The sequence below is a fragment of the Oncorhynchus kisutch genome, linkage group LG6 (genome assembly GCF_002021735.2).
Source record: "Oncorhynchus kisutch isolate 150728-3 linkage group LG6, Okis_V2, whole genome shotgun sequence".
In the NCBI taxonomy this organism is placed as follows: domain Eukaryota; kingdom Metazoa; phylum Chordata; class Actinopteri; order Salmoniformes; family Salmonidae; genus Oncorhynchus; species Oncorhynchus kisutch.
The window spans coordinates 30,473,384-30,534,331 of record NC_034179.2 but is presented as its reverse complement, the minus strand read 5'-3'; the positions used below and the strand labels follow the sequence as shown (position 1 = coordinate 30,534,331).

The following is a 60,948-nucleotide window of genomic DNA, read 5'->3' as shown; positions in this document are numbered from 1 at the left end:
ACTCTCCCTTAACACGGACGCCACTGGGCCAATTGTGCGCCGCCCTATGGGACTCCTGATCACGGCCGGTTGTCATACAGCCCGGGATCAATCTAGAGGCAAAAGAAATGCACGCCTATTTAGACGAGGTGCTGGCTAGCGGAGTGGAACACTTAAAATAATAAAAGCAAGCAGCACACTCCAGGAGCTCAGATGCAAAAATGTAACGTTTCGACAGACAAGCTGTCTTCATCAGGGTATAATGACAAACACTGCGGGGTGACTTGTTTTATATAGTGTCAAAAGACACACACAGGTATCTGTAATCATGGCTGGGTGTGGCCTGATATCATTGGTTAATTCTCATATATTAAAATAGCATACAAAGAACAGCCAGGGATCAAACCAGGGTCAGTAGTGACGCCTCTAGCACTGAGATGCAGTGCCTTAGACCGCTGTGTCACTCGGGAAGCCCTCCATGCTTCAAGTCTCACAAAGACCTAAAGACAGATTTCCAGCTATCTAATGTCCATTGCTCGTGTTTCTTGGCCCAAGCAAGTCTCTTCTTTTTAATGATGTCCTTTAGTAGTGTTTAGTAGGCCTGATTCATGCAGTTTCCTCTGAACAGTTGATGTTGAGATGTGTCTGTTACTTGAACTCTGTGAAGCTAACTCTAATAAACGTATCCTTTGCAGCAGAGGTAACTCTGGGTCTTCCTTTCCTGTGGTGGTCCTCATGAGAGCCAGTTTCATCATAGTGTTTTATGGTTTTTGCGACTCACTTGAAGAAACTTTCAAAGTTCTTGACATTTTCTTTATTGACTGACATTCATGTCTTAAAGTAATGAAGGACTGTCATTTCTCTTTGCTTATTTGAGTTGTTCTTGCCATAATATGGACTTGGTCTTTTACCAAATAGAGCTATCTTCTGTTAATCACCCCTACCTTGTCACAATACAATTGATTGGCTCAAATGCATTAAAAAGGAAAGAAATTACACAAATTAACTTTTAACAAGGCACACCTGTTAATTGAAATGCATTCCAGGTGACTATCTCATGCAGCTGGTTGAGAGAATGCCAAGAGTGTGCAAAACTGTCATCAAGGCAAACGGTGGCTACTTTGAAGTATCTCAAATATAAAATAGATTTTGATTTCTTTAACACTTTCTTGGTTACTACATGATTCCATATATGTTATTTCAAAGTTTTGATGTCTTCACTATTATTTTACAATGTAGAACATATTTTGAAAAAGAAAAACCCTTGAATGAGTAGGTGTGTTCAAACTTTTGACTGGTACTGTATGCATATTCGTCTCCGTTTCAGCACCAATTAGTACATCAAAAATATGATTATTAGGTTTAGGAAAGTGTTCATGAATCATAAAAAAAAAAGTTTGTAGAGCCTTTACACATGAAAAACAGTATTTTGATTAATTCTGAAAATTGTCACATTCAGTTCTTCAACCGATGGTATTCTTGGAACATTATTGTAGAATATACTTATAATAGAGGGAATATTGTACAATAATAGGCTATTCCCTCGTTTATTGCTTGGGAATTGATTATGGGTGGTTATTAGGCCTACAGACTGTCAATACTGATAGTGGCTAATATTTAACATGATAGAAATAATAAACAGAGAAGTCTGAGTAGCCTATAATTAAGACATTCAAGAGTTCCCATCCCTGCAAGTTAAAAGGATGTACAATTTATATTCTGCATAAAGGCACAACATTTCATAAACTTTACTGTGGGAAAGTTGATATTTTGATATCCTTCAGTTTGGTTTCACATTTGTCTCCAGCGATTATAAGGTAAAATAGATCTAAAACAAGTGTAATTTATATTTACAGTTCCCTCATCCAAACAGAGTATTCTGTTACCTTACTCTTATCAACAGCTTTTGTCAATTTGTAAATTACAGTGCATTGAGAATGGTATTTTTTTCTATATGAAAAAATGTAGTAAATGGTTTTCCCACTTGGAACCAGTAGGTTTGTTCGACCTTATTCATGGTTTCCTCGCACATAAAGGTGCTGGAATTATTAGGGAATTAAGTAAAGGTCAGAAAACTGCATATCTATAGACAGACTTCCACCACACCTCCATTTATTGGATCTCCACCCCAAACCAATAGTGGTTGAATGGCCATGTTCTGTTATATTCTCCACTCGGTACAGCCAGAAGAGAACCAGGCCACCCCTCATAGCCTGGTTCCTCTCTAGGTTTCTTCCTAGGTTTTGGCCTTTCTAGGGAGTTTTTCCTAGCCAACGTGCTTCAACACCTGCATTGCTTGCTGTTTGGGGTTTTAGGCTGGGTTTCTGTACAGCACATCAGCTGATGTACGAAGGGCTATATAAATACATTTGATTTGATTTGATTTGAATAGAACCCTAAACTCATGCTTAAATTCAAGGTCAGAATAAGCATGTAGAAAGGAATTACGTTCTAGATACAAAAAAGGAATTACGTTCTAGATACTGTACATGCGCTTGACTGGGGTTGGAATTCCCCCATTGATTAGCAGTGTCAAACCGCCCAAAAATTTTACTATGAAATTTTGCAGAAAAAAAATATGGTAGAGGCCATATCCGTCTTCTACAAAGTCCTGGTTCTGGCAGGAACCATGTAAACTTGCATGTTTATATGTGTTTTGGATTATGCTATGTGCACCAACATTGCAGACTGCTGCCATAACTCTACCTGAACCTGGAAATCCCCATTAGTGGTTACACTGATCTGGTGGTGAGATTGGAGTCATGGACTACAGTTAGTGTGACACTGACATTGCATGCCAATGCTGCGTTCCTAACTGAGTGGGAAGTGGGAATTTAACACATACGGCTGGGAAATCCACTTGAACGGCCCTCCAACTGGGGAAACTCATCTATCATCCTCACACTTCTCCCACATGCTGACCTCTGACGTCACCTACTAAGGAAATTACCTTGATAACAGCATTTTTGGACGTTAAATGCAACAACAAAACATTATTTATAAAAAGCCATCTATTACTATGGTTTTGAAACACTATCATTTGTTTACAAGCATGACAGCGGTACTTTGAGTTTATGGTTTACAGTTTGTTGGCTATCAGCAATCAGTGTTTCTTTACGAGTTCAAAGCATGTGAATGCAGCTGGTATTTACGACTTCACAACTGGTAAATTCTCACCTTCCACTTGGTTACGAAAGTAGCATGAAACAAATCTAATGGGCTTTGATTGGTTTAGATGTCCCTCCTTGTTCCCTCCCCTGTTCTTCAGCTCCGTGCGATTGCCTAACAACAGTTCCATTGGATTGGCATTGCACCAGCTGTGTGACATGGCGAAGGGGATTCCACTTCCTGGAATGGATAAGTCTAGCATCCTTTGCCATTACACCGAACCAATTACTTTGAGATCTTGATTGCATGCTACCATGAGTTCATCCTCACAATTTCACACAGGCCACTGGGCCCGCCATTTGTTTCATTCATTGTTTATTTACTTTACTTTACTTTACTTTACTTTGTTCATATGATGTCTGAGTGCTATCTACAGGTGGTTACAGGTGCTCCTTACATAATGGCAGAGGATGAAAAGGGGGGCTTAAGAGAGCAGAAAGAGAGCAGCTTGTATTTAAAGTGGACAAAGACTGTCCTGGCTATGTACAGGTATGGGCTTTAGTGTTGTTTAAGAGATATTTAGTATGAAAGGATGTTTTGTGAGAACCTTCTCAAGTTCAATTTACAGACATCAATGGTGGTCTGAAATGGTGAATCTTAGAGAGCTGAAAATGTTTCATCTGAGAACAGATGATTGACAACTTTTAAAGATGTGAAAATAAGTGAACTATTTTTCCATTGACAGTTTACAATGTGTGGACAATGCTTAGCATCATTTCATTACCTACTGTGGCACACCACAACGAGAGAACAACACTCTTTGTGCATCTAACCACCAGCTAACCAGAGAAAGGTAAATCTAACCACAACGATGACTGTAACTCAGGACCATAAGATGCCATTATATTTAGAGGACAAAGTGCAAAGTGGTGACAGTGATAAAAATACCACGGCTGAAAATATCTTGGGGTGAGTTACAAGTCTGTCTTTGGCCTTTTGACCCAAGCCAGCCCATAGATTCAGATGCAGCAATGTGCATGGTAGATACAGCATATGGATGCCTGGAAATGGCCTGCTATACAGATAGAGGGGGGAATGGCACAGTTTATTGGGCTGTGACTGGCTGCTTCTTAGGAGAAATCTCTCACACATGCAAACACATGCACACACACACTCACATATTGGGAGAATGCTGTCATTCAGCTTTCTGGTCATACGATCACAAGTGTGTTATTCTATGTCACGACTGGTGGAGTCCAGTTAAAGTAATCAGATTAGTCAGATGGGGTCCTGCTAAACTGAGCCGCTACCTGCAAGCCTCTTAGCAGCATGTGGGACAGGCTGACTACACTGACACTGCAAGGTCACACTTAGGGGATAAAGCCTCAAAAAGCTAGCAAACCCTTGCGCTGGCCCTTTAACTGTAGCAACCACAGAGAGATCACCCAGGAGGTGCAACGAGAGAACATGCTCTTTTGACCCGTGGTCAAAGTGTCATTTGGTCTTAATACAGCCCAGTAATAGCGCTGTAAGGTCAGATCATCTAGGGCAAACACACATCCATCCACATCACATGTAAAAAAGTACAATTGTAACAAATATTGCAAAGTGACATTGAAACATCTACCTGCCAAAGAGAGGGCCCTTGGAATATATCACATATAACAATGCCTTTTGGTTTGTTGTCATGGACAGTTGTTTGAGGTAGGTAATTCCATTGTTTCAATGTCTCACATTGTTACAATAGAAACACTTAAATATTAAATTCTGGAGGCAACTCTCTAAAATCAGCATAGAGTAGAAGGCTGATGACTGGTAGTAAGTAGGACACAATCCTTGAAAGGTGCACTATACTATTGGAGCATCTGTCTTGAACTGAATTCTCTCTTCTTCTTTCCTTCTCCCTAAGCTTTAAGTCAAAGTGGCCACCGGCAGACCTGTAGGTGGAGGGAACACGAAAGCAGCTTAGGTACACAGCAGACACCCCCCCCCCCCTCCTATTGATCGGGTGACTACATCAAATATCTTAGTGAAGTAATAGCAGCTATTCTGGCTCCAGCATTAATCTGTAGGCTATATGGAGTTACTCGACTATGAATAAGCAGGCTAAAAATAGATGTGCGTGTGTGAATGATATACTGACGTGTAATGTTGGAGTAGAACTACAGGGCAATTGCTTAACTGTTAAAGGGTCACTATGAGGGTCTTAGGACCTACATTTATGTATAAGGCATCATTGTGACACATTTGGCATCTAAAGGCGCAGGTAGCTTAGCGGTTAAGAGCGTTGGGTCAGTAACTGAAAGGTTACTGGTTCGAATCCCCAATCTGACTAGGTGAAAAATCTGTTGATGTGCCCTTGAGCAAGGCACTTAACCCTAATTGCTCCTGTAAGTTGCTCTGGATAAGAGTGTCTGCTAAATGACTAAAATGTTTAAGAGTAGGCTGCTGAAACCAAGTGGGGCAGCTAGCTATCTCTGGTCTCACTCCATAAATAAAGGCCTTATGAAACAAACTTAGATCTCATTGGAAAACACCTGATTATTAATCTCAGTGACCTCTTTACACCTGCAGATTACCTCCTACTGCCAGACACATTACTGTGAACACACAGACACCTAACCCCTTCATACACACTATTAGCACACCTTGCAACTGTGAATATCTCTCTCACGCACACAAGTACAAAGACTTCTAGTAGTGCAATTACTGAAATAACAAGTGATGGGGTAAGTAGCATACTAAAGCAATAAGGGGGTGTGGTATATGGCCAATATACCATGGCTAAGGGCTGTTATGCACGATGCAACGTGGAGTATATGACCATATATCACAAACCCCTGAGGTGCCTTATTGCTATTATAAACTTGCTACCAATGTAATTAGAGCAGTAAAAATAACTGTTTTGTCATACCCATGGTATACCCGTGGTATACGTTCTGATATACCACGGCTGTCACCCAATCAGCATTTAGGGCTCGACCCACCCAGTTTATAAAAATCATAAAAATCTGCATGGAAATATATGAAATCCAAAAGCATTATCCAGTTATCTCGTACTGCATATAGTTTAAAAAATATTTTTGAAATATCACCCTAAGAAGTAGGCCTACTACTATTTTCCAGCAGTAGTAACCCTGCTCTGTGTTCTATAAAGACTTGAATTTACACCAGATTAAATGTAGATGGCTTTAAGTCCCTAAGCAGCAAATAAGCCTGTGCTAAAAATAGTGGTGAAGTCCCTATAGTTCAGACATATAGGCTATTTAAAATGCCACCGCCAGGTGCCAGTTATGTATGATTATATTATAACATGACAGTATATAGTGTCAGAGGCCAAAATAATTATTGTTAGAACACTAGTCTGGAATGGAAGTTCCACGATCTGTGGATGTGAGAAATGGCAAACAATACATACAGAAATACAGAAAGAATACATAAAAAAACGAAATACTGCATAGTTTTCTAAGGACTCGAAGAAACGCGACCATCTCTGTCGACGCCATCTTGATTATGTGCTAAAAATAGAGAGCAAACCTCTGCATGTGACAAATGGGTTCAGCAATCATATCATGTCATAGACAGTTTATAATCACATTGTTACCCGAGGAAATCTTTTAGTCTTATTACATACAGCCGTGAAGAACTATTCGATATAAGAGCGACGTCAACTTACCAACATTACGACCAGGAATACGACTTTCCCGAAGCAGATCCTCTGTCTGGACCATGGCTATGCCGCTCGGCCATATATTTATATGTACATACATTTAGATCTGTCTGTATTAGGTAGTTGTTGGGAAACTGGTAGGTCTGTATTAGGTAGTTGTTGGGAAACTGGTAGGTCTGTAATATCTAACAAATAATCTATTGGAACTAGAAGCACAAGCATTTCGCTACACTCGCCTTAACATCTGCTAACCATGTGTATGTGACCAATAAAAATTTGATTTGATATGATTTTGATTTGATGCGCCGACTACAACAGGTGTTGACCTGACCGTGAAATGCTTACTTACATGCCCCTAACCAACAATGCAGTTGAAGAAATATTTACTAAATAAACAAAAGTATAAAAATGATATCAAAAAGTAACACAAGAAAATGACATAACAATAATGAGGCTATATACAGGGGGTAACACTACCGAGTCGATGAGTGGGGGTACATGTTAGTCTAGGTTAATTGTACATGTAGGTAAGGGTGAAGTGACTATGCATAGATAATAAACAGTGAGTAGCAGCAGTGTAAAAACAAAAGGGAGGCTGGGGGTTGGGGGGTCAATGTAAATAGTCCAGGTGGCTATTTGATTAATTGCTCAGCAGTATTATGGCTTGGGGGTAGAAGCTGTTAAGGAGCGTTTGGACCTAGACTTGGCGCTCCGGTACCGCTTGCTGTGCAGTAGCAGAGAAAGTCTATGACTTGGGGGACTGGAGTCTTGACCATTTCTTGGACCTTCCTCTGACACCATCTAGAATATACACTACTGTTAAAAAGTTTGAGGTGACTTAGAAATGTCCTTGTTTTTAAATAAAATAAAATAAAATGTCCGTTAAAATAACATCAAATTGATCAGAAATACAGTGCAGACATTGTTAATGTTGTAAATGGTGTTGAACGCTGAGCTGTGGCCAATGAACAGCATTCTCACATAGGTGTTCCTTTTGTCCAGGTGGGAAAGGGCAGTGTGGAGTGCGATTGAGATTGCGTCATCTGTGGATCTGTTGGGGCGGTATGCTAATTGGAGTGGGTCTAGGGTTTCCGGCATGATGATGTTAATGTGAGCCATGATCACTGGCCAGTATGGAGAAATAAGTAAAACCACAAGTCCAATCCCTTCTCCATCCATGGCTAATTTAGGAAAGGGACGATTTTAGCTAGCTAACAACACAACATTTTAGCTAGGACAACAACAGAATAAGATGTAACAATTCAAGTTGTTTCTGTCAATTACATATTTCTCTTGATGCGATAGGAGTAAAGTCAAATACAAACTGGCTTCCCTTGAGACTTTTTTTGGTGTGCCAGGACCATTCACAGCTGAGCTCACTCAGTTTAGCTTAACGCTGATTGGCTATTCTTTCCCTTGCATTCAATGCTTTGGGCGGCAACAATGTCATATTATTTATGACCAGACAGAATCAGATAGATGGCCATCACAGTGGCACTGTTTTGCTCCCTCTGATGCTTTCTCAGGTGAGATACTGTGCATTCAGCCTTTTGTGAACTGAAAAAAATATATGAAAACACAGACGATTTTATATGTTTATTTCTTTGAATTTTTGGGGGGAAGCCTGGCTTCCCTTGGCATCCATGAATACACGCCACTGGTGTGAAAACACAAATGATAACTTCTGGCTTTATTGCATTTAACTATACAGAAGCAATGCAGCATAGCAATATGATGTCTTTGTACCATAGAACTAATGTAATAATTCCAATAGTAATTACAATCAAGATGATTTCCTTTTGCAAGTGGTAATGAATGAGGCCGTAAATTATGTTCTACAGACCGTTGCATAGCCCCTACAGTTCCAACTCTCTGAGAGACTGACTGTTATCCACCACAGTGCATGGTAAAGGATACTCAAAATCATTATCATCATCATCATCATCTTCCTCTTCATAATCATAGCACTCCTTCTTCAAGCAGCGGAAGCAGAACTCCTTTTGGCAGTGTGGACAGATGATATTGGGGCATCCCTCTCCAGTGTGAGTGAGGATGGCCTTACAGTGAGGACAGGCCCTGAAGAAGGGGCATCCCTGGGCTGAACTGCTTGGATCAACAATGACCTCTGGGGAGAGGAGGGCAGCCCTGAGGGCACAGCCTGGCAGAGGGCAGGAGAAATGGACCCCTTGGCCCTCCAGGGTTCCTCCTGACTGGTGCCACTCCCTCCCACAGGCCCAGCAGAACTGGTAGACACGGCGCAGGGTCTCGGAGCAGCGCTTACACACAGCACACTGACCTTTGACCTTTCTGGCCCCAGCCTGGTGGCAACTGGGGCACTTCAGTGGGGTTGGAAGAACAGACTGGTGGGGAGGGGAAAGAGAGAGACATATGTCATAAACAATTAGTTGTGAGATTAAGATGAACAACCTAATGATTAAATTGTCTGTAAATAGTGTGGGTCAATAAACATATCACATTTTGACGTGTGCACATAACACATAGCCATTGAAATGCTCAACCTTACACTGTGGACAAGAATACATCTTAATAACTTAATGCTGTCCTATAGTGGCTCTGGACAGCCCGACTTGCTTGGCACCAAAAATAGTGAGTACAAGGCGCTGAAGCCGTACTTTGTCTCTGTGGAAGTGTTACACAGCTTACCTGTGCAAGCAGGAGTGAGCCACTCATTATCAACTGTCCTCAGAGGCTAGGGAAATAGAACATTACAGTAAAGAGGGTCAAGTGAAATTAGGTAGATGTATTCTAAGTAAAGGGCTCTTCTATTCTATGAAACTTTCAGGAACATGCCTTTTTATTGATTGCTATATTAACCACATTTAAAGAGGTTCCTTGTGAAGATGCAGTACATACTGTTATTTCAAAACACATATCTCATGAATCAAAGAACACAGTTCAAAGATTGATTATGACCTACTTGATTTACTTGAACGTACACTCCCTATTAGACATTGATCTACCAATCTGCAAACATACCAATGACATACAATAATTTTGTATTACCTTTTAATCATAAGTCAGTCCCAACAGAAAAAATGTCAGCTCGTCTTCCTTTCTCTTCTCGAATTCACTGTGAGAGGACGATATGTGCTTTTGCATTTCATTTCACAGAGCGGGGGTAATTCCAGGACTTGAACTGAAAGTTACTTGACATGGCCATTACATTTTCACTTTCACTTAGAACTAATTGGGTCTAACGCAGAGGGATCTGGCATTATTGTTCACTACGACACCACCATACTTTCTGAACCCTGTAATACATATATGACACCCTGCACTTTTATAAACTCTGGTAATTACAGTACATACAGTGTACATTTATTTCCTGTTGCTGTGAACATGAAAGTGCCATTTGCCCTTTCCATTAACTTTTAAAAGTGTAGTTGCACACGAGAGAGAAAGAACAGCGGGTTTTCAGGGTATTTATGTAAATCATAGGGTTTATTTTAATTTCCTGAGGTGCAGGAACACTCTCAGTGACAATAGAGTGATCAAATTAAGATATGACACCTGTAAAACTGTTGAGGTGCCAGTAGCCTTGATATCAGTCTCTTTGTCGGCTTCTTTTAGGCTAATGTGCCAGTAAAAGCAATGCTGCTGGCTCCCTCTAGTGTTGTGTAGCGTCTACAGTCTGACTTTTATCAAATCAAATGTTATTTGGCACATGCGTCGAATTCAACTGGTGTAGATTGTCCTGTGAAATGCTTGCTAACGAGCCCTTGCCAATGATGCAGAATGAAAAAATAATAATACAAAATAGTAACACGAGAAATAAAATTAAATACCCAAGAATGGAGCTTTATACAGGAAGTACCAGTACCCGATCAATATGCATAGGTAAAAGGTATTTGTGGTAGATACAGTGAGCCCCAAAAGTATTGGGACAGTGAAAATGTTTTAGTTGTTCTGGCTCTGTACTCCAGCACTTTGGATTTTAAATGATACAATTTAATTTGAGGATATCTATCAATATCAGGTGAACCACTTAGAAATTACATCACTTTTTGTACATAGTCCCCCCATTTTAGGGGACCAAAAGTATTGAGACAAATTCATTTGTAGTGTATTAAAGTAGTCAAAAGTTCAGTACTTGGTCCCATATTCCTAGTACGAAATGATTACATCAAGCTTGTGACTCTACAGACTTGTTGGATGCATTTGCTGTTTGTTTTGAATGAATCAATCGTGAATAATGATGAGTGAGAAAGTTAGGCATAAATGTCATAACCCCCCAAAAATGCTAACCTCCCCTGTTGTTGTAATGGTGAGAGGTTAGCATATCTTGGGGGTATGATATTTGTATGTCTGTAACATTCTCACTCATCATTATTCACAATTCATTACGGATTATCCCTAATCATGATAGCATCTGCATTAATAGAAAAATGTTTAGAAACATATTCTATTCTTATTTACACTAAAACTGAATCCAAAATTAACAAAACATTATTTAACATTTCTATTAGGCACAAAATAATCTGAAACACAACCTAAAACAAACAGCAAATGCAGTCACAAGCTTGATATAATCATTGCGTGCTAGGAATATGGGACCTACTAAAATTTGGTAACTTTAATACACATCAGTCAAGTTGTCATATCAAATCAAATTGTATTGGTCACATACACATATTTAGCAGATGTTATTGCAGGTGTAGCGAAATGCTTGTGCTCCTAGCTCCAATAGTGCAGTAGTATCTAAAACAATTCATAACAATACACACAAATCTAAAAGTAAAGAATATTAGATCGAGCAATGCCAGTGGCATTGACAAAAAAATCTGTAGAATATAATACAGTATATACATATGAGATGAGTAAAGCAGTATGTAAACATTATTAAAGTGACTTGTGTTACATTATTAAAGTGGCCAGTGATTCCATGTCTATGTACATAGGGCAGCAGCCTGGAAGATGCAGGGTTGCATAACCAGCTGGCAGCCGGCTAGTGATGTCTATTTAACAGTCTGATGGCCTTGAGATAGAAGCTGTTTTTCAGTCTCTTGGTCCCAGTACTTTTGGTCCCCTAAAATGAGGGGACTATGTATCAAAAGTGCTGTAATTTCTAAACGGTTCAGCCAATATGGACGAAAATACCCTCAATCGTGATCCCTTGATTTTTGTAAAGTTCATGCAGTCGACATGTATGTGCAAGTCGGACAATTCTGATCCCCATAGTGCAACACACTTTTAAAGCCGGTGACCAACAATGTTCACTGATTTGACAAAAGTGATCTGCTCGATGTGCTTTGGTGATCTGCCACCAAAGCTCCATATACTACCGACCACTGCAACCTGTATGCTCTCGTTTGCTGGCCCTCGCTTCATACTCGTTGCCAAACCCACTGGCTCCAGGTCATCTACAAGACCCTGCCAGGTAAAGTCCCCCCTTATCTCAGCTCTCTGGTCACCATAGTAGCACCCACCTGTAGGACACGCTCCAGCAGGGATAACTCTTTGGTCACCCCCAAAACCAATTCTTCCTTTGGTCGCCTCTCCTTCCAGTTCTCTGCTGCCAATGACTGGAACGAACTACAAAAATCTCTGAAACTGGAAACACTTCTCCCTCACTAGCTTTAAGCACCAGCTGTCAGAGCAGCTCACAGATTACTGCACCTGTACATAGCCCACCTATAATTTAGCCCAAACAACTACCTCTCCCCCTACTGTATTTATTTATTTTGCTCCTTTGCACCCCATTATTTCTCTCTACTTTGCACATTCTTCCACTGCAAATCTAACATTCCAGTGTTTTACTTGCTATATTGTATTTACTTCGCCACCATGGCCTTTTTTTGCCTTTACCTCCCTTACCTCACTTCATTTGCTCACATTGTATATAGACTTATTTTCCGACTGTATTATTGACTGTATGTTTGTTTTACTCCATGTGTATCTCTGTGTTGTTGTATGTGTCAAACTGCTTTGCTTTATCTTGGCCAGGTAGCAATTGTAAATGAGAACTTGTTCTCAACTTGCCTACCTGGTTAAATAAAGGTTAAATAAATCAAATAAAAATTGCTTTATGCCTCTCTCTAATGTCAATATGCCTTGTCTACTGCTGTCTTGGTTAGTTCTTATTGTTTTATTTCACTGTAGAGCCCTCAGTCCCGCTCAACATGCCTTAGATAGCACTTTTGTCCCACCCCCCACACATGCGGAGACCTCACCTGGCTTAACTGGTGCCTCCAAAGACAAAACCTCTCTCATCGTCACTCAACGCCTAGGTTTACCTTCCTGTACTCACATCCTACCATATCCTTGTCTGTACATTATGCCCTGGATCTATTCTACCACGCCCAGAAATCTGCTCCTTATATTCTCTGTTCCCAATGCACTAGACGACCAGTTCTTATAGGTCTTAGCCGTACCCTTATCCTACTCCTCCTCTGTTCCTCTGGCGATGTCGAGGTTAACCCCTGTAGCCCCCAGTACCACACCTATTCCCCAGGCGCTCTCATTTGTTGACTTTTGTAACCGTAAAAGCCTTGGTTTCATGCATGTTAACATCAGAAGCCTCCTCCCGAAGTTTGTTTTATTCACTGCTTTAGCACACTCCGCCAACCCTGATGTCCTAGCCGTGTCTGAATCCTGGCTCAGGAAGGCCACCAAAAATTCTGAAATTTCCATCCCCAACTACAACAATTTCCATCAAGATAGAACTGCCAAATGGGGAGGAGTTGCAATCTACTGCAGAGATAGTCTGCAGAGTTGTGTCATGCTATCCAGGTCTGTGCCCAAACAATTTGAGCTTCTACTTTTAAAAATCCACCTTTCCAGAAATAAGTCTCTCACTGTTGCCACTTGTTATAGACCCCAATCAGCCCCCAGCTATGCCCTGGACATCATATGTGAATTGATTGCCACCCATTTATCTTCAGAGTACGTACTGTTAGATGACCTAAACTGGGATATGCTTAACACCCCGGCCGTCCTACAATCTAAGATAGATGCCCTTAATCTCACAAAAATTATCAAGGAACCTACCAGGTACAACCCTAAATCCGTTAACACGGGCACCCTCATAGATATCATCCTGACCAACTTGCTCTCTAAATACAACTCTGCTGTCTTCAACCAGGATCTCAGCAATCACTGCCTCATTGCCTGCCTCCGTAATGGGTCCGCGGTAATTTGTAGATCTTTCAGTCGGCAGCCATCTGCACTGTCGAACAAGACCGTTCACTTCGCCTAGCCGAGTTCTGCTAGGACCATACCAAACCTAGTATGCAGACGCCTTAACCCCTACACTTACCCTTAACCATAACCCTTACCTAACTCTAACTCTCACCGTAACCATTTTAAATGTAAACTTCAACGACGTGATGTCAGAGTTGGACATTCCAAGGACCCCGGATAGCAGGACCCGACCGTTAGACCGATGACGTGTTTCTGCACATGAGCTTAAATAGGGCGGCAGGTAGCCTCGCAGTTAGAGCGGCGAGCCAGGAACCGGAGGGTTGCCAGTTTGAATTCCGGGTCCGACAGGGAAAAATATTAGGAAGTGAGCTGGAAACCGGAGGGTTGCTGGTATCAAATCATAGATTTGTCTGCTATTATACCCTTGAGTAAGCCACTTAACCCCGAACAACAACAACTCCCAGGGTGTCCAATGTAGCAGCCCCTCGCACTTCTCCAAAACCTGTCTTTCGGATGTGTTAGGTTAAAAACGGAAGTGACATTTTGGTTGAAGACCTTATGTGCTATTGACCAATAAAGTGATCTTAAACATTGCCTACAAGTGTGAGCTAGGATTTATATTGAAGAAGCAGTTTCTATATATACAGCGCATTTGGAAAATACTCAGAACCCTTATCTTTTTCCACAGTGTTACGTTACAGCCTCAATCCAAAATTGATTAAAGAAATACCAATCCTAATTCATCTACATACAATAGCCCATAATGAAAAAGTGTAAACTTTTTTTTTTTTATAAAAAAATGTATTCAAAATAAATAAAAAACATGAATACCTGGTGCATCCTGAATACCTGGTGCATCCTGTTTCCATTGATCATCCTTGAGATGTTTCTACAATTTGATTGGAGTCCACCTGTGGTAAATTCAACTGATTGGATATGATTTGGAAAGGCACACACCTGTCTATATAAGCTCCCACAGTTGACAGTACATGTCAGAGCAAAAACCAAGCCATGAGGTCGAAGGTATTGTCCATAGAGCTCCAAGACAGGATTGCGTCGAGGCATAGATCCGGGGAAGGGTACACAAACATTTATGTAGCATTCAAGGTTCCCAAGAACACAGTTGCCTCCATCATTCTTAAATGGAAAAAGTTTGGAACCGCCAAGACTCTTCCTAGAGCTGGCCGCCCGGCAAAACTGAGCAATCGGGGGAGAAGGGACTTGGTCAGGGAGGTGACCAAGAACTCGATGGTCACTCTGACAAAGCTCCAGAGTTCCTCTGTGGCGATGGGAGAACCATCCAGAAGGACAACCATCTCTGCAGCACTCCACCAATCAGGACTTCATGGTAGTGGCCAAACGGAAGCCACTTCTCAGTAAAAGGCACATGACAGCCTGCTTGGAGTTTACCATAAGGCACCTGAAGGACTCTCAGACCATGAGAAACAAGATTCTCTGGTCTGATGAAACCAAGATTGAACTCTTTGCCTGAATGCCAAGCATCACGTCTGGAGGCTGGAGGCTGAAATTGCTGCCAACGGTGTTTCAACAAAGTACTGAGTAAAGGGTCTGAATACATATGTCAATTTTATGCAACCTCCTTTGCACTCATTAGTCCTCTTTTCTGGCAGAAGCTTCTCTCCGCTTCACACAGTAGGAAGATTGGCTGTGCCTATCAGGGAAGAATATCGACAGAGCAATGTGCTGTGGGATGGCAAAGATATTTACAATCACACAATAGCCTAAATGCATATACTGTACATTCTGCTGGCTCCGTTTTGGCTTAAGTAACAAACAGTATACAGTAGTTTGATTGGACTATGAGTTGATAAGAGGTGAGACAGCCACTGGTGTTTCTGGAGAGACCCACTGTCTTTCCATATCGTGTGCAATCAATTGACTTTACCACAGGTGTAAAAACATCCCAAGGATGATCAATGGAAACAGGATGCACCTGAGCTCAATTTCAAGTCTCATAGCAAAGCGTCTGAATACTTATGTAAATAAGGTATGTTTTATTTTTATAAATTAACACATCTGTTTTTGCTTTTATGGGGTATTGTGTGTATAGGTTGAGGCACTTTCTTTATCCATTTTATAATAAGGCTTTAAAGTAACAAAATGTGGAAAAAGGGGTCTAACTACTCTCAGAATGCCCTGTATGTGGTGCTACAGGTCACATTGGAAATTGAGATGAGATATGTTTTACTTCATGTTCTGCATTGACTGCCATTGAAATATATTGGTAATAGGAAGACTGTAAAGTTGATATTGTGACGTAGCCTAAACAAGCTGACCCCAAATCTACCATGTCTTGTCCTGACCTATATAGCCTGAGTGAAGCAGAGAATGATCTGTGGGTAATCACTTCCAAAGCTTGTATTCTGCCTGGATACAGATGCAACTCTCAAACAGCTCAAATAAACTTCTATACTACACATTCTAGCTATATACTGGAGTAATATCCCGATAGGGATATAGACTACAACCAAACTGGACTGTTGAAAATGTGTGTGGTGTTCTGTGGTTGATTTGGTCTTTTAATATAGTACCACTTCTGATATCAACAGTCACAAGTCATTTTTGTGATCTTTAAATGTTTTAATAAAAAATACATTACTATTGTATTTTACGAACCCATTCACAAATGACTCTCATATTTGTTATGTTTCCTCTACACATGTTACTCAGTATGTTATACGTTGTCTATTCTTATTCTTGAATCATGTATGTCCTGCAGAACTAGCTTGTGGCCTATCTGGCACTCAATGAGATATCCACAGACGCTGGAGAACAGTCTGGACTGTCACACAACGAGAGAACAGTACATGGATTCTGAGCAGTCAGAAACAATAGTAACTTTAGTTCTCTTTATAGTCCTATTTCTGCTTAAAGCATAAAAGTCCCATAAGTCTAGTTAATGTAGAAGCTTTCACATAGCGCCTAATACATGCTTCAATTAGTATTTAAAAATAGCTTGCATGAATACAAAACGCCTTGCAGTAACTCCGTAACATTCTGTTTCCTACGTCTGTACATAAGAAAAGCACAGCAGAAGAATTCAAATACTTTCCCCAAGTAATAAATTAATGGAATGCGCCTTAGCATTTGGCATAAAGTTGATACATAAACAAATTGGACAAAATAAATTAGCAATTGATATTTAATCTGCCTGTTAGTGCCTTGGTGATTGTGTAACATTACATAATATTGTCAAGCATTAGGGACTCATCTAGTTAGGAGCGGGGTCAGGAACTTTGAACTCATGTTCCATCATGGACCAGATAATAGTCCAGAAAAGCAGCATTTCAAGCATGACCAATTAATGAATGACCTAAAATCCTAAGAGCTCATGTGGTCCAGACAGTCGTGAGCTCTCCCAAACTGGGTCACAATCTGAAGAGGAATATGCTGGGAAAAGGGGTCAATGGAAAGAGAATGTGTTCAACATCAAATAAAAGAACACAAAATTCTAGTTTTCATAGCGAGTAAACATATGTAGCCTTTCCTCCATTTCAGAATCCAGAGTTGGGAACTCAACTCTTCTTCTACTCCATTAAATTACAGTATGAACAAATAAATATACACAGTGTACAAACCATGTCAGACTGACCAGGTGAATCCAGGTGAAAGCTATGATCCCTTATTGAGGTCACTTGTTAAATCCGTGTAGATGAAAGGGAGGAGACAGCTTAAAGGATTTTTTTTTACTGTGACTGACTAGGTGCCGAATGTTTTCATTAATGAAATTAGTAGATGTGTAAATTAGTTACATTACAAGATGTGAAACTATGTGCCTACAGAACAGAGCTATACTAATAGGTCCTGTTGTGTAGCATGCCTATGTGTTTAGTCTAACTAACACATACATCATGTACCTCATATGTTAAGCATTCAACAGACTGCCCTTTCTATTATGTTCAGGATTGAGTTAGCTACATGACATATTGATCCCATAAACACACAGTGACACACTCAAAGCTCAGTGCACGTGACTGGGGTGAGACCATGAATCAAGAGGGTTGGGCCTAAACCGTGAGTCACAGCTTCCAACTGACTAAGGTATTGTTGTGATTGGCCAGAGTGAGTAGGGGGGCGTGGTAAATACAGGAAGCGGACAGCAGCCTGAGCACTGTGCTCCATCAGCAGGCAGTTGACTGCAGACAAGAAGTCCTCTGAGAGGGCTGGGGCCGGCCTCGTCAGGCCCAGCTCCCCCAGCTCTGTGTCCTGTGTCTGTTTCTGTCCATACAGCTGCACCACAGAGTCCCAAGGCACTATCTTGATGGAGGCCCTGATCCTCAGCTTCCTCAACAGCTCCCGGAAGGTCTCCTCTTTAACCACCCAGCCCTGGTCGCTTGACTCTGCCTCCACACACAGAAATATTCTCATTCTGGCATGGCGCCATCTGCTGGCCATGTTGAGGACACACGCCATCTGCAGCAGGAAAAGGCTGCACACGTCAACAGAGGCTGCTGAGGTGCTGCCCGGACGCAGCAGGTTGAGGGGCCACACGTCGATGATCCTCTCAGCCCCGTCCATCTTGGTCCCCATGCTCTCCCCCTGCAGCTGGAAGAAGTAGCGGCCCAGACACACGTTCTTACTCATCTTGATGGCATCAGAGATGATTCCCACATACTCCTCTGGCGTGAGCCAGCGTGGGCTCTCCACATGGCGGACTGGAGGGAAGTGGGCTTGCAGAGAGGGCAGATCTACACCAAAATCATCCCCTCCGGCCTCTTCTGACTCATAGAAGGCAGGGTCTTGGAGGAAGTAGTCCTCAGGGGTGCAACTGTCATAGAACCCCAAGACCAGAGTGTTGGGCTTCATGCCGCCTTGAAGAGGTAAAGAGTGGAGGAGGATAATCAAATGGATTAAAGAGTACATTGCTTGACGGGTTAAACTGTTTTATGTTCCATTATCCAAAGTAGTAATATTATTTTTAATACAGTATGTCATTGCTCTTTACGACACAGTTGTGTGTGAAGAGGAAAACAACAAACAATGATCCAGAATGGTAAATAGGAGGTTGTGTGACTCACCCAGGCCAGTGATGCGCAGCAGATGCTGTGTGCCCTGCCTCACAGAGGAGGACAGAGTCAGGTCCACAAAGGCCTTCACCCCCAGCTTATCCACCAGACTCAACCAGAAGTTATACTGCTGCTGGACAGGGTCAGAGGGCAGGGTGTCTGAAACAGAAGAGAGGCTGGAATGCCTGGATTCCCAAACAAGAGCAGAGCCAAACTAGTTTCCCTTAAATTTTCTATGGGGTCTGAAATGATTGACACACTTGATAAAGATGAGCAAAAATGACTGAATAAAACAAATAATTCATATTCCTACACTGAGTATACAAAACACCTCTTTCCATGACATAGACTGACCAGGTAAATCCAGGTGAAAACTATGATCCCTTATTGATGTCACTATTGGAGACAGATTTTAAGATATTACAAGGGTCATTTATACAGCTGAAACTTGTTTTAAATGCAAACAAAACACATTTTATGATTTTTAATAGGTGAAGAAAGTTGGTTGAAAATACACTTGCACTTACAAGCTTAGGTGGTTTTCAAATTAATCAGGTCTCTGCATATAAATACTTAGTTTATCATCCAACCATATCCCTGTCTTTTAAAATGCATATTGATGAACTTTGTAAACGGCTAAAAAAAATCAGGCTAGGCTTCCTCTATAGAAACAGGACATGTTTGTCCTCTATAAATAGAAGCCAAGTTGTGCAAGCTACTTTTATGTCTGTTATAGATTATGGGGATATTATTTACATGCATTCTACGGCATCAACACTTAAATCGCTGGATGCTACTTATCATTGCGCACTTAGGTTGATTACGGGTGCTAGCTATAGTACTAACCACTGTGTTCTATATAAAAATGTGGGTTGGACTTCGCTGTCCGTGAGATGAGAACAACATGCTCTCGTGTTTTTCTATAAAGCACTTCTGAATAAACTACCTTATTTATAAATCACTCATCAATATTAGAATTAGAATTCCTAAAACCAGGTCTCAAGCATGGATTATACTTGAGACCCATGGGATTTCCACAGAGTTGGGTATGGCTGCCTTTTCCTGTTACGCTCCTTGCCCATGGAATAGCCTGCAGACTAAAGTTAAACTTGAGACTCTTGTCCTCCTTGCCCATGGAATAGCCTGCAGACTAAAGTTAAACTTGAGACTCTTGTCCTCCTTGCCCATGGAATAGCCTGCAGACTAAAGTTAAACTTGAGACTCTTGTCCTCCTTGCCCATGGAATAGCCTGCAGACTAAAGTTAAACTTGAGACTCTTGTCCTCCTTGCCCATGGAATAGCCTGCAGACTAAAGTTAAACTTGAGACTCTTGTCCTCCTGTCGCCCATTTAAAATATTTATTGGAGGATTTTTATTTTTGTATTGCTTGTAACTGTTTCAGGTAATACAAGTTCTTATGCTGTTAGGGGAATAACCTGTTAGGGGAATAACCTGTTAGGGGAATAACCTGTTAGGGGAATAACCTGTTAGGGGAATAACCTGTTAGGGGAATAACCTGTTAGGGGAATAACCTATGTAAATGTAATAATCTGTTTGTCTTGTTTAGTTTCTTAATCATTGTACCTAAACTGTATGTGTAAACATGTATACACAGGGCCCAGCTGTAAAAGAGACCTTGGTCTCAGTCTGTGTTCCTCGTTGAAATAAAGGTATAATAACTTGTTAAATCCCATTCAAATCATTGTAGATGAAGGGGAGATAGGTTAAATAAGGATTTTTAAACCTCAAGACAATTGAGACATGGATTGTGTATGTGCCATTCAGAGGGTGAATGGGCATGATAAAAGATTGAAGTGCCTTTGAACAGGGTATGATAGTAGGTGCCAGGTGCACCGGTTTGTGTCAAGGACTGAAATGCTGCTGGATTTTTGATGCTCAACAGTTTCCTGTGTGTATGAAGAATGGTCCACCACCCAAAGGACATCAGCAAATTTGACACAACTGAGGGAAGCATTGGAGTCAACATGTGGCAGCATCCCTGTGGAACATTTTCGACACCTTGTAGAGTCCATTCCCTGACGAATTGAGGCTGTTCTGAGGGCAAAAAGAGTTCCTAATATTTGGTATACTCAGTTTACATTTTATGCTCCCCAGAAAATTGGTAAATTATAGTATTTTAAACTAATGCAATTGCTCAGATGGTAGGGGTCAATATGATTGACACCACTTTTTTCAATGCCTGACCTTGTGACCTTTTCAATGAGCCTTTTCTCAAAATATTTTATGAGCAGGAGAACACTTTGGAAGGGATCTTAGACCATTCCTCCATATAGAATCCTTCCAGGTCATTGTTATCCTTCGTCTGTGCTTATGGACTCCCCTCTTCATTTCAAACCACAGGTTTCCAATGGGTTTCAAGTCTGGCGACTGAAAAGACCATGGCAAAATGTTGATTTTGTGGTCAATTAACAATTTCTTTGTAGGTACTGATGTGTGCTCTGGGTTACTGTCGTGCTGGAAGATCCACAAGCGGTCAAGGTTCAGCCTCTGTCCTGGTACTGGGTAAAGTTTATGATGCCATTGACCTTAACAAGGGCCCCACAACCACATTTTAAAGTAGATATGGGTTTCTTTTCTGCTTATGCATTCTTATTGTGAAGCCAAACCCACCACTAGTGTGCATGGCCTAAAAGCTCGATTTTTATGTTATCTGACTGTTTCTAATCCAAGTGCCAATGTCATTTAGCAAACTCCAGGTGTTTACATTTGTTGGATAACATAAAAATAGAGCAGCTCTTAGCATTAGTATAGACATTTTTTTTGGAGCATACAATATAGCTCAGTATTTGAACTATTTATTTTATACAGTATGTGTTGCACATCTTTTAGCAAGGGTGTCAATAATTTTGGACCCCAGAAATATCACACTCAGATTAATCCTTTTGTAATCAAATAGTGGAAGCTTTAGGTTTCATGCAGTCATAAAAATTACAAGCATTTATTGCAAGAATCATCTAATACCACTGGTACCAGAACCCCAGTCACCGTCCCTATAATGTTACCCAGATCTCCCAGCTTCACGTGTCCCAGCACAAATAGGCCGCCCTTCTTCAGCTGATTGACAAAGTTGATGAGCTGGCAGGAGGAGCGAGGGTTGGCAACCATCAACAACACCTGGGGCCTCCAGAACTTCACATGGTCCTTCCTCACATCCAGCATCAGCAGATACTTACGCACCTACAGGAGAGGGGGAATGGGGGAAAGTAGATTCAAAGCACCAAGAATGACAGCGGTGACACACCACAGGGTCCTGTTTAGTGGGGAACACCATAGCAAAATATTTTGCATCAGAAAACCTACATCTGTTTTCTAAACTGAACACCTTCAGATAGTTCTTCACCGTTTCAAAATGTTTCCTCCCTGCTGAACATGACCCAGGAACTGGCCCATAAGCGCATGTTTGCTTTGGTACAAGTATATGCGTGTGGTGTGTGTGCGCACGTCTCCATGTGTGGGTACCTGATGGAAGATGAGAGCCTGGCTGATGTATCCCCAGCTGCTGGTGGGTGATCTGTAGTGCAGGAAGAGCAACAGCAGCAAGAGGAGGATGATGCTGGCTGAAGAGTAGACAGGATTAATGACAAACATCATCACCAGACAGCTCAGAATGCCCAGCAGACATGTGTGCCAGGAGAACACCTGGAAGGTGGGCCTGGGGAGATAGAATGGCAAGGGAAACCAGGGAAAGGTGAAAGACAGGTACAAACTAGACTGGACAATGATGGTCAAAAGAATTCCAGATAAATGCTACTTCACTAAGGACAACGACATCCAAACACAAAAAGAGGAACATCAGCGCAAGGTCATTGTCTTCTCTTTTTTTTATCGGATTGTACAGCATGATACTAGGATCTGATTACCTGAAGTTGGGGGCCGATGCCCATTCCAGAGCCAGACAGGCCAAGTCGACAGCAGCATAGGCCAGCAGGTAGAACACTGTCACAAGGCCAGCTATTGCATTAAGTTGGCCTGCAAACACCACACACTGCAACACAGTCACACCAAAGACACTGTCTCAGAGCCTGTTTAAAATGCCAAAAGTAGCACTCCACAGCTCAATACAATACACCCATGTCCTCTCATCACCTGTGCCAACCCCCAGGTGTACAGCACTGCCACCCATGGGTTACCAGAGCTGGAAGTGATAGCAGCAGGAGCCAATGGAAAACCTATGGGTAACATCAACATTACATCAACATTATGCTCCTTATTCTATGTCAGGCCAAAACATGTCCTTTACTCTGTTACTCTTTGCGAAACAATTTCAACAACATCCTTACCAAACAGCTGGTCCAGTGCAAGGGCATGGAGGATCCGGGACGCCCCAATCAGAGAGCACATGGCTGCTGATAGGGCGGAACAGTAGATCCCAATGGTTACAAATGGCGGCCAGATGTTTATACGCTGGAAGAACCCGTAATCCTGAACCAACAGGGTCCTAAACAAAATACGTTAATTAGTTAACTATTTTAAAGTATATAGTAGCTACAGTATGATGAATAGTCGGGCAGTCAATTATGAGCAAATTAGGGATGACAGAGTTCCCACCACTCCCAGCCTCATCCATTCAGACCTTTCACATGTGGAGCTGGCCAGGATGAAGAGCAGGACATAGACTATGCAGGTGTAGAGGACTGCAATAATGGTGCCTTTGGGAATGGCAGCACTGGGGTTCTTCAGCTCTCCTACAGAGAACAGATTAAGGGAAAGATAGTTGAACATGTCAAGTTTGAGTCTGTATGTGAAGCTTAATAAGATGTTAACTAACGGAGCTAAAATATTCCATTACCTTTAGTCAGAATGCATATGGCACAGGTAAAGTAACAGCTACACTGAGTATACAAAACTTTAAGAACTGCTCTTTCCATGACAGACTGACCAGGTTAATCCAGGTGAAAGCTATGATCCATTATTGAGGTCACTTGTTAAATCCACTTAAATCAGTGTAGATGAAGGGAAGGGGACAGCTTAAAGATTGACTTTCAAGGTTGTGTATGTGTGCCATTCAGAGGGTGAATGGGAAAGACAAAAGATTTAAGCGCCTTTGAACAGGGTATGATAGTAGGTGCCAGGTGCACCAGTTTGTGTCAAGAACTGCAACACTGCTGGGTTTCACCCTCAACAATTTCCCATCTGTATCAAGAATGGTCCACCACCCAAAGGACATCCTGCCAACTTGACAACTTGTGGGAAGCATTGGAGTCAACATAGGCCAGTATCCCTGTGGAATGCTTTAGACACCTTGTAGAGTCTATGCCCTAACGAATTGAGGCTGTTCTGAGGGCAAAAGGGGGGGGGGGGGTATATGATGCGTGTGGAGAGTACCTGACATGTTGGCTCCGGCCATGATTCCGGTACAGCTGGTGAACATGACAGCGAACACGGAAGCAAATGACATTACTTTACCGGTGCTATAGTCCACAGTGTAGCTCGCTGAAGAGGAAAAAGAGGAAGAACACTGTTGCTATAACAGCTCTCTTTCAAACCATAAAACTAACAACTCTATACATGTACAGTTTCACCTCCCCATCAAGGCTTACTATGCGTATAATGCATCTGAAATATGACCCCAGCCAGACAGTACTCACAGCCCAGGTTGTCCCTCAGTGTTGTGCCGTTGAAGCCTGTGTAGCTGGCATTGTAGGTGAGGGTATGGTTGCCAGGGCCCTGGTGGGAGATGAGGAAGTTTAGGGGCGTGGTCAGCGCCAGGGGGCTGATGTAGATGGACAGCAAGGAGACGGTCACCACCAGCAGGATGAGAAAGGAGGTGCGGGCGAAGATGTGGGCGCCCACTAGGCACACCAACAGAACCAGCAGGAGAACTATGGAAGAGTACAGCACTGTGTACCAGTATCCCTGGGGAAGCACCCGCAATGAAGAGGAGGACGCTAGAGTGGGAGGTGGACAAAGAGGACAAGATAAAACACTGGGCGGAATGACTCATTTGAATGCATGTGGCACCAACATTCTAAGAAATATTATATAGAATTTGTTTTCAGCAGAAGTACAAAATCTTGGCATGCATGCTTGGAATTTTAAGTATTAGGGCTTAAACTAGTAATTATAGAATGCCAAGACTAACCTGGATCCTGACCAAATATGTCAAGTATGGCCTCTACCAGACCAAGCACATACACTCCACACGCGCACACCTTGGCAAGGAAGAACATGAGGCCAATGCTTCCTCCAAACTCTGGGCCCAACGATCGACTGATCATGACTGGCAGACATTAGGTCAAGGGGTTAAATATTACTGATCTGGTGTGCTTCATTAATAAAGGTTAGCAAAGTCACTCTGCTCAGCTGGTTAAATCACATGATGCACACCAGCTGTTGTCAGTGTATTCAGATTCTGTAATCCAAAACACTTATCTTCTATCTTTTTGACTACAAAACATAAACACCTGCTGGCACTATGATGATGTTATGGTGGTTCTGGACATGATGAATATGGGGTTGAAAATTTATGAAATTTCCCGTTAGAGATATAAGGGCTAGAATTGTCTATAAAATAATGTGGCATCAAGTTTGACTAGTAAGAACTTTTAAAAACTTCACTCATACTTCAGACCAATACACATTTGCAAAATACAATACCTTCAGAAAGTATTCAGACCTCTTGACTTTTTCGACATTGTTGTGTTACAGCCTGAATTTAAAATGGATTATATTGAGATGTTTTTTTGTCACTGGCTACACACAATACCCCATAATGTCAAAGTGAAATTGTTTTTAGAAATGTTTACAAATTAATAAAAACTGAAAAGCTGAAATGTCTTGAGTCAATACGTTTTCAACCCCTTTGTTAGAGCGGTTCAGGAGTAAACATTAGCTTAACAAAATAAGTTGCATGGACTGTGTGCAATAAGTGTTTAACGTCATTTTTTTATGACTGCCTCATCTCTGTACCCCACACATACAGATAATTGTAAGGTCCCTCTGTCGAGTAGTGAATTTCAAACACAGATTCAACCACAAAGACCAGAGGGCTGCCGTGCTTCTAGCGCTTATAAAAAAATCTAAATACTTTTCTGTGTTATTTCTTACATTATTAGCCCAGATATATTTTGGTGTTATTGCATACAGCCGGGAAGAACTATTGGATATTAGAGCGGCGGTAACTCACCAGCACTACCAGAATTACGACCAGGAATACGACATTCCCGAATCGGATACTCTGTTCGTAGCCCCCAGGGCAATTGAACTGATTCCAGAGGCCTATCCAAAACACAGCTGGAGGAGGGTAGGTACTCGGAGTGGTCTTCTAGTCCGACTAAGGAGGCGCACACACCACCCACCGCTTCCGAGTATATTACCCGCTAATGTTCAGTCTGGATAATAAAGAGCTCAGGGAGAGGATTTCTTTCCAGAGAGACATAAGGGATTGTAACACACTCTTTTTCACGAAAACATGACTCTCTCGGGATATACTGTCCGAGTCCGTTCAGCCAGTTGGATTCACAATTCATCGCACAGACAGGAATAAATATCTCTCCAGGAAGAAGAAGGGCGGGGGTATATGTTTCAAGAAGAACTACTCATGGTGTGATTGTGATAACATACTGAAACACAAGTAATTTTGTTAACTCGACCTAGAATACTTCACAATCAAATGCCGACAGTATTATCGCCCAAGAGAATTCTCTTCAGTTATATTCACAGCCGTGTATAACCCCCTCAAGCCGATACCACAAAGGCCCTCAAAGAACTTCACTGTATTTTATGCAAACTGGAAACCATAGCCTGAGCCCGCGTTTATTGTAGCTGGGGATTTTAACAAAGCAAATTTGAGAAAAAGCCTGCCGAAGTTCGATCAACACATTGACTGTAGTACTCACACTGCTCAAACAAGCAACCACTGCTACTCCAACTTCCGGGATGCCTACAAGGCACCCTTTCAGCAAATCTGATCACGACTCCATTTTGCTCCTCACTGACTATAGGTAGAAACTCAAAACAGGAAGTACCCATGCTAAGGACTATTCAACGCTGGTCTGACTAATTGGAATCCACGCTTCAAGATTGTTTTGATCAGGCAGACTGGGATATTTCCAGGTAGTCTCCGAGAACAATATTGACGAATGCACTGACGGTGACAGAGTTTATTAGGGAGTGTTTGCGAGATGATGTACCCACTGTGACTAATAAAACATACCCCAACCAGAAACCGTGGAGAGTTTGCAGCATTCACACAAAACTGAAAGCTCGAACCATCATATTTAACCATGGCAAGGTGACTGGGAATATGGCTGAATACAAACAGTGTAGTTATTCCCTCTGTAAGACAATCAAACAGGCAAAACATCAGTATAGAGACAAAGTGGAGTCGCAATTTCAATGGCTCAAACCTGAAACATATGTGGCAGGGTCTACAGAAAATCACGGACTACAAAGGGACACCGAACTCTTGCTTCCGGACAAGTTCACACCGTCGCCCGCTTTGAGGATAACAGTGCCACCGACGAGGCCCGCTAACAAGGACTGTGGGCTCTCCTTCTCCGTGGCCGACGTGAGTAAGACATTTAAGCGTGTTAACCCTCGCAAGGCTGCCGGCCCAGATGGCATCCCTAGCCGTGTCCTCAGAGCATGCGCAGACCAACTGGCTGGAGTGTTTACAAACATATTCAATCTCTCCATTTCCCAGTCTACTGTCCCCACATGCTTCAAGATGTCCACCATTGTTCCTGTACCCAAGAAAGCAAAGGTAACTGAACTAAATGACTATCGCCCCGTTGCACTCACTTCTGCCATCATGAAGTGATTTGAGAGACTAGAGTCAAGGATCATATCACCTTACCTGCTACCCTAGACCCACTTCAATTTGCTTACCACCCCAATAGATCCACAGACGATGCAGTCGCAATCACACTGCCCTGTCCCATCTGGACAAAAGGAATACCTATGTAAGAATGCTGTGCATTGACTATAGCTCAACATTCAACACCATAGTACCCTCCAAGCTCATTAAGCTTGAGGCCATGAGTCTGAACCCCGCCTGTGCAACTGGGTCCTGGACATCCTGACAGGCCGCCCCCAGGTGGTGAAGGTAGGAGAAAACAAGGATGCGTGCTTAGCCCCCTCCTGTACTCCCTGTTCACCCATGAATGCGTGGCCACGCACGCCTCCAACTCAATCAAGTTTGCAGACGACAACAGTAGTAGGCTTGATTACCAACAATGACGAGACAGCCTACAGGGAGGAGGTTTGGTGCCAGGAAAATAACCTATCACCCAACGTCAACAAAACAAATGATAGGTTATTTTGGACTTCAGGAAACAGCAGAGGGAGCACCCCCCCTATCCACATTGACAGGACAGCAGTGGAGAAGGTGGAAGGATTCCTTGGCATACACATCACTGACAAACTGAAATGGTCAACCCACACAATGTGGTGAAAAAGGCGCAACAGCTAGGCACCTAAAACCCTCAGACTTCGGGCTGTATCACCACCTGCTACGGCAGCTGCACCGCCCGCAACCGCAGGGCTCTCCAGGGGGTGGTGCTGTCTGCCCAATACATCACCGGGAGCAAACTACCAGCCCCCCAGGACACCTAGGGCACCCAATATCACAGGAAGGTCAAAAAGATCATCAAGGACAACAACCACCCGAGCCACTGCCTGTTCACGCCGCTATAATCCAGAAGGAAAGGTCAGTACAGGTGCATCAAAGCTGGGACCGAGAGACTGAAAAACAGCTTCTAGCTCAAGGCCATCAGACTGTTGCATAGCCACCACTAGCACATTAGAGGCTGCTGCCCTATATGCATAGACTTGGAATCACTGGCCACTTTAATAATGGAACACTAGTCATTTTAACTTCACTAGGGTAGGGGGCAGCATTCGGAATGTTGGATGAAAAGCGTGCCCAAATTAAACTGCCTGCTACTCAGGCCCAGAAGATAGGATATGCATATAATTAGTAGATTTGGATAGAAAACACTCTAAAGTTACCAAAACTGTTAAAATAATGTCTGCGAGTATAACAAAACTGATTTGGCAGGCGAAAACCCGAGGAAAATCCAACCAGGGAGTACTATTATTTTGAAAGGCTGTTTTTCCATTGAAAGTCTATTCATACAAAGACTTAGGACCCAGTTCACAAGCTCTATGGCTTCTTCTACATGTGGCCAGTCTTTAGGCATTGTTTCAGGCTTTTACTCTGAAAAATTAGGGAGATACAGCACTTTCAATCAGTGGCCAGTGGAAATTTCCAGATATCAGCCATGCGCCTGATCGGGAACGCGCCTTTCTTGTTTCTCTTTTTCTATTGGATGAAGCTTTTGTCCGGTTGAAATATTATTGATTATTTATGACAAAAACAACCGGAGGATTGAGTTTAAACATCGTTTGGCATGCTTCTACTAACTTTTGTTGTACTTAAAAAAAAATGTTATCTGGACTTAGTGCACGTGCCTTGAGCATTCAGATTACTGGACAAAACGCGAACAAAAAGGACGTTTTTAGTCATAAAGAGGGACATTATCGAACATTTATTGTCTAACTTGGAGACCTGGGAATGCCACCAGATGAAGATCAAAAGGTAAGTGATTCGTTTTAATACTATTGCTGACTTGTGAGCCCTCTCATTTGCTGGGTTTCTTTTGCTAGGTGCTGAACTAACATAATCGCAAAGTGTACTTTCGCAGTAAAGCCTTTTTGAAATCTGACACAGAGGTTGCATTTACAAGAAGTTTATCTTTAAGAAGGTGTATAATACTTGTATATGTTTGAGGAATTTTAATTATGGGATTTCTGTTGCTTTGAATTTGGCGCCCTGCAATTTCACTGGCTGTTGTCAAGGTGGGACCCTAGCTTGTACCAGAGATTAATAATGTTTACATATTTTGCATTACCCATCTCCAGTGGCGTGTAAATCATAGCATGTAAATCTTGGTGGTGCAAGACAAACATTTTGTGGGATGCATGCCAACAAAGCCACTACACAACACATTAATTGCACTATACCACTGCTACCGCCCCAATAGGTCCACAGACAATACATTCGCCATCACACTGCCCTATCCCATCTGGACAAGAGGAATACCTATGTTAGAATGCTATTCATTGACTACAGCTCAGCATTCAACACCATAGTACCCTACAAACTCATCATTAAGCTTGAGACCCTGGGTCTCGACCCCACCCTGTGCAACTGGGTCCTGGGCTTCCTGGCGGGCCGCCCCAGATGGTGAAAGTAGGAAACAACATGTCCACTCCGCTGATCCTTAACACTGGGGCCCCACAAGGGTGCGTTCTCAGCCTCCTCCTGTACTTCCTGTTCACCTACGACTGCGTGGCCATGCACGCCTCCAACTCAATCATCAAGTTTGCAGACGACACAACAGTGGTAGGCTTGATTACCAACAACGACGAGACAGCCTACAGGGAGGTGAGGGCCCTCGGAGTGTGGTGTCAGGAAAATAACATCTTACTCAATGTCAGCAAAACAAAAGAGATGATCGTGGACTTCAGGAAACAGCAAAGGGAACACCCCTCTATCCACAATGACAGGACAGCAGTGGAGAAGGTGGAAATGTAAGTTCCTCTGTGTTCATATCACAGACAAACTGAAATGGTCCACACAGACAGTGTGTTGAAGGTGGCGCAACAGCGCCTCTTCAACCTCAGGAGGCTGAAAAAAATGTGGCTTGTCACAAAAAACCCTCACTAACTTTTACAGGTGCACAATTGAGAGCATCCTGTCGGGCTGTATCACCGGCTGGTATGGCAACTGCACCGCCCACAACCTCAAGGCTCTCCAGAGGGTTGTGCTGTCCGCACAACGCATCACCGGGGGCAAACTACCCACCCTCCAGGACACCTACAACACCTGATGTCACAGGAAGGCAAAAAGATCATCAAGGACAATAACCCCCTGAGCCACTGCCTGTTCCCCCTGCTTACATCCAGAAGGTGAGGTCAGTACAGATGCATCAAAGCTGAAAAACAGCTTTATCGCAAGGCCATCAGATTGTTAGACAGCCATCACTAGCACAGAGAGGCGGCTGCCTACCTACAGACTTGATATAATTGGCCACTTTAATAAATGGAATACTAGTCACTTTAATAATGTTTACATATCTAGCATTACTCATCTCATATGTATATAATGTACTGTATTCTTCACTATCTATTGCATCTTAGCCGCTCTGTCACTGCTCATCCATATATTTTATACCTATATATTCTTATCCCATTCCTTTACTAGATTGTGTGTATTAGGTTTTGTTGTGGAATTGTTAGATATTACCTGTTAGATACTGCTGCATTGTCAGATCTAGAAGCATAAGCATTTTGCTACACTCGCAATAACATCTGCTAACCATGTGCATATGACCAATAACATTTTATTTTATTTGATACACCTGGCTATGAGCGGAGCCTTGTCTGGCAGAAAAACAGTTCATTCAGCCTCATTTATTGCCAAACATAGCTAATATAGCCGACTTTCTTAATAAACAAACGTGGTTTCTACGGACAATTGAGATGTACAAACTATGTCAGCAGGGGACAACAAGCAGATAAGAGGCAATCCGTAATTTCGATTAAGACAATGAGCGAGTTAGGACGGGCGTAGTCAATATAACTATTTGTTCAGCACTTTTGAAATGTACAGCGACAGAATTCAGAACATGGGCCGTTCGTACAGTGTTCTCCCTGTACACCAAGTCAGAACCGTAGGATAAATAAAGATGGAATATAAGCAGACAATGAAAGCTATTACAATATTCGATGATGACATTTCTCACAAACAGGTTATAGGCTACATGTACACCACCAAGTCAGAACAGTAGGTGAAATGAAGAGGTGAAAATAGACCAAATTATTAGGTTGAGGCACAAGGGATACGAACAGTTTACTACACAACATACACTTTGTATTACTTTCTTAACTACAGTATACATATCTCCCTGACATATTACATCATTTTTGCAGCAGCATACAAGACATTTTTGGACTCAACTTGTTGTGCTGTGCTCACTTGAAAAGGAAGGTGGTGTGGCGGTCCTTCGTGGGCAAATTTTGTCATCTTCTGGATTTATGGTGCTTTCAAGACAACTTCAAAAAAAGTTGAACCATGATGATGTCAATGATCTTCAGGTCGTAGCTCTAGAAAGAAGCCCTGGTTCCGATTTACAATTCCGAGTTGGATGAAAAATCAAAACATATTTTCCCAGTTGTAGCTCGTTTTTCCCCCCCGAGTTCCCAGTTGTCTTGAACTCACTAAAGTCAAACTTTGCAATTCCGGGTTAAGTTTTTTTGAGCGCATCACAAATCGTGCTTCATTGACAGCATGGCCAATGTTGAATGTTTATAATAGGAAAATATACCCTTACCTTGATTTGGGACAACACAGCCACTCTACTGTGAAAAGCTGGCTAATGATTGCACCTCAACGCTCCGTATTTTCTGCTGGCTTGCCCCACCACCACAGAAAGCACTGAGCTAGGCTGAAACACCTGCATGTTGGAGCTGCCTTACTCAGAAAACAAAAAAGAGACCATGTTTGTATGCAGGTATTTTAACTATTATATATTTGTATTTGTTTTACATTGTTGGCAAACTGATGTGTAACACATATTAATGCCAAAAGAACATGCAAAACAGGCAAGACCCCAAACATTTATTATTATTTATTTTTTTAACAAAAAATGTGGGCCTATAACAGAGCCCCACCTGCCCTGAATGACGGGTCGCCACTGCTCATCTCATATGTATATACTGAATTCTATCCAACTATATCTTAGTCTATGCCGCTCTGACGTTGCTCGCCCAAATATTTATATATTCTTAAATCCATTCCTTTACTTTAGATGTGTGTACTGTGAAAATTGTTAGATATTGCGGTTAGATATTACTGCACTGTTAGAGCTAGAAACACAAGCATTTCGCTACACCTGCAATAACATCTGCTAAACACATGTACGTGATAAATAAAATGTGATTTTAATTTGATTTACAGATATCCTTCCTAACTAAGCCAGAAAGGCCAGAAAGGAAGGAAACCGCTCATGGATTTCACTGTAAGTCCAAATGGTGACTAAAACAGTTGCAGAGTTGAATGGCTGTGACAGGAGAAAACTGAGGATGGATCAACAACACTGTTGTTACGCAACAATACTAACCTACTTGACAGAGTGAAAAGAAGGAAGCCTGTACATAAAAATATTCAAAAACATACATCCTGTTTGCAACAAGGCACTAAAGTAATACTGCAAAAAAAAATGTGGCAAAGAAATTACATTTTTGCACTGAATACAAAGTGTTATGTTTGGGACAAATCCATACACTCTCCATATTTTCAAGCATAGTGGTGGCTGCATCATGTTCTGGGTATGCTTGTAATTGTTAAGGACTGGGGAATTTTTCAGGGGAAAAAAATAACAGAATGGAGCGAAGCACATGCAAAATCCTAGCGGAAAACCCGATTGAGTCTGTTTTCCATCAGACACTGGGAGATAAATTCACCTTTCAACAGGACAATAACCTAAAACACAAGGCCAAAATCTACATGTGAGTTGCTTACGAAGAAGAAAGTGAATGTACCTGAGTGACCAAGTTATAGTTTTGACTTAAATCTGCTTGAAAATCTATGGCAAGACCTGAAAATGGTTGTTTAACAATGATGGACAATGCATTTGACAGAGCATAAAATAATTTTGACAAGAATAAATGGGCAAATGTTGCACAATCCAGGTGTATAAAGCTCTTCGAGACGTACCCAGAAAGACTCACAGCTGAAATTGCTGCAAAGGTGCTTCTACAAAGTATTACCTCAGGGGTGTGACTACTTATAGTACCAGTCAAAAGTTTGGACACACCTAGTCATTCAAGGGTTTTTCTTTATTTTACTATATTGTAGAACAAAAGTGAAGACATCAAAGCTATGAAATAACACATATGGAGTAATGTAGTAACCAAAAAGTGTTCAACAAATCAAAATATTTTAGATTCTTCAAAGTATCCACCCTCTGCCTTGATGACAGCTTTGCACACTCTTGGCATTCTCTCAACCAGGTTCACCTGGAATGCTTTTCCAACCGTCTTGAAGGAGTTCCCACATATGCTGAGCACTTGTTGGCTGCTTTTCCTTCACTCTGCGGTCCAACTCATCCTAAACCATCTCAATTGGGTTGAGGTCAGGTGATTGTGGAGGCCAGGTCATCAGATGAAGCACTCCATCTCTCTCCTTCTTGGTCAAATAGCCCTTACACAGCCTGGAGGTGTGTTGGGTCATTGTCCTGTTGAAAAACAAATGATAGTCCCAATAAGACCAAACCAGATGGGATGGCGTATCGCTGCATAATGCTGAATGCATGCTGGTTAAGTGTGCCTTGAATTTTAAATAAACCATAGACAGTGTCACCAGCAAAGCACACCCACACCATCACACCTCCTCCATGCTTCACATTGGGAACCACACATGTGGAGATCATCCGTTCACCTACTTTGCGTCTCACAAAGACACGACGGTTGGAACCAAAAATCTCAAATTTGGACTCATCAGACCAAAGGACAGATTTCCATCGGTCTAATGTCCTTTGCTCGTGTTTCTCTGTTGTTTCTTTGCAGCAATTCGACCATGAAGGCCTGATTCACGGAGTCTCCTCTGAACAGTTGATGTTGAGATGTGTCTGTTACTAGAACTCTGAAGCATTTATTTGGGCTGCAATTTCTTAGGCCGGTAAGTCAAATGAACTTATCCTCTGCAGGAGAGGTAACTCTGGGTCTTCCTTTCCTGTGGCGGTCCTCATGAGAGCCAGTTTCATCATAGCACTTGATGTATTTTTGCAACTGCATTTGAAGAAACTTGAAAAGTTTTTTAAAAAATCCAGATTTACTGAACTGCAACTGCAATGGAGGACTGTCGTTTCTCTTTGCTTATTTGAGCTGTTCTTACCATAATATGGACTTGGTCTTTTACCAAATAGGGCTATCTTCTGTATACCACCCTACCTTGTCAGAACACAACTGATTGGCTTAAACGTATTAAGATGGAAAGAAATTCCACAAATTAACAAGAAACACATGTTAATTGAAACGCATTCCAGGTGACAACCTCATGAAAATGTTTGAGAGAATGCCAAGAGTGTACAAAGCTGTCATCAATGAAGAATCTCAAATATTTTTGGTTACTACATGATTCCATGTGTTATTTCATAGTTTTGATGTCTTTACTATAATTCTACAATGTAGAAAGTAGTAAAAATAAAGAAAAAACCTGGAATGAGTCGGTGTGTCCAAACTTTTGACTTGTACTGTATGTAAATTACATATTTCTGTAATTCATTTTTAATAAATTTGCAAACATTTATAAAAACATGTTTTCACTTTGTGAAATGTGTTGATGTGTGAGACAAAAAAAAAAAATTGAACCTATTTTGAATTCAGGCTGTAACACAGCAAAATGTGGAATAAGTCAAGGTGTATGAATACTTTGAGGGCACTGTATATGTTTTTTTGCGGGGTGCGAAAGAACCAGAGTTAAGGATACAATAGGCCCCGCCTCCCTGCACAGCACCATTGGTGGAAATAGCACAGATGGACAAGATGGTGAGGGAGATAATGATGTAGGCTACAAGCAGCATCACAAGACCCTGCAAGAGCCCCGCATGACCAACCACAAACCCTATGGGGAAACATCATTATACAGTATTAGTATTGTTACAGGAACACAATACAGTAGACTAATGCATTCACACATACACCTTCTTAAAAAGATCTATCATAGCTTGGAGCCAACAGCAGCTTGACCATCAACAAGCATCACTGCATGTTGCATGGTGAATAATTCCACATTCACAGCCTATATTTGTAATTGTCTGTCATCGATGCTGCACTCACCAGTTCTGAGGAAGAGGACTATGCTGAACATGGAGAGGACGGTGGGCACTATCACCCCGAAGAATGTGTTGAGTTTTCGGGGTACAGCATTAGGAGTGCTGGCCTCCCCAGTGCCCTCTGACCCCCCCATGCCACATACTGCGGTGTCTACAGACAGACCACACACCCCATGGGCGAGGAGGGGTGCGTGTTCATTAGACATGGCCTTCGGGAGAAGCCTATTGTATATTTAGATGGTCTAGACGTCCTTTTTTGTAACCCTGTTAAAATGTTGACATTCTTTGTATAAATTAAATCATAAAAATAAGTTGGTAACAAAACTGACAATTTGACAGATTCCTGAAAACACAGTATAGCTTTATATTTACGAAAAATAGTAGGTTCTGCAAACAAAACAATAACGGGAGGGGGGAGGGTTTTACATTTTGGAAAAACAACATCTTCAGACTACGATCCACCAGAAAAAAGTCAGGCATTCAAAATAAATATCATACTTCAAAGACGCGCGAGTTAAAACACTTGACTACAACACATCATGCAACATCATATTGCATTTGTTACAATTTAACAAGAGTTGAGTTTACGTTTCTTTCATGTATCCAAAAAGGGGAAGTGGAGCTGGGACACAGAACGGTTTTTGGTGAGGTCATTCAACAATTCAAACTCGCAATTCCGTACACTTGGTGTTTGACTGATGATAACATTTTTGTTTACTTTGCAATCATGGCTATTGTAGCTATAGCCAGATGAAAACAGCCACTCACCTATTCTCCGTCAGTGGGAATAAGCGCGCGCACTTCCGGTTGTTAAACACTCACCGTCTGCATCTGGCTGCCTACTGTAGCCCACTGCTCCGTTATTTCAGTTTACAGCTGACTGATCTCTGCAAGTTATCACAAAGTAATATAAAAGCATACACACCTGTGCTTTGTTAGTTGATCTAACTAGATTAGAAAACGACTGGTTATAGTTAGCATAGGCTACAGATAAATTCTCCAATAGCTCATAAAAGGTAGAAAATACAATGCCGCAATCTGCCCAGTTTTCATTCAAATCTACATGTGTATTCTCCCTACTACAATGAACATTGACCTACTTGCACACTCATCTAGTTACTTGCTATTTGTTATGTGCTGGTCACGGGACAGTAAAAACTGTTCATGTGACTGCCAAAAAGGGGAGGGTGAAAATCTGTCTGTAGCTAGGTTTCCATCCAATTGGCGACAGATTTTCATGCGAATATTCTAAACTGCGCATAAAAACAATATGCGCATTTTCCCACCAGAGATGTATTTCTATCAAATTGATAGAACATGTGCGTGATGACGTTGTGCACATACAAATATCATGTGGGGTTAAATGGGGTTTCCAACTCTACTGATGGTTTTCTCACAAACGTGCGCTCTAGCTAACAATTGCTGCTAACAAATAGCTAATCTGCACACTTTTGGCTAGAGCGCATGTGTAACCTACATGAGATTATTATGGCCAAAAGTGCGCGATTTTATATTTTTCTTAAACGGCAGCAAAACATCGATTATGTCACCAGAATACAATCATCACCTTCACCACCCTATGAATGTCATCATCATGTATTTAATCTGTAGTGGTGGAAAAAGTACCCAATCTTCATACTTAAAAAAAAAAATGCCGAGAGTAAAAGTCACCCAATAAAATACTACTCAGTAAAAGTCTAAAAGTATTACATTTTGAACATACTTAGGTATAAAAGTATAAATAATTTCAAATTCATTATATTAAGCAAAACAGAACATGTGTTTTTATATTTACGGATAGTCAGGGGCACACTCCAAAATTCAGACATCATTTACAAACAAAGCATGTGTGTTTAGTGAGACCACCAGTCAATGGCAGTAGGGATGACCAGGGTTGTTCTCTTGGTAAGTGCGTGAATTGGACCATTTTCCTGTCCTGCTAAGCATTCAAAATGTAAAGAGTAGGCCTACTTTTGTGTGTCAGGGAAAATGTATGGAGTAAAAAGTACATCATTTTGTTTAGGAATCTAGTGAAGTAAAAGTTGTCAAAAACATAAATAGTAAAGTACTGATACCCCCAAAAATTACTTTAGTACTTTAAATGATTGTTACATTCACTATATATACAACATTATGTGGAGGAATAAGCAGCCTGTAAGATACAAAAAGGGGAAGTGGAGCTGTGACGCAGAACGGTTTTTGGTGAGGTCATTCAACAATTCAAGCTCTCTTGATAGGTTTACCTATCAAATTCTAGATTTACAATTACTTTATTTCCCCAAATGGTTTAATGTGAGTGATGTCAATTCAGGTACATACGAATCCATTGTGCTGATTTTACAATATCCTTTTAAGTGAAATACAGTAAATTAGATTTTTTTTTCTTCCACAAATGTGTGGTGTTGCCCAGTCCTCCACCTACCTGTTGGAGTTAAAGACCAGAGAGGTGAATAGCGCAGGTTGGTAGAGAGGAGAGGATGGGTTAGGGGTGCGTTTGACAGACAGTCTGTCGCATCCCCCCCATGTGTCCTGTCAAGAGTGCTGATCCACATTGCACAAATAAGCCAAAGTCAGAGAGACACTGTCTGTCTTCAACACATTGCATTTGTTGCACAGAGCAAAGATACAGTGCCAAGGAAAAGTTTTTCCTATTTTGTTGCATTATAACCTGTAGTTTAAATAGATTTTTATTTGGATTTCATGTAATGGACATACACAAAATAGTCCAGATTGGTGAAAAAAATAACTTAATTAAAAAATAAAAACTGAAAAGTGGTGCGTGCATATGTATTCACCCCCTTTGCTATGAAGCCCCTAAATTAGATCTGGTGCAACCAATTACCTTCAGAAGTCACATAATTTGTTAAATTAAGTCCACCTATGTGCAATCTAAATGTCCTGTCACATGATCTCAGTAATTATACACCTGTTCTGAAAGGCCCCAGAGTCTGCAACACCACTAAGCAAGGGGCACCACCAAGCAAGCGGCAACATGAAGACCAAGGAGCTCTCCAAACAGGTCAGGGACAAAGTTGTGGAGAAGTACAGATCAGAGTTGGGTTATAAAAAAATATCAGAAACTTTAAACATCCCACAGAGCACCATTAAATCCATTATAAAAAATGGAAAGAATATGGCACCACAACAAAGCTGCAAAGAGAGGGCCACCCACCAAAACTCACGGAACAGGCAAGGAGAGCATTAACCAGAGAGGCAATAAAGAGAACAAAGAGACCAAAGATAACCCTGAAGGAGCTGCAAAGCTCCACAGCAGAGATGGGAGTATCTGTCCATAGGACCACTTTAATTCATACACTCCACAGAGCTGGGCTTTATGGAAGAGTGGCCAGAAAAATGCCATTGCTTAAAGAAAAAAATAAGCAGACATGTTTGGTGTTCCCCAAAAGGCATGTGAGAGACTCCCCAAAGATATGGAAGAAGGTACTCTGGTCAGATGAGACTAAAATGTAGCTTTTTGGCCATCAAGGAAAACGTTATGTCTGGCGCAAACCCAACACCTCTCATCACCCCGAGAACACCATCCCCACAGTGAAGCGTGGTGGCAGCATCATGCTGTGGGGATGTGTCTCATCAGTAGGGACTGGGAAACTGGTCAGAATTGAAGGAATGATGGATGGCGCTAAATAAAGGGAAATTCTTGAGGGAAACCTGTTTCAGTCTTCCAGAGATTTGAGACTGGGATGGAGGTTCACCTTCCAGCAGGACAATGACCATAAGCATACTACTAAAGCAACACTCGAATGGTTTAAGGTGAAACATTTAAATGTCTTGGAATGGCCTAGTCAAAGCCCAGAACTCAATCCAATTGAGAATCTGTGGTATGACCTGAGATTGCTGTACACCAGCGGAACCCACCCAACTGGAAGGAGCTGGAGCAGTTTTGTTTTTTTGTCTTATTTCTTTCACAATAAAAAATATTTTTCATCTTCAAAGTGGTAGACATGTTGTGTACATCAAATGATACAAACCCCACAAAAAATATTTTTAATTCCAGGTTGTAAGGCAACAAAATAGGAAAAATGCCAAGGGGGTGAATACTTTCGCAAGCCACTGTACATTTAAATAAGAGTTTATTCAATGTACTGTAGAGCATATGTGGGAAACAGTATGGATAAATAAAAGGGTATTACAATCATATACCAAATACACTTCAAATTAGTGGATATTGCTAATTCAGCCACATGACAGGTGTATAAAATCGAGCACACAGCAATGCAATCTCCAAAGACAAACAGTAGAATGGCCTTACTGAAGAGTTCAGTGACTTTCAATGTGGCACCATCATAGGATGCCACCTTCCCAAAAGTAATTTCATAAAATATTTGCCCTGCTAGAGCTGTCCCGGTCAATGGCAAGTGCTGTTATGGTGAAGTGGAAATGTCTAGGAGCAACAACGGCCCAGCCGCAAAGTGGCAGGCCACACAAGCTCACAGAACGGGACCGCCAAATGCTGAAACGCATAAAAATATTTTGTTCTCAGTAGCAACCATCACTACAGTTACAAACTGCCTCTGGAAGCAACGTCAGCACAATAACTGTTAATTGGGCGCCTAATGAAATGGGTTTCCATGGCCGAGCAGCTGCACATAAGCCCAAGGTCAACATGCGCAATGCCAAGCGTCAGCTGCAGCGGTGTAAAGCTCACCGCCATTGGGAAAGGGGGATACCTAGTCAGTTGTAAAATTGAATGCCTTCAACTGAAATGTGTCTTCTGCATTTAACCCAACCCCTCTGAATCAGAGAGGTGCGGAGTGCTACCTTAATCGACATCCACAACTGTCTTGCTCAGGGTCAGAACAACATATTTTTTACCTTGTCAGCTCAGGGATTCGATCCAGCAACCTTTCGGTTACTGGCCCAACGCTCTAACCAATAGTCTCATTGTACTCTGGAGCAGTGGAAACGCGTTCTTGGGAGTGAAGAATCAAGCTTCACCATATGGTAGTCCGACGGACAAATCTGGGTTTGGCGGATACCAGGAGAACGCTACCTGCCCGAATGCATAGTGCCAACTGTAAAGTTTGGTGAAGGAGGAATAATGGTCTGGGGTTGTTTTTCATGGTTCAGTGTAGGCCCCTTAGTTCCAGTGAAAGGAAATCTTAACGCTACAGCATACAACAACATTCTAAACGATTCTGAGCTTCCAACTTTGTGGCAGAGTTTGGGGAAGGCTCTTTCCTGTTTCAGCATGACAATGCACAAAGCGTGGTCATAAAACGTCCTGTTTCCATCGCAGCTGTCGTGATTATTTTTTATATGGTATGACTTTACCTGCATAAAAACTGTGGATGGAAATGTGGTTTATGAAAACACAACAAATACAGTACCAGTCAAAATTTGGACACACCTACTCATTTAAGAGTTTTTCTTTATTTTTTACAATTTTCTACTTTGTTGAATGATAGTGAAGACATCAACACTATGAAATAACACATATGGAATCATGTAGTAACCAATGAATTGTTAAACAAATCAAAATATATTTTAGGCCTGATTCAGTCTCCTCTGAACAGTTGATGTTGAGATGTGTCTGTTACTTGAACTCTGTGAAGCATTTATTTGGGCTGCAATCTGAGGTGCGGTTATCTCTAATAAACTTATCCTCTGCAGCTGAGGTAACTCTGGGTCTTCCTTTCCTGTGGCAGTCCTCATGGAGAGCTAGTTTCATCATAGTACTTGGTTTTTGCAACTGCACTTGAAGAAACTGTCAAAGTTTCAGGTTTGACTATTATTATTTTTTATTTAACTAGGCAAGTCAGTTAAGAACAAATTCTTATTTACAATGATGGCCTCGGAACAGTGGGTTAACTGCCTTGTTCAGGGGCAGAACAGATTTTTTACCTTGTCAGCTCTGGGATTCGATCCAACCTTCCGGTTACTGGCCCAACTCTCTAACCACTAGGCTACCTGACCGACCTTTGTCTTAAAGTAATGATGGACTGTCGTTTCTCTTTGCTTATTTGAGCAGTTCTTGCCATGGTACGGAAATTGGTCTTTAACCAAATAGGGCTATCTTCTGTATACCAACCCTACCTTATCACAACACAACTGATTGGCTCAAATGCATAAGGGAAAGAAATTGCACAAATTAACTTAAGGTACACCTGTTAATTGAAATGCATTCCAGGTGACTACCTCATGAAGCTGGTTGAGAGAATGCCAAGCATGAGCAAAGCTGTCAAGGCAAAGGGTGGCTACTTTGAATAATCTTTAATCTAAAATATATTCTGATTTGTGTAACACTTTTTTGGTTACTACATGATTCCATGTGTTATTTCATAGTTGATGTCTTCACTATTATTCTACAATGGAGAAAAATCTTGCTGTTACATGATTGTACAAAACACAGGGCCCTAGATGAGCAATGCCAGACAGCAAGGACGGGTAGTATAGTTATCTGCGTTTTATGATATGTAGAACATATTGTAATAACTATATTTTATGAATAAACTTGGTGTCTTGGGTACTGTTTATGAAGTCATATTTTACTGTAACAATAAACAAAATAATCCAATACCACTCTGAAAATGTTACTTTTTTAGGTATATCAAAAACGTACAACATAAATTCATTGCTGTTCAAAATGAACAGGCTAATGCAAACAATAAACAGAAGCATCACTTTAAATAAATATTTTCCCTTCAGTTTTGGCTTTATAATTATAGTGTTAAACTGTTGATAAAGATCTGCATTTAATACCAACTAAAATACACTATTCATTTCTGTATTGTGCTATCAACTCAGCCAAAGTGTTCTGTATTTCCATTTTACCAGGTGTGTAGTTAACGAAAATCAACCCTCGATGCCAAACTGTTGTATAAATCTTTCCAGGCAGAATCTACAGACCTGCTGATTTCTGTGACTGCATAATGAACACCCTTTTATGCCAATTAAGAACATTGTGAACAAGCAGTAATAGAAATAGATTATTCTTTACTTGTTTTTTTACCCTCCTTTCTCCCAAAATTTCGGAACCGCTGGGCCAATTGTGCGCCATCCTATGGGACTCCCGGCCAAAGCCGGTTGTGGCCCGGGTCTGTAGTAACACCTCTAGCACCGCGATGCAGTGCCTTAGACCGCTGCACCACTCGGGAGGCCCAGGAAAGGAAAGGGTAACTAACCACTAGCTTACCTGAAATATATGATCCTTACATGATCAGCTTGTGTACATTGTCAATTAAATAATATTAACTTTGATTAGGGTGAACTTAACACACAAAATGAGTACCATCATATCATGTTTACAAAATATGTTTGTATGAATGTGTGTACCAAATCCATCCTGATTAGGAATCCAGGGACTGTGAGTGGAGGTGTGGCCATGTATAGGAGGGCCCTGCTTGGAGTAGAGACAGTGCCACTACCGGGTGGGGTGTGGTGGGAGCAGGTGAGTGGGTCAGCCTGTGCTTCTTGAGCTGGCCTAGCTCCCTGAAACAGCAGCCACACTGGGCACAGCGGTAGGGCCTCTCCCCAGTGTGGATGCGCTGGTGCTTATGCAGACTGTCCAGGTGTCGGAAACGCTTCTCGCAATACCTGCAGGGATATGGCCGCTCACCCGTGTGAATGCGCTGGTGTGTCTTCAGGCAGTAGAAGCGGCGGAATCCCCGGCCACACACATTGCAACGATGCACCTTATCCGAGCTCTCCCTTCGGACTTCAAAAGCCCCTAGAAGACCAGCGTCCCCTGTAGAGGGTGGGACAGACCCCATGAAGTTACCATCATTGTCACCATCATTATCAATGTGAGCTGGCATCTGTGGCAGTTGTTGTGATGACCCAGGGAGGTGGGACTCCAGCATACTTGGGACCTCAGGGTCGTTTTCAATTTTAACTGTTCTTTTAACTTCATCCACCTCATCGAGCACCTGGATCAGGCCCAGGTCATTCACATTGCCTGCTGGGTGACTCTGGCCCATCTCCAACTCAAAGTTGGTAATAGAAGTTCTGTGAGGGTCCTCTGCTGCCACTGTTCCTCCCTCCTGCTCCTGTTGAATTATTCCAGAGTCCTCTCCTCCAGTTGCACGGACTTTGTACTCTGAGAGAGATAAATGATATCATCATGATCAGTAGGAGACTTTTCATTTGTTGAGTACGTGAAAATAAGTGAATTCCATGCCAGCATAGCCTGAATATATTTTTGGTATCTCAGATTGTTCTGACAATTATCACATAGAAACTTAATTGGGAAGATGGATGTGTGATATGCTTTTTACATTTGTAATCATGATTAAAAAAAAATTATAATAATAAGTGGCAATTTTGGGCCCTTTTTAGACCTATACATGGACCCAATGATCCATGAACTGTACATGATACAGACAACAGCTTAATGTCGTTATACTCCTAATAGAGTGCTCGAAAATATGGAGAATTGCTATATTATAAAATACAATTTTACACATGCATTTATTCAACATTAAAACTAATATTAATATTTCAAAAGTACCCTTTTTGATTTGGTACATTTTTAGACATTGTTTTAAACAATATACAAGTATGTCACATTTCCTGAGTGGGGACTGTTACTTTTAAAGTTCTGATAAATTTTATGAACAATATAGTGATTGAAAAAATGATTCCCGGGACCACCCACATGTAAAATGTATGCACGCATGACTGCAGGGTGAATTAGATAACAGCATCTGCTAAATGGCATTTATTAGAACTCCCTCTGATGGTGATTTGCTGAATCCTACAGGAGGGCAGTGGTTGGTTAATGAACTATAATGTCAATTTCTATGTATAAAATTGATACTTTCTTCAAAAGTGGCAGAGCCCACTCAGGAAATGTGTGTTTGATGAGTATATTATTGCAAACAATGTCTAAAAAATAAGCTAAATCAAAAAGGGCATCTTATGTTGAATACATTTGTGGATTTTTTTCTGAAGAATATAGCCACACTCCATATTTTAGAGCACACTATTGAGGAGTATAATGACACCAACATGTCTGAATCGTGTACGGTTCACAAATCATAGAGTCTTTCAGGAACCATGTGTCATTTGTTCTCAAATTGTTTGTGAAAAGGGTCAAATGCATGTTAAACATCCTTTCTCCCAATGAAGTTGTGAGAATTGACTATAAAATCTGAGATACCCTAAATATTTTTGGGCTGAGCTGGAGTGGAATCGGCCAGTATAAATGTCTGTGTAGGGCGTAAGCCTACCTTTCTCTGCAACCCCATCGTCTGTAATGTAGAATTGACCCTCTGTATCCTCCTCAGTGTGATGAGATGAGTTTCCAACCTCTAATTGTGGCACTTTGGATGTTTGTGAGGGATTGGTAGAAGAGACAGTGGAGGATGTCCGTATTCTTCTCAAGTTTTCGCTGCTCCTGGGCCATTCATGCTGCACTGTTGGTAAGCAAAGACCTACACTGGGGAGTGACTTAGAAAACTGTGATCGTGTGGATGAGGCTCGAAACGACTTGGGGCCACGGGTCGTGAGCATATTGGAAGGACTCCCCGAAGCAGTGGGGGGAAAGAGAAAAGGAGACTCTTCCGAACCAGGTCCTAAAGCACCCGATCTAGGCTGGTTGGGATTAAGGAGTAAACACTGTTTGATGTTCTTCTCGGCTGCTGTCATGTAGTACCGTGTTGCTTTGAGTTCACCCTCAGATACGTCAAGTCTCTCTCTCAAACTTTGGTTCTCACGATGAGACTCAGCAGCAGCAGTCCGAGCTGCGGCCAGTTTGATACCGACTACTCTAGCAGTTTCCTTCAAAACGGCTTCTACTGCACACCTCACTGCCTGTTCGATGGTCGACGCAAGTTCATATTTGAGGAAAGAGACACTGGTCTCCATCGTCAAACTCATGGTAGTGATTAGCTTGATGTTATGTTATCAACAGTTCGAAAAAGTTTCAAACGCAAAATAACAGAACCCTCGGGATTCAGTCCTTGTTGTTTGGTAAGCAAGGTAACTAACGTTAACTGGCCACCGTGTTAGCTAGCTAACGTTGGTTCGATAGCAAGCCGTCTAGTTAGCCTCTGGCCAGACAACATACTTACTGTTTGCAATTCTTAAGAAAATAGCTTTTAAATCAAAACAAATAAACACGTAAATGAGTCAACTTGTTTCTCAAACAATCTCACTCAAAAACGTGATTTTTTTTCGCCAACTCACCTCCCCACGTATCAGTTTTTTTGAGTGTCGCATGATTATGACGTCAACGGGTTATTCTTCTTCTTTATCAGCGGTTGGCATCCAACGTTATGGTGCATTACCGCCACCTACTGTACTGGAGTGTGGGGCAGAGACAGGGAGAAACTAAATCCCACCTTCCAGCCCCGTTGCTATTAAAAAAAAAGATAACAAAATATTTGAGACTATATCTAATGACGTTCTACTCAATATACTTTTTAAACTAATGTCCTGTATCCCCTTCTCCCTCATACAAGATCTCAGCCTCTCTTTCCCTCTGATACTGCCCACACTGCAGCAATACATGCTCCACGGTATGTGTTTCATGGCAATAACCACACTTTCCTGTTGGATGCTCTCCTATCACATTTAAGGTGTTATTCAACCGGCTGTGTCCCATCCATAATCTTGTAAAAATGGCCTCCTCTCTTCTGTCCCTTCCTGCCGTCCTCCCCTCCCCAACTTTCTTCTGTACTTGAAATAAATGCCTGCCCTTAGTATCTCTATTCCACTGCTCCTGTCATCTGTGCAGCATCACTGTCCATAACAGGCTTTTTTCTTCTGCCTTGCTCTTTGAAACTACTTTACTTTACTGACTTTATTGTCCCCATGGGGAAATTTTGTTGCAGTGTCATGTACAGGTTTAAGTAGCGTTTAACAACATCAACATCCCCACTATTAAGTGCTTGTGCCCAAGTAACCTGCCTAAATGACTACCGACCCATAGCACTCATGTCTGTAGCCATGAAGTGCTTTGAAAGGCTGTTCATGGCTCACATCAACCCATCAACCCATAAACCCTAGACCCACTCCATCAATCAGATGGATCAACACCCTCCCTATCTTTCTGTAGTATCTCAAACACTTCTAGATCAAATACTATCCATGTTGAATTTACAGGAATAGCTCCCGTTGGACTAAACTCCCTTCCACACAGTCCCATCTCCTTCGCTTAGGCATTACCCACCCACCCAAAACTTATGTTCTGTCTTCGCTTATGTACCCAGCATGCCTCTAAAATCCCTTTCACAGGATGAGACACCCCATGTCCCTGTAGGTTGACCCAATAATTCTTTGCCGCAAATTTCTAAGCAAATAGCTGGAGGCAGGGCTTTCCCATTTTTATGGAACGGTCTGCCTACCCATGTCAGAGACGCAAACTCGGTCTCAACCTTTAAGTCTTTACTGAAGACTCATCTCTTCAGTGGGTCATATGATTGAGTGTAGTCTGGCCCAGGAGTGGGAGGGTGAACGGAAAGGCTCTGGAGCAACGAACCGCCCTTGCTGTCTCTGCCTGGCCGGTTCCCCTCTTTCCACTGGGATTCTCTGCCTCTAACCCTATTACAGGGGCTGAGTCACTGGCTTGCTGGGGCTCTCTCATACCATCCCTGGGAGGGGTGCGTCACCTGAGTGTGGTTGAGTCACTGATGTGATCATCCTGTCTGGGTTGGCGCCCCCCCCCCCTTGGGTTGTGCCGTGGCGGAGATCTTTGTGGGCTAAACTCAGCCTTGTCTCAGGATGGTGAGTTGGTGGTTGAAGATATCCCTCTAGTGGTGTGGGGGCTGTGCTTTGGCAAAGTGGGTGGGGTTATATCCTTCCTGTTTGGCCCTGTCCGGGGGTGTCCTCGGATGAGGCCACAGTGTCTCCTGACCCCTCCTGTCTCAGCCTCCAGTATTTATGCTGCAGTAGTTTATGTGTCGGGGGGCTAGGGCCAGTTTGTTATATCTGGAGTACTTCTCCTGTCCTATTCGGTGTCCTGTGTGAATTTAAGTGTGCTCTCTCTAATTCTCTCTTTCTCTCTTTCTTTCTCTCTCTCGGAGGACCTGAGCCCTAGGACCATGCCTCAGGACTACCTGACATGATGACAGCTTGCTGTCCCCAGTCCACCTGGCCGTGCTGCTGCTCCAGTTTCAACTGTTCTGCCTTATTATTATTGGACCATGCTGGTCATTCATGAACATTTGAACATCTTGGCCATGTTCTGTTATAATCTCCACCCGGCACAGCCAGAAGAGGACTGGCCACCCCACATAGCCTGGTTCCTCTCTAGGTTTCTTCCTAGGTTTTGGCCTTTCTAGGGAGTTTTTCCTAGCCACTGTGCTTCTACACCTGCATTGCTTGCTGTTTGGGGTTTTAGGCTGGGTTTCTGTACAGCACTTTGAGATATCAGCTGATGTACGAAGGGCTATATAAATACATTTGATTTGATTTGATTGCCAGCTGCTGTCTCCTAATCTGAAATGGCATATCCCCCATCTCCACCTGTAGTGTGTCTCATCACTAAAATGGGCCAACATAACATAGTACACCTCATCTTTCCCAGGTGAAGTTAACCCTGCCTTACCTATTGCCCTTTTCACCTCTGCCATGGTAAATGGTGCATTCAAGGCATAATTTACATTCTCCTTCCTATCTAGCACTCCAGGATGCTTTTCTCTCATTCTCTCTCTCCCCCTCTGCTCCAGAGCTATTCACTTGGACAAACGCTGAGGCCATCATCAAATCAAATCAAATCAAATCAAATTTATTTATATAGCCCTTCGTACATCAGCTGATATCTCAAAGTGCTGTACAGAAACCCAGCCTAAAACCCCAAACAGCAAGCAATGCAGGTGGAGAAGCACGGTGGCTAGGAAAAACTCCCTAGAAAGGCCAATACCTAGGAAGAAACCTAGAGAGGAACCAGGCTATGTGGGGTGGCCAGTCCTCTTCTGGCTGTGCCGGGTGGAGATTATAACAGAACATGGTCAAGATGTTCAATGTTCATAAATGACCAGCATGGTCGAATAATAATAAGGCAGAACAGTTGAAACTAGAGCAGCAGCACAGTCAGGTGGAAGTTGAAACTGGAGCAGCAGCATGGCCAGGTAGACTGGGGACAGCAAGGAGTCATCATGTCAGGTAGTCCTGGGGCATGGTCCTAGGGCTCAGGTCAGTTGAAACTGGAACAGCAGCATGGCCAGGTGGACTGGGGACAGCAAGGAGTCATCATGTCAGGTAGTCCTGGGGCATGGTCCTAGGGCTCAGGTCCTCCGAGAGAGAGAAAGAAAGAGAGAAGGAGAGAATTAGAGAACGCACACTTAGATTCACACAGGACACCGAATAGGACAGGAGAAGTACTCCAGATATAACAAACTGACCCCAGCCCCCCGACACATAAACTACTGCAGCATAAATACTGGAGGCTGAGACAGGAGGGGTCAGGAGACACTGTGGCCCCATCCGAGGACACCCCCGGACAGGGCCAAACATCTCTGCCTTCTCCTCATCTGTTACTGCCACATCCTTCCCACTCATCAACTGTGGGTAATCCCACTCTCTTCTGACCCTTTTCATCCTTTTAATCATCCCCAACACTTCTCCCACAGGTTTCGTCTTTCCAATGGCGTCACAGGACTGACGCCAACATGACCTCTTTCCCTGACGGATAGTTATCCTCACCAGAGTCTGCTTATATTGAATCAGATGTTGGAAGTTATGTGTCCTTTTCAGTACTCTAAATGCCCTGTTCCTGCTCCTCACAATATCCCCACACTCCTCCGTCTACCATGGGACTCTTTTCCTCCTCCTCCTCCCCCTTCCCTGAACTCTTAGGTACAGCCTCAGTAGCTGCCTCCATTAACACAGTTCTCACCCAGTTATTCATACTATCCACATCCCCTCTCATATCCACCCGAGCCATCACCTGCTCACTCAGCTCCTGAAACGAATCCCACTTTGCCTACTCCATCCACTGACACCTCCTCCTCCCTCTGGCCTACTGTGCACACTATGGGGTAATGATCACTCCCTACTGTTGAGGTCCAAGGCAGACTTCACCCCCCCCCCCCCCCCAAAGTGTGTTGTATGCATTAAAATCCCCACACCACATTACCTTAATTCTATCTTGGCCCTCCACCCTCTCCAGCACCTCCAGGTCCAATATCTGACATTATAGTAGTTCACTACCAATAGCACCCCTCCTCTCAACCACACCTCCACCATCACATATTCCTGTTTAATAGCATTTGGCAACCAACTTTAAGGTGCCTTACTGCCATCAACTGGACTGGAGAGTGGACCAGAGACAGTGAAGGTCTAAATCCTACCCAATATTCTCGTCTCCATAAGGAAACAACATACATAATTAAATAATACATCCCCTGAAGATACCCAACAGTTCACTTAATCCTGGCTCTTCATCCGCATTACTCCTCAAATATAATAACAATCGCTCACTTTCCTCGCATATTTCTGGCACTGAACAAGAACAGGTTCCATTGTCTCCATCTTCTCCTCCCAGTCGGATGTTTTCCGACCAATTTCAATGTACTATTGAGCCTTGTGCGTCCCAGTCTTAGCCTTGTGTTTACACTTTCCTCCCTTCTCTCTTGGCCTGAGGACATCCTGCCCCCACCTCTTCCCGTATCTTATACAGGTGTCCTCCCTTTCTCTCCCTGTGCCAAAACTCTTGTCATTTGGTTTTAACCACTGTTCTAATTAACCCCTAATCTCTGCAGCACTCCACCAATCAGGCCTTTATAGTAGAGTGGCTAGAAGGAAGCCACTCCTCAGTAAAAGGCACATGACAAACCCGCTGGGAGTTTGCCAAAAGGCACCTGAAGGACTCTTAGATTATGAGAAACAAGATTCTTTGGTCTGATGAAACCAAGATTGAACTCTTTGGCCTGAATGCTAATCGTCAAATCTGGAGGAAACCTGGCACCATCCCTACGGTGAAGCATGGTGGTGGCAGTATCATGCTGTGGGGATGTTTTTCAGTGGCAGGGACTGGGAGACTAGTCAGGATCGATGGAAAGATGAACAGAGCAAAGTACAGAGAGATCCTTGATGAAAACCTGCTCCAGAGCTCTCAGGACCTCAGACGGGGTCGAAGGTCCACCTTCCAACAGGACAATTACCCTAAGCACACAGTCAAGACATTGCAGGAGCTGCTTTGGGACAAGTCTCTGAATATCCTTGAGTGGCCCAGCCAGAGCCTGCACTTGAACCCGATCAAACATCTCTGGAGAGACCTGGATATAGCTATGCAGCGACACTCCCAATTCAACCTGACGGAGCTTGAGAGGATCTGCAGAGAGGAATGGGAGAAACTCCCCAAATACAGGTGTGCCAAGCTTGTGGAGTCACAACCAAGAAGGCTCGAGGCTGTAATCATTGCCCAAAGGTGCTTCAACAAAGTGCTCAGTAAAGGGTCTAAATATTTATGTAAATGGGATTTTTCTAAATATATTTTTTTATAAATAACACTGTTCACTTAACCTGGAAGCCAGCCGCACCAACGTGTCGGAGGAAGCATCATACAACTGGCGACCGTGTCAGTGTGCATGCGCCCAGACCGCCACAGGGGCCACTAGGGCGCGATGGGACAAGGTAATCCCGGGCCTACCAAACTGCGATGCAGTGCTTGAAAATTAACCCAATAAAATAAAAAATAACGAGGCTATATAAAGGGGGTACCGGCACCAAGTCAATGTGCGGGGGTACTGGTTAGTTGAGGTAATTTGTACATGTAGTTAGGGGTAAAGTGACTATGCATAGATAATAAACAGTGAGTAGCAGCAGTGTAAAAAACAAACAAATAGTCTGGGTGGCTATTTGATTAATTGGCTTGGGGGTAGAAGCTGTTAAAACCTCTTAGGGCTAGGGGGCAGTGTTCGGAAGTTCGGATTAATGATTTGCCCAAAGTAAACTGCCTGTTACTCAGGCCTAGAAGCTAGGATATGCATATAATTGGCAACATTGGATAGAAAACACTCTGAAGTTTCTAGAATTGGTACAAGGATGTCTGTGAGTATAACAGAACTGATATCGCAGGTGAAAACCGAAAGAAAATCCATCTGGAAAATGATTTTTTGAGGTCACAGTCCATTTCAATGCTTGTCTATGGGATATCCAAATAAATAGCTCCCCGATTGCAGTTCATATGGCTTCCACTAGATGTCAACAGTCTTTAGAATGGGTTTCATTTTTTTTTTTTTAAATGATCAAGTAGTTGTAGTTTTTCCAAGGTGTCTCTCATTAGAAATGTAGTTTTGTTGCGCATGAATGAGGTGGACGCTCTTCGTTATTTATCTTCCCTATTGAAAATACTATTGTCTGTCTTAAATTTGATTGTTTATTTAGATATTAGAGTACCTGAGTATTAATTAGAAACATCATTTGACTTGTTTGGACGAACTTTACTGGTTACTTTTTGGATTTGTTTGTATGCATTTTGAAAGAGTGGATTACTGAATCAAGCGCGCCAACTAAACTGACATTTTTGGGATATAATGAAAGACTTTATCGAACAAATTGACCATTTGTTGTGTAGCTGGGACCCTTTTTGAAATCTGACAAAGCGGTTGGATTAACAAGAAGTTAAGCTTTTAAACGATGGAAGACACTTGCATTTTCATGAATGTTTAATATTACGATTTTGTAAATTGATTTTGGTGCGCTCCAGCTTAACCAGATGTTGTCTATTTTGATCCCGCTAGCGGGGGGCCTTTTGGACCTAGACTTGCTTTGAGGTAGCAGAGAGAACAGTCTATGAATAGGGTGACTGGAGTCTTTGACAATCTTTTGGGCCTTTCTAGTATATACAGTTGAAGTCGGAAGTTTACATACACCTTAGCCAAATACATTCAAACTCAGTTTTTCTGACATTTAATCCTAGTAAAAATTCCCTGTTTTAGGTCAGTTAGGATCACCACTTTATTTTAAGAATGTGAAATGTTAGAAGAATAGTAGAGATAATGATTTGTTTCCACTTTTATTTCTTTCATCACAGAATTGGTGTAACTGAGTCAGGTTTGTAGGCCTCCTTGCTCGCACACACTTTTTCAGTTCTGCCCACAAATGTTCTATAGGATTGAGGTCAGGGCTTTGTGATGGCAACTTCAATACCTTGACTTTGTTGTCCTTAAGCCATTTTCCACAACTTTGGAAGTATGCTTGGGGTCATTGTCCATTTGGAAGACCCATTTACGACAAAGCTTTAACTTCCTGACTGATGTCTTGAGATGTTGCTTCCATATAATCCACATCATTTTCCTACCTCATGATGCCATCTGTTTTGTGAAGTGTACCAGTCCCTCCTGCAGCAAAGCACCCCCACAACATGACGCTGCCACCCACTTGCTTCATGGTTGGGATGGTGTTCTTCGGCTTGCAAGCATCCCCCTTTTTCCTCCGAAACATAATGATGGTCATTATGGCCAAACAGTTCTATTTTGTTTCATCAGATCGTAGGACATGTCTCCAAAAAGTACAATCTTTGTCCCCATGTGCAGTTGCAAACCTTAGTCTGGCTTTTTTATGGCTGTTTTGGAGCAGTGGCTTCTTCCTTGCTGAGCGGCCTTTCAGGTCATGTCGATATAGGACTTGTTTTACTGTGGATATAGATACTTTTGTACCTGTTTCCCCCAGCATCTTCACAAGGTTCTTTGCTGTTGTTCTGAGATTAATTTGCACTTTTCGCACCTAAGTACGTTCATCTCTAGGAGACAGAATGCGTCTCCTTCCTGAGCGGTATGACGGCTGTGTGGTCCCATGGTGTTTATACTTGTGTACTATTGTTTGTACAGATGAACGTGGTACCTTCAGGCATTTGGAAATTGCTCCCAAGGATGAACCAGACTTGTGGAGGTCTACATTTTTTTCTGAGGCCTTGGCTGATTTCCTTTGATTTCCCCATGGTGTCAAGCAAAGTGGCACTGAGTTTGAAGGTAGGCCTTGAAATACATCCACAGGTACACCTCCAACTGACTCAAATTATGTCAATTAGCCGATCAGAAGCTTCTTAAGCCATGACATCATTTTCTGGAATTTTCCAAGCTGTTTAAAGGCACAGTCAAATTAGTGTATGTAAACTTCTGACCCACTGGAATTGTGATACAGTGAATTATAAGTGAAATAATATGTCTGTAAACAATTGCTGGAAATATTACTTGTGTCATGCACAAGGTAGATGTCCTAACCGACTTGACAAAACTATAGTTTGTTAACAAGAAATTTGTGGAGTGGTTGAAAAACTAGTTTTAATTACTCCAAACTTCCGACTTCAACTGTAGGTCCTTGTTGGCAGTAAGCTTAGTCACAGTGATGTACTGGGCCGTATACACTACCCTCTGTAGCGCCTTACGGTCGGATGCCGAGTAGTTGCCATACCATGTCACATACACATGGTTAGCAGATGTTAATGCAAGTGTAGCGAAATTCTTGTGTTTCTAGTTCAACAATTCCCCAACAACTACCTAATACACACAACTCTAAAGGTGTGAATTAGAATGTGTACATGTAAGATCATGGATGATCGATGGCTGAGCGGCATTTACAAGGTGCAATAGATGGTCTAAAATATAGTATATACATGTGATATGAGTAATGTAAGATATGTAAACATTATTGAAGTGGCATTATTTAGTGTGCATTATATAAAGTGACTAGTGATCCATTTATTAAAGTGGCTAGTGATTGGGTCTCAATGTCGTGATTGGGTCTCGAACTAGACACTAATGCACTTGTCCTCTTGCTCAGTTGTGCACCGGGGCCTCCCACTCCTCTTTCTATTCTGGTCACCTCCCTGACCAAGGCCCTTCTCCCCCAATTGCTCAGTTTGTCCAGGAGAACAGCTCTTGGAAGAGTCTTGGTGGTTCCAAACTTCTTCCATTTAAGAATGATGGATGCCACTGTTCTTGGGGACCTCCAATGCTGCAGAAATGTTTTGGTACTCTTCCCCAGATCTGTGCCTTGACACAATCCTGTCTCAGAGCTCTATGGACAATTCCTTCAACCTTATGGCTTGGTTTTTGCTCTGACATGCACTGTCAACTGTGGGACCTTATATAGACAGGTGTGTGCTTCTCCAAATCATGTCAAATCAATTACATTTATCAAGTGGTAGAAACATCTCAAGGATGTTTCATTTTTTTATATACATTTGCAAAAATGTCTAAAAACCTGTTTTCACTTTTTCATAATGGGGTATTGTGTGTAGATTGAGGAAAAAATGCATGTAATCAATTTTAGAATAAGGCTGTAACGTAACAAAATATGGAAAAATGGAAGGGGTCTGAATACTTTCCAAATGCACTGTATATGGAATTGTTTTAAATTGATTTAGAATTTTAAGACCTCTTGAGGCATAAAATAAATATATACAAAAATGATTTGATACATATTTTGGGTCCGTTACTGCTATTAGCCAAAGCAAACGCATTGAATAACAGATTCTCTACATTGAACAACAGATATCCCCCCAAAACAATCTAAAGGAAGTTTCTATCCTATATCTGATAGATATTAAAAAAAGATCAGGAAACATTTTATTCATTTTTTTTACATGTATGTAACCCCTTATTTTTGGCACAAAACAGTCTCCATAAATTTCCATATTTCTTTTGACTGGTACCGGGAGACCTTCAGACAACTGTACGTGTTCGTGAGAGAGTCTCACCTTTACACAGATGGGTCATTTTAGTGTGTAGTAGCCCAAACTGTTCGGCCGCTACAGGCAGAAGTTGGCAGATCGGCTGTACCGACTTCAGACAAGTCCCAAGATGCTTGTGGGGGTCGTAGACTTTAGAGCTGTTATGTAAAATATATATTTTTTAAATGCTTGATTATATGCAAAGTTCCATTTCTGAACCATAAATCATCTTTCCTGGTCAATTTCCAAATGTACTTTACTTATGTATTTCTTCTTCTTAGAATTAGTTCTCTCCCCTATAACACGGATGCCACTTCAAGGGGCCAAGGGGTCGAATAGAAGTAAGTGAAGCATTATTCATGACAAAATCCATTGGAGGATGTATTCTCTCCTGCTAAGTACTGAATGAATTTCAGGGGTGAAACAAGCCCCTTTATTGTAATCTTTCTTTCAATTAGGACAAGCATCATATTCCCCAGCATCATATTCACCACAGCAGCACGTGGAGGACAGCCATGTATGTAATTCACTCACTTTTCCCAGATGACTTATCCTATCTGTTCTTTTGTGCACAGTATTTCATTTCAATGTACTGTTTCAAACAGGGCCTACATTGAGACACTTCAACGTGCCAAATGTTGGCGGTAGACATGAAGGTGAGAACATGAAAGAAAACAGAAAGAAAACAGAGCCCTTAGGGAAGAAGTTAAGGTGTTAAGGAGTGGGCAATCAGGTGAGAACATAACTTGCATATCTATTTTTGGTGTATAATTGTTTTTAGGGGTGTGACAGTGATTAAGTGCTTATTTTTTTCTATAGGTCCGGGTGGTATCGGACCGATGGGCCAATGGGTCGGTAGGAGATTTGTCCTTGCCTGATGATTTCAATCTCCCGATGGGGGACCGACAGGGACTGGAGTTGCTGGAGACCAGGCTGAGCCAGGACACCGAGCTCCAGGAGAGACTGTGTGCTCAGAAATGTATATAGCCATTGCTTTTTCCGGGAAGGAGCAAGAGACGTTCAACTTTGACCCTGTTGTTGCGACCGTTGTCTCGGATTTACATTTACTATGTTACTTCTACCCCTAAGTCCAGGTTGGAAATGCACATTTGTGACTACACTGGGCCATTAAGGGTAGGTTTAGTGTAGCTTAACTTCTTCCAGTGAGAAGTAATTGGTAGCTTGGTAAACTATATTTTCAGAGTAGCTTCACCAGCACTGTTCCTATCCTACTCTTACAGTCAGTGTCCTTAGGAACTGGGCTTCATATTGATGTGACCCAACAATGTATCCAAGGACTTCATGGCCATAGTAGGTGACATTTTGATAAAATAGGAATACATTGCATTTTATGAAAATGATGGTCTCTGTTTTGTTGAATGTTCACTGCCACCCACTGTTTAAGCAAAGAACTGAGCATCGAATCAGCATCAGCCTCTCTTGCTTGCAAGAAAATGGAGAGCGAAATGCACCATTGTGTTTATCTAAAGGTTTAATCAAAGCTTTATGGTGAAAAGATAAGAGCGGTCACCTGGATTTGGAATTTAATCCAGTTAACAATGCCCTTTTAAGTAAAGCATATTAAATGTGGACTTTGCTCTGATTAGGGTAGACCCTATTGGAACAAAAACATCTGATAATTTATGCTTATGTGTAGTTAAGGAAGAGATTTTTAGTGGCATGTATAATATTTGCATGCATGTGTATTTTCAATCTGTGGATGTATGGCTCCTTGTGTCCATCTCTTTGCTCAAGCCCTTGCTGTTGCTAGGCAACCTATCCTCATTTACTACAGTCCCTTATGGCCTGCAGAGGGACAGGGCAGGTGGGATATACCATTGCCTTACTTTGTGTAGGGGAAGGATGCTTGTCCCTGCCTATAATATTGCAGCCTCGCTGTTTCACTTCCTTGGATGTCCAAGCCCTATCACCCCTTTGTCTGACAGAGTGCACTGCAGCCAGATCCAGAGATGGTAGAGTCTACTTTATTCTGTTGAACTTCAAAGTACACCTTTCGACTTTTCCAATGACCTTTTGCAATACACTGACACAGGGAGTGTCAACAAGAGCAAATCATGCATTCTCTTTAGATGTGTGTTGATCATTTACCTATCCACAGACTATGGCAGATCCTGACTCCCATTCAACCAAAACCAGTCACTAGATTTCTGGGGTCAGCCCCCCAAATCAGATTATGAGTTAGCTTTTTTGACTGATCGAGGGCCTAGGTAATCCCCCACCCTAGGGTCATTATTATAAATTATCATTAATGGTATGTTTGGTTCAACAATGGTCTGCTCTAGTCAAATCATGGGAATATATTTCTCAGGCCCATATGGCCATTTAGTACCAACTGCTTGGTTCTGGTTTACTCCTGTCTTACAAATGCATTAAAATATAAGAATATAATGATTATGTATATATTGTGTGTGTGTTATGTGGGTCTCTAAGTTTAATGACAGTTTAAAAATGCATTAGATATAAGAATACTGATTATGCATAGTATGTATTTTGTGTGTGTGTGTGTGTGTGTGCATGCACAGGCCTCTGACCTTTTTTTTATCACACTGTAACCTTCACACAGTCTTTTGACAGTAAATAAAGACCAAGGTTTTAAAAAATCTGGACAGAGGATTTAGAAATGAGCGGATTACTCACTATCATGAATATAAAACCACGGCTTGATAAAAACCCATCTCTCACCAGCCTATGGCCTTGCTCTCTCACACCCACATCTGCTAATTATAAAATAATCCTTAGGTGTATAGCCTACATCTCCTGGGATAATACAGTGCTTCGGAGTAATTAGTCTACTATGAGGTATTAATTACACAAGTAGTTTAATCAAAACGTGAAGGGGACGAAGTAAGAAATCTGCTATGAGTGATGAATTGAGGCCGATTGGAGCCACTTCAACAGTTATTTTTTTCTAGGTGGGTGGGCTCTTGTAGTAATTTTCCTACATTGGAAGTAGTTAACGCTATAAATGCACACTGTACTGTGAGATATAGTCGTAGGCCTAATCAATAACTAAGACACGAAAAGGGTTCTCATAAAGGAGACAAATGCGGCCCTGTGATGTTCAAGATCTGCAGTAGATCGAGGACCATCTGAGAGTCATCCCACCCGTAGCCTATCGAGTAGACATCAGAGGGGGGTTCTAAAATGGTACAGTCTCTCCGAAATGGGTGTGGTTGAATCGTGTTTACGAGATCTAACGTTAGCAAGCGCAGACCGGGTGACTTAATCTGAAACTACGTTATTTTATTATAATACTGCAATTTAGAGCTTTGAATACAAAAACACCTCATGCGAATATGCATTAGGCCTATTGCATGTTTAAACATTTTTTTTGTGTACCAATGGGTGGGTTTCCTGCTCCTCCGGCAAGATAGCCCAGTCGCTTTTAAATTATAATTTAAAATTTTCTCTCAAGAGTTTAAGCCTCTGTGTTTGGCAATTTATTTAATAATTCATTTTTTGACGAGGAGGCGACGGTCATTACGAAGCGAGGGAGTGAGGGGAGAGAAGGAGGAGGAAGATATCCGCGAACTAGCAGAGGAGGAAGGAAGCGAGGATCACGAAAACCACAATCAAGAAAAAAACTGAGTCACAAAAAAGCTATTTACTAATTTCATATGGTTCAATGCATTTTCTTTGATGCGTGGACAGATTGCAATTGTGTTCAATCCGCTCCAACAAAGATGTTTTCGAGTTTATGAAGGTCTCGGGCGTAGAAAGGCAAACCATTCTGAAGAGGAAACGGGAACACAACAGCAGAACTCATCTTTTCAAGGGGTCCAGTCAAACGGAGATATGGTGTCTCTGTACTTCGATCTAATATTTATTTGATGTGTAGCCTACATTGGAGATTCACTGAGCAAAAATCTAGAGAAGACAAGGATCCGAGAGGATATTGAAAATATCTGCATATTTCTGTCCCTATATTGTTTTATTTTCTAAGGAAAAAGGGGCCAATAAACATCCCCAGCCTTTTTGAAACATTAAATCCAGACTGTATTCGAGAAAGACTACCAACCTCATCGGAAACATTACCTAACAGGTAGCCAGCCATCCATTATAAAATGCTGTCAGAATTGTCATGGATGTAAGATGGCTGGATGATGTAGCCTACCAGTGATGGGCCTATTCATGACTAGGCTCATCATTTCGCTGAAATTATATTTCAACTGTATGTTTTGGTAGCCTAAATATAGACATATGGACGAACCTCCCCACTGTACCAAATGTTTTTCTATTTGCATATAGCATAGTTGCTGTACATTCTTGCGATAACCTATATTAACACAGGCAACCCCGTAAAGTGTTTGCATATTTAGCGGCTTGGAAAAATTACACGGTTGCCAAGGTGTCAGTGCCATTAACCACGAATGCCATGGGTTTACTGCTATAATCGTGGAATTATGGCCTTAAATTCATCAAGTAGCCTAACAGCTATCTATATCAAGTAGGCTCCATACATTTGTGGGTACTGGGTAGGCTACTGTTGCTTGTAGTGAGGGAGTAGCCTAGCCGTCTGAGCTGCGCCCCAAGGCCGATGTAAGCAACCTATTTGTTGATGAGGGAGGGCTATTCTACAGTGTCTATGCTGCAATTTGACCTTAAAATGGATTCGACATTTTATGCAAGGAATTTATTTAGAATTCTATTATAGAAAATGATGCTGTAATGCACTCAATCCAATAAGGCTAATATAATGTGCTTATTACTTTAGCACTCTTGGTTCGCTGTGAAATGTCAACTGAATAGACCAAGCAGGCTATCGTTTACTGAGCATGAACATAAGGGGTGGGGCTACACTGTATTTTGCATTAATATTTTCCAAATGAGAAGCAAGTCTTTGACCTATAGTTTTAGGTAGCTTCTGTCTGTCAGTTGTCATGGGTAATATATTGTCTTTGACCTATAGTTTAGGTAGCTTCTGTCTGTCAGTTGTCATGGGTAATATATTGTCTTTGACCTATAGTTTAGGTAGCTTCTGTCTGTCAGTTGTCATGGGTAATATATTGTCTTTGACCTATAGTTTAGGTAGCTTCTGTCTGTCAGTTGTCATGGGTAATATATTGTCTTGGAGAAAATGCTTAATAAGCTATTATGGTGACATTGATGGCCACCTATTCAGCACAGGACATGTGCTGAGGTCCACAACCACGTATAGTCAATAAGGATAATTTACATCCAGCCCTGCCTTGTGTTTTGCATCATTTTATACATCTTTCAAAATGATTTTACTAGTGGACAAACACTTCTTGAACCAATTCTACCAGAAATGCTCCCTTAAAATGATGTTCTTGAGGGAGGGTTAGGAACTGGAACGTGTGTCCAGACAACAACAGAATGGGTTGGTGACTGCATGGCAAGGTGGATTGGATTGCACATACTGTCCAGAAAGCATTGGGGAAAGGAGGAAACCAAAAAAGGTCCATTTCATGATGTCAGTGGGCGATGGTGTATCATCCCATCCCATCCCATGATGCCCAGTCCTCTCCTCTCCCACCCTGGTATCTGATAGTGATGCACCACCACCAACCCCTCAGTGCT

At 42.0% G+C, this 60,948-nt stretch overlaps 4 protein-coding genes across 8 annotated transcripts in view; 1 reads left to right on the top strand and 3 right to left on the bottom strand.

The window, feature by feature from the left end:
* Positions 1 to 8,338: 8,338 nt before the first annotated feature.
* LOC109892107 (E3 ubiquitin-protein ligase RNF144A-like) lies at positions 8,339 to 9,948 on the bottom strand. The gene is made up of 3 exons (XM_020484524.2): positions 9,782 to 9,948; positions 9,422 to 9,467; positions 8,339 to 9,117 (listed from the first exon to the last, which is right to left on the bottom strand). Exons 2-3 carry the CDS (start codon positions 9,446 to 9,448, stop codon positions 8,614 to 8,616), a joined length of 531 nt encoding a protein of 176 aa, XP_020340113.1. The 5' UTR covers positions 9,449 to 9,467; positions 9,782 to 9,948; the 3' UTR covers positions 8,339 to 8,613.
* A 7,115-nt stretch (positions 9,949 to 17,063) lies between these two features.
* Positions 17,064 to 38,247, bottom strand: LOC109892682 (solute carrier family 12 member 9-like). 5 transcript variants are annotated; one of them, XM_020485391.2, is made up of 15 exons: positions 36,908 to 36,953; positions 36,576 to 36,694; positions 35,812 to 36,071; positions 35,462 to 35,596; positions 25,049 to 25,186; positions 24,555 to 24,854; positions 24,292 to 24,399; positions 23,540 to 23,651; positions 23,247 to 23,404; positions 23,053 to 23,135; positions 22,827 to 22,951; positions 22,426 to 22,618; positions 21,969 to 22,143; positions 18,958 to 19,104; positions 17,064 to 18,750 (listed from the first exon to the last, which is right to left on the bottom strand). In XM_020485391.2, exons 3-15 carry the CDS (start codon positions 36,011 to 36,013, stop codon positions 17,894 to 17,896), a joined length of 2,733 nt encoding a protein of 910 aa, XP_020340980.1. In that variant the 5' UTR covers positions 36,014 to 36,071; positions 36,576 to 36,694; positions 36,908 to 36,953; the 3' UTR covers positions 17,064 to 17,893. The 5 variants fall into 5 exon arrangements, with proteins under 5 accessions (XP_020340980.1, XP_020340982.1, XP_031682451.1 ...); XM_020485393.2 differs by lacking the exons at positions 36,576 to 36,694; positions 36,908 to 36,953 and adding an exon at positions 38,230 to 38,247; XM_031826591.1 differs by having other exon boundaries at positions 36,576 to 36,960.
* Positions 38,248 to 39,881: 1,634 nt separating this feature from the next.
* On the bottom strand, positions 39,882 to 46,013 carry LOC109892680 (Krueppel-like factor 6). The gene is made up of 2 exons (XM_020485390.2): positions 44,996 to 46,013; positions 39,882 to 43,863 (listed from the first exon to the last, which is right to left on the bottom strand). The coding sequence occupies exons 1-2, from the start codon at positions 45,642 to 45,644 to the stop codon at positions 43,115 to 43,117; spliced, it is 1,398 nt and encodes a 465-aa protein (XP_020340979.1). The 5' UTR covers positions 45,645 to 46,013; the 3' UTR covers positions 39,882 to 43,114.
* A 12,520-nt stretch (positions 46,014 to 58,533) lies between these two features.
* LOC109892679 (guanine nucleotide-binding protein G(I)/G(S)/G(T) subunit beta-2) overlaps positions 58,534 to 60,948 on the top strand; it is a 9,264-nt gene continuing 6,849 nt past the window's right edge. The window contains exon 1 of the mRNA XM_020485389.2: positions 58,534 to 59,449. The gene's annotated coding sequence lies outside the window, so the exon portion shown is untranslated. The remainder of the gene's footprint in view (positions 59,450 to 60,948) is intronic.

Bases quoted from the DNA above. Each gene is read 5' to 3' on its own strand.
- LOC109892107 (XM_020484524.2), bottom strand. From the start codon at position 9,448: ATGAGTGGCTCACTCCTGCTTGCACAG. The intron at 9,118-9,421 runs GTAAGCTGTGTA...CCTCCCCACCAG, and splicing joins GCTCACTCCTGCTTGCACAG to TCTGTTCTTCCAACCCCACT.
- LOC109892682 (XM_020485393.2), bottom strand. From the start codon at position 36,013: ATGTCTAATGAACACGCACCCCTCCTCGCCCATGGGGTGTGTGGTCTG. The intron at 24,855-25,048 runs GTTAGTCTTGGC...CTCCCACTCTAG, and splicing joins CATATTTGGTCAGGATCCAG to CGTCCTCCTCTTCATTGCGG. The intron at 22,144-22,425 runs GTACCCACACAT...CCTCTCCTGTAG, and splicing joins AGGCTCTCATCTTCCATCAG to GTGCGTAAGTATCTGCTGAT.
- LOC109892680 (XM_020485390.2), bottom strand. From the start codon at position 45,644: ATGAGTTTGACGATGGAGACCAGTGTCTCTTTCCTCAAATATGAACTT. The intron at 43,864-44,995 runs GTAGGCTTACGC...TATCTCTCTCAG, and splicing joins CGATGGGGTTGCAGAGAAAG to AGTACAAAGTCCGTGCAACT.